The following is a 70,920-nucleotide window of genomic DNA, read 5'->3' as shown; positions in this document are numbered from 1 at the left end:
AGAGACTATCAAACAACAGGGCCTCGCGCCCTGCTTGCTCAGACCCTGGGAACTGTTCCTACAGGGCTTCTGACTGCAGTAACTTGCTTCCTGCTTTCCTGGCTGAATATTCTCATCGCCTGATGGGCTTCTGTTTTCACTTTGGAAATGGGGACCCAGAGCACAGGATTAGAAATCGCAATCCTCAACTTACAGAGTCATGGCAAACGTGGGGTCGGCTGCAGTTCAATAGCCTAGTTGTTTGTTCTGGGCCGAAGATGAACAAGATCTGACAATGAGAAGTGAACAGGAAGTCACTCAGCCGCAGCTTTGTCTGAAATTTTCAGTTAGATAAAGACTCAAGGAAAGGGAGGCATGTGGTGCTGTCCACTCACAAGGAACTTAGCTTCTGTCCTTCATTTGTGTTGGTTTTGATTTGCTAAGATTGTAACAGACCCCCAGAGCTTCATTGTAACAGAGCCCTTAGACCTTAGCACAACTGACTCCATGATGGAAGTGTCATTCAGGCTGTAAAACTCACCATGTTCTAGACAGTGCCACCTGCCAAAATGAAAACCAGACTTAATCCATCAAAGTCCACAGTTATAAGAAAGTCTCTAAATGCACCTGGCCTTGCTTTTTGGCTTCCATAGTTCTGCTTCTGGCTAACTGTTTTTGTTAACCAAAGTATGTCATGCCAGGACATTGTGTGTGTGTGTGTGTGTGTGTGTGTGTGTGTGTGTGTGTGTGTGTGTGTGAATGAACTAGAAAATTCACCCTGAGAAAGGCTTGGGACTACACTGGGATTTCGAACACCCATTGTAGCTGCCAGCAAGGTAACCAAGACTTTCTATTATTGGCTTAAACCCATGTCTAAGCATCTTTGGATATTTCCCACAACAGAGTCAGGAGCTCACATAGTCCAGGCTAGCCTTGAACTTGATATATAGCTAAGGCTGACATGGCACTCCTGACTCTCCTATCTCCACCTCTCAAGGGATAGAATGACATGCATGTGCCACCACAGCCAGCCGTCCTTTGTTTCTCTCTCTCTCTCTCTCATCATGAATATCTATTAAGCCTCAACTGTGTACCAGATTCAGTGTTAATGTAATGGCTGGGTATTCTTTAGAGAGCAAAGCAAACAAGACGCTAAAACCAGGCAAGGTTGCTTGTCTGTGATCCTAGTTTGGGAAGACTGGAAAAGGAGAATCATTATTTTGGGACCAGCCTGGATAACATAGGGAGATTTTTTTATTTTTTTTCATTTTTCGAGACAGGGTTTCTCTGTATAGCCCTGGCTGTCCTGGAACTCACTTTGTAGACCAGGCTGGCCTCGAACTCAGAAATCCGCCTGCCTCTGCCTCCCTAGTGCTGGGATTAAAGGCATGCGTCACCACGCCCGGCACATAGGGAGATTTTATCAGAAAATAATGACAACCAGGAGCTGGAGACATGTCTATTCAAGCATAAGGATTCTGTTGATCCCCAGAACCCATACAAAAGCACTGAGCATGGTGGGATTGCTTGAGATCCCAGCACTGAGACAAAGACAGGTTCCCCGAGACAGCTAGCTTAGACTCTGTAACCAGTGAGCTTCAGGCCAATGGGAAACCTTGTCTCAAAGTTATTGGGGACACACACACACACACACACACACTACATAAACACATGTACACATATGAATACATGCACATACTAAAAAATAATAAGTGAAACAATATAATGAACTTTAATACGCAACCAAAGAGAAAGGAGACATGCTCTTTGTTCTCATAGTAGCATCTACTGGAGAACACAGTCATAGAGCCTATAACCAGCAACCTCATGTTACAGAAGAGAACGAGCTGCCACAGACAAGGGGCAGGGCTCTCTTACACACTCAACACTGAAGCTCAGTCTGGAGGAGGACGAGAAGTAACAAAGTTGGGAAATGGAAGCAGAGGTCAAAGCGTTCCAGGCAAGAGTGCTGTCGAGGTCCCTACTGCCTTGGACGTGTGAAGACTGACGTAAAGCAAGTCCTAGACTTCAGACATGAAGCATGTTCTTCTCCTCCTCTACGTCACAATTGTATCTCCATCAGCTTCTTTGACCAAACCGCAGCACCACTATCGCCCCCACATCATCGCTCCCTCATCACAATCACCCCACACCCCGTCACCATCTCTACATTACCGCCACTACCCCATCATCACAACCATCACTACAACTACCATCATCACACCACTACCACCACTCTATTGCCACTGCCACCATCATTGTCATCACCATTACCGTTATTGCCACCATCACTGCCGAATCACAACCATAATCACCATCACCACCACATCACCATCACCACCACCATCATCAGTACTATTACCACCCCGCCGTCACCATCACCACCATCACCATCACCATCACCACTGTCATCATCACTATTACTATCTCCATCTCTCTCACAGGCTGACTCATGTCCGTTCAGAAGATGTGAAAATCCCAACTCCCAGTCCCTCAGACTACGACCTTGGAAACAGAGTCTTAGTGTGTAATCAAGTTGAGATGAGGTAACATGGATGAGCCTCGTTCCAGCAAGGCCAGTGTCTTTCTTTAAAAGGGGAAGTTTACATATTGAGAAAGACATGTAAACACAGAAGCAGCGGGTCAGTGATGAGTCTACAAGCCAAAGAATGCCAAAGGTTGTCCGGAGCAAGAAAGCCATGCAGCAGTCTCTCTTACAGCTCTCAGAAGGAATGACCCAACCTTGCTGACACCTTGACCTTGGCCTTCAACACTGAGAGATGATGACTTTCTACTCAGTTTTCTATGCTGTCTCATGGCATCTATGGAAAAGGAATTCAATTTTCATTATAACCATTGCCATCACCATATTCTTCATCATCATTATAATCCTTACCACTGACACTGTTGTGATCTATCCACCTATCATCTGTCTGTCTAGATAGCTAGCTATCATCTAGCTATTATCTCTCCAACATCTATCAATCACCTATCATCTATCAATCATCTATATCTATCATCTCTCTATTGCCTAACACTTATCTATCATCTATCTATTATCTATCTAGCATCTATCATTTATCTACCTACCTACCTATCATCTGTCTATATATCATCTATCTCTACCTATCTATATATCTATCTACATATTGTCTATTGCTATCTTTCTATCATCTCTCTCTGTATAAATCATATCTATCCATCTATCTATCTATAATCTATCTAATGATTTGCTGTTCCTGTTTTTCTGCTGTGTTGGAGCAATGGCCTCAGTCACACTCCCATTCTCAAGGATATTCAGGCCCTCATAGGGATCTCGGGCTGGGTCAGTACTGTGCATGCAATCCCATCCAGAATCTGAATCCACACTTAATGTGCTTTTGCCCATACAGAGAAGGTATTCCCTGGCCTGATGCCAGCAACCTTCAGCAGAAGTGTCAATCACCTTTAGATGCGTTACTCGGGTAGCTTATAATGGATTTTATTGCTAGAGCTAACCAAGGACATTAGTCAGGTACACAGTAATCATGACTCAGAGAATAAATCTGAGTTGTGTGCAGGTATTTAGAACAGCTGGCTGAGGAAGCTCAGGGCTGTTTGAATTTGCACAAACAATAAGGTGACATGGTTCTTAACTTTCCCATGGTGCCCAGCACCACGCTAACATAAAAACAGCTCCCTCTGTGCTTGCTCACTTAGATGAACTCTTTCCAACATAAGCAGAGCCCCTAACTTGTTTTTCAGTGTGCAGACCCAAGGCCTTGTGCATGTTCCGGAAGTGCTGCTGCTACTGAGCTGGGTCTCTGGCGAATGCTTGTCCAAATGTGCTTGTCTGTCTTCCACTCCTTCCTGCCTTTACCCTAAGAGATTTCTCTTGTGGAAAGAGCAAATGATAAACAGCTTCAAAAACCCAAACAATTGGGATTGGAACCTTCAACTGTATTCTTATTCTGATTATTGGTGTGTGCTATGTGTGTGTGTGTACATATCTGTTGTATGTACATGTGCATGTGAGTGTGTGCACGTGTGCATTCAAGTGTAGACACACCGTCTGTATACATGTGTGTAGAGATCAGTGGTCAATGTCCAGTGTCCTCTTCACTAAATTCCCACCCTATGTTTTGAGACAGGATCTCTCATTGAACCTGTAGCTCAACAATTTGTCTAGGATGCCTGGCCAATGACCTCGAAGGGTCAGCCTGTGTGCCTCCAGCCCTGGGGTTATGGATTCTGATAGCTACATCCAACTTTTATGTTAGTTAGTGCTGGAGAATCTGAACTCAAGTCCTCATGAGTAATGAACACCTTACCAACTGAGCCTTTCCCCAGCCCCCTACAGTATTATATTTTTATGCTTCAACTATTGCAGCACACACAGTTGCTAGCAGACTGGAGTATTTTGGAGCCTGTCCTATTTTTTTTTTTTTTTTGGTAAAGCCTACAACTGTTCAAACTCCATTGTCACTGGCAGAAGCTATCCAGTTTGCAGAGCTTCACGTTGATAATTTCGACAAAGTTTTGCGCTTGCATTTTAAAATGAAGACTGTTTAAAATGTGCAGCAGTTGGCAGAGCCTGTAGGTACTTGCAGAGACCGCAGCTGTCTGCAGAGCTCCTTGAGGTTTGTGGATGCTATTACTGCTTGTAAACGCTGGCGAAGCCGTGCCTGTTAAATGATGATGGGCAGTGGGTTCCAATGTGGTTTGTTGCCCAAAAGTTCGTACATTAGAAGCTCAGTTGTCAGCATGGGGATATGACAGGCGATGGAACCTTTAAAAGGTGGGGCCTGGTGGGAGGTGCTAGGTCATTGTAGGGCTGCCCTTGTGTTATTGCTTCACTTCTGTTGCTGTGGTAAAATGTCCTGACGTAGAGCAGCTGAGGGAAGAAATGTTTTGTTTGGTTCACAATTCCAGGTGACAAGCCAGTACTGTGGGGATGCCATTACATAGAATTACATCCAAAGCAGAAAGCAAATTCGTATGTGGATCCTTGATTGCCTCCATTTTGCTTTCTTTTAGCTACATTTCTTTCCTCTTACAATGTTCAGGACCCCCTGCCAAGGAAATGGTGCTACCCACATGGGCTGGGTTTTCTCATGTCAATTAACCATCAAGACAATCTCCCCTCAGATATGTTCACAGGTCAACCTAATGTAGCTAATTTCTCAGTAAGACTCTCTTCCCAGCTGATTGACTCTAAGTTGTATAAATCTGATGTTCAAAGCTGCTACAGTTTGAAAGGTTTTAATACTGTCTTACAGAATGAGTTAGTGCTCATGAGAAGGGGTTTCTATAAAAAAGCTAGCCTGCTCCCCCCACACCTCCAGCATCTGGCCTTGACACATGGTCTCCCTCTCTTCCTCTTTTCTCTCACCCCCCTCTTTCTCCTCTCCCCCACTACCACAAGCTCCACCATTTTGGGACCTAGCAGGGATGCTATCTATGTGTTCTTGGACTTTGGGCCTCCAAAAGAGCAAGCTAAGCAAAACTGTTTCCAAACAACCTTGCTTTGCTTAGGGTGTTTTGCTACCCTAAGAAATCACACTTGGGGCCGGGCGTGGTGGCACACGCCTTTAATCCCAGCACTTGGAAGGCAGAGGCAGGCGAATGTCTGAGTTCGAGGCCAGCCTGGTCTACAGAGTTCCAGGATAGCCAGGGCTATACAGAGAAACCCTGTCTCGAAAAAAACAAAACAAAACAAAACAAAAAAGGGAATCACACTTGGCTCCTAGCTGGTTTTTTATTTATTTATTTTTTATTTTATTTTTTGTCAACGAAGCTGACAATAGGTGTGTCTTTATGTCAGTGAAGTATATGTGCAAGTTGTACCAAAAGATCTGAAAGACACAGAAGTATAAAGAAAAGCTCTGTGCCAGGTGTGGTGGCACCTTTAATCCCAACACTTAGGAGGCTGTGGCAGGCAAGAATCTCTATGAGTTCAAGGCCAGCCTGTTTTATAGAGTGACTGTTACACAGAGAAACCCTGTCTCAAACAAAAGAAGATATATCAAAACAGAACAGAAAGGCTCTGGCTGAGAAAAATCTGGGGGCTGGGAAATTGGTGCACATACCTGGGCTGCCCTGAGAACTGACCTAGACGTCATACATGGCATATAAGATGGGGGAGGATGTTAGTTTCTCAAAGAATCTGCTTAACAGGGTCCTCTCACTGACACGGCACACATTTGAATTAGGATAGCTCCCCTCTGTTTGCTGTATCTTGTCCTCGATCTATGGCTACAGCTTTCAAAATACACCCCAACTGGGAGCAATCAATGAAGAAGGACAACTTAGAACAAAATATAATGATGCATAGACATGAAAGTATCATACTTTCATTAGTATCATTATTTTGAATGCTAACAAGAAACTTTAATTTGTGTTGTATGGGCATTTGGAACATCGGGAGTTCAAGGTCATCCTTAGCTCCACTGTGAGTTTGAGGCCAGGCTGGGCTACATGAAACTATGTAGAAAGAGAGGGAGGAAGGAAGGAAAGAAAGAAGACAGGAGGGAGGGAGAGAGGGAGAAGGGGGGGAGGAAAAGGAAAGGAGGGAGGGGAAAGAAAAGGAAAAGTTGGCACAATACCCCCCTTCTATAATCACCAGGTCTCAAATTCATTGCAGACCTGCGTGCTCTTCTCCCAACGGATCCACTTTGTCTCAGGAATTCCTACCTAACCCTCAAGAATGAAAAGGAATTTGAAAAGCTGGCAATACATTTTTAGCCAGAGAACATCCTATAGTAGAAGGGACATTTTGAAATAGGACCCTTGGACATGGTTCTTCGATCACCCAAAAGCTCATCCCTGAATATGGAGATATGGGGTGCAGTGTGCAGCAGGGGTGAACCCCAGCTGCTTTGCCTGGAGGGCTTGTCTTTAGGCACACCCTGCTCTTTGGTCACAGCTGCAGTCCAACCCAGTCTCTGAAAATCAAATCCTCTTTTCCAGTAAATTACATGCCCACTGTGGAGCAAGAACATGCCCAGCATGAGAAGTGGGTCTAACCTCCGCTTGAGTTGAAAGACAACTCAATTAGTTCAAGCCAGCGACTCTTGCTTCACCAAGACAGCCTATTGCAACCTGCTCGGCCTTTCTACGTGTTCCTGTTTGTTTTCTTAAACTTCAGCTTGAGCTGTGACTCAGTGCATGTAATTGATGGCTGTTGCCAGTCCACCGTCCAGAGAGCTCCGTCCTGCCCTCCCCAGTTCCTGTCTCACTCCTGGATCCGCTTGCATCCTTCTCTGGGGGAAACTGTTTTATCCTCTCCAGGAGCTGTGAAGAAAAAGATCCTAACATCTTGGTTTTTCTAGACGAAGAACAAGGCAAGGCGATTCTCTTGAAAGAAGACAATCCCTACCTAGTGCCTGAACCCTTTGCCACCCTCCCACCATCCCCAGTCTGTCCTTTTAGATTCTTGCTCTCTGTACTTGTTCCTCCCAGGTGAGCTAAGAGCTAGTCACACTAAAAAAACAAAACATAAGAAAAAACTTTAACAGGTGAGGTGGCTCAGGTGTTAAGATTTTTTTTTTTTTTTGGTTTTTCGAGACACGGTTTCTCTGTATAGCCCTGACTGTCCTGGAACTCACTCTGTAGAGCAGGCTGGCCTCGAACTCAGAATTCCACCTGCCTCTGCCTCCCAAGTGCTGGGATTAAAGGTGTGGGCCACCACTGCCCAGCTCAGCTGTTAAGCTTACTGCTTCTGCACAGTACCTGAGATATTCCCAACATCCGCAGCCTTCTTTAACTCCAGCTGCAGGGAATCTGACTCCTTTTTCTGATCTCCATGAGCACACACATGTGCGAGCACATGTAGGCAAGGCACTCAGACACCTAAACTAAGCAAAACAACAACAAATTGTTAAGGCCCTCTATCATCTGCAGCCAATTAAATCCACCTCATGGGGTCTGGTCATGGCTACGGAGAGCAGTCTCGGTGGTAGTGAACATAGCCTGTTGCCTATATGCGTCTCCCAAAAAACCTTGGATATGGCTTTCTGGTGGATTTTCACATCCCAATGGCTGAGTCCCAGACAGTGGCCAAGGTTCACAATGGTGAAGTTATCGTGTCCAGTTGCACCAAGTTGCAGAATAAGGAATGTGTGATTGGGGCTCTGCCCTGAATAAAGCCATGTCCAAGTTCCCTGGTCACCAGAAAGTCCTTATGTCAAAGTGGGGCTTCACTGCATTTAGTGGGAAGGGTAGTTATTGAGAAGTGGCCCATCACAGGTGGCTATTGAGTCAAATATAGCCCCGTTCAGTTCCCTTAAACAAATGGAGGGCCTTGCCCACTTGAGAGTTTCCATTATGTTGGAGAGTTCCCACACTCCATCCAACATGTTCAGTAACAGCTCTCACATCGAGTCTGCAAAAACGAAATCCAGCATTAAATCCAGGTGTGGCACACACTGGTGGTCCCAGAACTTGAGAGTTGAGGCTGGAGAAGCAGGAGTTCAAGACCATCCTCAGTTGCGCAGCAAGTTTGAGGCCAGCCTGGTCTAAATGAAACCATGTCTTTCAAGGGAAACACAGGAAGATCAAGGGTGCTCTAGGCCTTGGGGTCTCAGGCCTGTCATCCCAGCACTCAGGAGGCTAAGGCAGGAGCATTAGGAGTTTGAAGCCAGCCTGGATCTGTCTCCAAAAAAGACAAAAACAAAAACCAAAAAGGCAGGAATGCAGCACAGAGGTAGAGTGCTTGTCACAAATATGGTCACACACAGCAGGGCACGTGTTGAGAGATCAGGGAAACCTTTCAGGGGTGGGTCTGCTCACGGCTCCCACCGTGTTGGCTCCAGGAATCACACTCATGTCTTCCAGCTTGGCATTATCTCCCTGATCCTCTCTCTGGCCCTTTAAGTCTTTTATGACATATAAGTTGTAGATACTCATTAAAAGATCACTAGGACTTAAGTACTGTATACCCTTACATGTTATTTCCTAATTTGCAATCTGCCTACTTATCCAGCCAAGACAAATTCTGTCTCTTTCTTGACTTCCAGACTATCCTAACTCCAAAAGAACCCTAGCTCTCACCTTCGGCTGACAGTAAAGGCCTATTATGGTTAGTTTTTTGTCAACTTAAAACAAGCTAGAATCATCTGAGAAGAAGAAACCTCAACTGTGAAAATGTCCCCATGAGGTTGGCCTGTAGGCAAGCTATGGGGAACTTTCTTGATCCATGATTGATGTGGAAGAGCCCAGCCTACTGTGTGCTGTGCCATCCCTGGGCAGGTGGTCCTGAGATGTGTAAGAAAAGCAGGTTGAGTGAGTCATGAGAGCGACATACGTAGCTTCAACTTAATACATGATGCTAGCCAGAGGCATATGCCAAGCATACAGCTAGATGTCAGGGATACAGGGAGCTTAGTCACAAGCCCGGTGTGGAGGTGCACACCTCTAATCCCAGCACACGGGAGGCAGAGGTGGGCAGATCTCTGTGAGTTGAGGCCAGTCTGGTCTTCAAAGTGAGTTCCAGGACAGCCAGGGCTACACAGAGAAACCTTGTCTCAAACAAACTAACTAAAGAGCATAGTCTGATGGTGAAGACAGAGGAAGATAGCTGTGTTACTTCGTGGGGGTAAACGATGGCACTATAGGACTTGGGGGAGAGTCTGGGAAAGGTTTCTCAGGGGACATGAATGATGTACCAACATAGGAAGGTGTTGGAGTTCGTCAAAAGACGCTTACTCAGAAAGACCACAGAGACCGCTGCTATCGCTGCAAAATGCATAAGGATTTTTATTGATCTAACATGTTGGGGACTTCCCTCTCAGCACGCAGGCCAGAGGAGAGACCCAGAACAAAGAAAGAATGCACTTTTTTTATTAAATATTTTCTTTATATACATTTCAAATGCTATCCCAAAAGTTCCCTATACCCTCTCTCCGCCCTGCTCCCCTACCCACCCACTCCTGCTTCTTGGCCCTGGCATTCCTCTGTATTGGGGCATATAAAGTTTACAATACCAAGGGGCCTCTCTTCCTAGTGATGGCCACCTACGCCAACTTCTGCTACATATGCTGCTAGAGACACGAGCTCTGGGGTTACTGGTTAGTTCATATTGTTGTTCCACCTATAGGGTTGCAGACCCCTTCAGCTCCTTGGGTGCTTTCTCTAGCTTCTCCATTGGGGGCCCTGTGTTCCATCTTATAGATGACTGTGAGCATCCACTTCTGTATTTGCCAGGCACTGGCATAGCCTCATACGAGACAGCTATAACAGGGTCCCTTCAGCAAAATTTTTCTGGCATTGTGCAATAGTGTCTGGATTTGGTGGCTGATTATGGGATGGATCCCCGGGTGGGGTAGTCTCTGGATAGTCCATCCTTTTGTCTTAGCTCTAAACTTTGTCTCTGTAACTTCTTTCGTGGGTATTTTGTTCCCTATTCTAAGGAGGAATGAAGTATCCACCCATTGGTCTTCCCTCTTCTTGATTTTCTTGTGTTTTGCAAATTGTATATTGGGTGTTCTATGTTTCTGGGCTAATATCCACTTATCAGTGAGTGCATATCTAATGACTTCTTTTGTGATTGGGTTACCTCACTAAGGATGATATCCTCCAGATACATCCATTTGTCCAAGAATTTCATAAATCCATTGTTTTTAATTGCTGAGTAGTACTCCATTGTGTAAATGTACCACATTTTCTGTATCCAGTCTTCTGTTGAGGGACATCTGGGTTCTTTCCAGTTTCTGGCTATTATAAATAAGGCTGCTATGAACATAGTGGAGCATGTGTTCTTATTACCAGTTGGAACTTCTTCTGGGTATATGCCCAGGAAAGGTATTGCTGGATCTTCTGGTAGTACTATGTCCAATTTTCTGAGGAACCTTCAGACTGACTTCCAGAGTGGTTGTACAAGTTTGCGATCCCACCAGCAGTGGAGGAGTGAAGAACACACTTTTTATACCTTTGTAAGGGGCAGATTTGAGCAACAGGGTTTTCATTGGTGTAGCAAGTAACCCTTTCAGGCATTGGTTGGTTTGTATAGTGACTAAGTAACCCATTGGCCTAGTGACTCACTTTGCTTGCCCCCATGGTGGGTTATTATGATTTGGCCAGCAAAGCAGTACTATATTTTGAACTTATGGATCAGCTATTAATGTCATAGGTATTAAGGTCAGGGGAATTCTCGAAACAAGGTCAGGGTGGTTTGTGGTCTTTGTCAGAATTCAGTGTGGGGTGGGGGGCAAGAGAATTGCTAGTCTTGTTATGGTTATTTCTCTGAGAACAGCTAATATTATTTTGGTAGCTGCAGGCTTAATCATTTTGACCGCTAAAACTGTGTTTTTACATTTGTTTAGTCAGTCAGCTTCTTACCTGGCTGTGCACTTGGCCTGCTAGTACAGTTTGGGAAGTCCTTTTTGAAGGGGGAAGGTACTGGGTGGTCTTGAATTCATTTTGGATATTACATTCTCCCCCTTTCCCCTAGTATCCTGAAATGATACCTCACTTTGTTACAGCTACTGATATTGTTGTCTGAGCATCAAAACTTGTACTATATACACAAGTAATTAAGGATACATGGGCCAAAGGTTAAGAGCAAAAACAGGATAAAAAGGGGTAGTAAACAGGACTAAGCAGGGACCCTCCCAGCAAGGCTTGAGGGTCTGGGCATGATGCAAGTGTACGTAGATCAGATCTCCGACCTGGAAGTGGTGAGATGTCTTTGGGGTACCCAGCTCATTCGCTGTAGCCAGTTGTGACCAGACTTCTTTTGCACCACCTGCAAGCCTTTTAACTTAGCATACAGATCATTATTACAACAACATATGGGTTCAAACACATCATTTAAAGACAGTGATGGGCATGGAAGCCCCATAAAGGATCTCAAAAAGAGTAAGACTGAATCAAGAGGGAGTATTTCTGGTTTTAAATAGGGCAAGGGGGAGGAGCACCATTCAGTCTGCGCCAGTCTCCATGGTTAATTTTGTCAAGGTTTCTTTTAGGGTTCTGTTTATCTTTTCTACCTGTCCTGAGCTCTGAGGTCTGTACACACAATGTAATTTTCATTTGACCTCTAAATACTTGGCCACACCCTGACTTACCTGGGCAACAAAGGCAGGACCATTATCTGACACTATTGCTTCTGGCACACTAAACCTTGGAAAAATTTCTTCAATAATCTTCTTGATGACCATCTGAGCAGTCTCATTTTTACAGGGAAAAGCTTTTATACATCTTGAGAATGTTCACAAAAAACCAGAAGGTATTCATACACATATTTTTCTCAGTAAAGTCTACTTCACAGTAGATGCCAGGTCTGTCTTCCCGATATCTTTTTCCTGGATTCACCATGGTATGGCAGACATTGACTCTTTGGCAGGGTACACACTTGTGCACCATCTGCTCCATAAGGCGTTTTAAACCTGGTACATGATACTTAGTCTTGGAGAATGTCTGGATGCTGAGCTTGCTTACCCCTAAATGAGTCCACTAGTACATCTATTTGATCATAGCCTCTGCTTGTCTTTATGGCAGGATTTTTTTTCCTTGGAGGTATACCACAGTCTCTTATTTTTGACTGTGGGACTTGAATCTTTGGAAATGAGGGCTAAGTCCTCTGCTACGTAGGCAAACTTGGGCTCCATTGCCAGGAGCACCAGCAGGGCCATGGCTGTAACTGCTTGTGCTTCTCAGTCTGTCATGTTGTTGCCCCTTGTTATCATGGTATCTCTCTTCTGGTGACTAGGACAGTGGATGATGTTTACCTTAGCAGGGTCCTCCCGACGTCAGTAGACTCCTCTGTTGATATATGGCCTCATGGACGTGGGAGACATTGTGAGATAGAGATTGATCTTAGAGGGGTGGGGGTGGTACTCACTCATTAACTTCAGCAGCCATGTCCAGAGCCCACCATACTTAAAGAGCCCGTGAAAATGTTCACTGTTTTCAAGCGCAGAAGAACCATTAGGTAGAAGAAAATGTTTCAATGCCTAAGTTTCCAGTGTAGATCCTGTTACTGAGCCAGACTCCTTTTCATCCCCACCCTGCAGTGAGCTGACCCCTAAAGCCAGCAATGTGGGGAAAGAGAGTTTATATATTATTCATAGAAGACCAAGCATAAGGAGGGGAGCCCCAGACTCAATTCTGTCATCCCAGGATAGGGGTCCAGGGGTGCCTAGGTACCTAGGGAATGAAAAACAAAAGTTAGAAGCATGCTCTGGAATGAGGGAGGGGAGGTACCCTCTGCCTGCACTTGCCCCAAAAGACTTGCTGGTTTCCCACTAAACCCTAGTTAGACAAAGGCAGTTTTAGACCTGTGGGTAGGGTTGGGCCCCATGATATCAAAGGCACATCTGTTGGGTTCTTACAGAAGTATTGGTTCACTTGAAGGTATTGGTGGCTTCCACAGGTTTGAGCCATAGAAGATTATTTCTAATCCCACTCCACTCCCACCCCAACCCCCAACCCCACAAAGAAAAAACTATCAAGAACACCTAGGTGGTTGGGCCTCAGAGATCCTGTCTATAGTACAGCAGGCCTGGTTCTGCTCAGCCTTCCTCAGCTTCAGCAATGTGGTCATTGGTCTCGATACTCTGGAGGCCAGACATCACCCTCAGGGGTCATTTTTCAGTTGCCTTGTTTTTTAGACAAGGTCTTTCACTGGCCTGCGGCTTGCCAGTTGAGCTAAACTGGTTGGTCATTGAGCCTCAGGGGAGTCACCTGTCTCTGCCTCCTTAGGACTGAGATTACAAACCTACGTCACCATGTCTGCCTGGATTTTTTTATGTGGGTTTTGGGGATTAAACTAACATCCTAATGCTTGCATGGCACTTTACTGGCTGAACAGCACCCGAGTCCAGACCTAACTAGGAAGACAGAATAGCTAAAGTGTCTGAAGAGGATGAAGTTAATTTCATTATGGGGACATTCATGCTATCATGTTTTAAGAAGCATCCTTAATGTAGATGGGACTTGCTTAGGCAAAAGTGTATGGGGCCTATCAAAATCTCTCTCTCTCTCTCTCTCTCTCTCTCTCTCTCTCTCTCTCTGTGTGTGTGTGTGTGTGTGTGGTGTGCCAGGTGGTAGACATGGCTTAGGGAGTAAAGGCACACAAGGCCACACAAGCCTGATGACCTGAGTTTGACCCCTAGAACCTACGTAAGGAAGGAAGGAGAGAACAAAGTCTATGAAGCTATCTTCTAACCTCTGCATATCACACACATACACACACACACACACACACACACACACACACACACCCCAAGTAAAATAAAATCAAGGGCTTGGGAGATGCTGGTCTTCCTGTTCATCCATGGAGAACTTGCTGACCTCCCAGTGGCCTTGGTGGCCCCAGACCCTTTGCTGTGATCCTCATTTTCTCCTACAGTAGGGGGCCTCCTTGTAAATCCTGGCAATGGAAGCCACCTCTGCTCAAAGGCTTTCACGTGTCCCAGGACTCCAGGGCCAAAGTCCTGGGCATGCCAAGTTCTGTTTATTGCCTGGCTTCTTCATGGATGTTGGCAGAGGAGGCAGAAATTCCAGGAATATCAATTCCTCCTTCCTCTTGGCACCCCTTCATCCTCCTCCTCTTCCACCCCCTCCTCAAACAGTTCTCAGGCCTTTGCCCATTGGAGAACAAGTGGCCAATTGTCTCTGGGATCATAGCATCTCTAGGGAAAGGCTGCACTAGGGCCAGATGAAACTGCCACAGGCTTTGAATGTGGGATTCAATGAGGCTTGCTGGGTAAAGCCAGGGGACCAGCAGGGCAGGGAAGGCAGGCTGAGGAGGAAGAGACAGATGTTAGCAGAGGGTGAGGCCTGAGGCCATTGTCACTGAACTCCAGAAGGCAACAGGAAGGAATGGGGCATAGAAAACAAGGCCCCAAATCACAAAACTGTAATCTTCCCAGGAGTCTCTCATTCCTCTGGTGTCCTTCATCTTGCTAATGAACTGTTGTCACCCATTCCAAAGGACTGTCACTCCCTGGGTGAATACCCAAAAAGCTACAGTGACCTCCTCCAGGCAGAATATTTAAACTTGTTTTTCCTCCCCATCCAGCAGTGTTGGTGAAGCCTACAGATTTCTGCCTTTAAAGATGTAAAATAAAACACACCAGTGTTATAAAGACAACCACGTTAAGACGTTGCTATAAATTTCCAGGCTGGACCTAGGGATGTAGCTCAGTTGGTAGGTAGAGTGCTTGCCTTGTATACAGGAAGCACTGGGCAGTATCCTCAGCGCTGCATAAACAGGGTGTGCCTGTCGGTGCCTCCCTGTAATCTCAGCACTCTAGTGGGGACTGCAGAATTGGAAGTTAATGTTATCCTCAGCAACACAGTGAGCTGAGGCCAGTCTGGGACACACAAAACCCTGTCTCAGAATGTGTTTCATATATGGTGAGGTTGGTAAAGCACCCGCCTAGCACATGAAAGGTTCAGAATAAATCAATAGTCCTAACAAAAGAAAATATATTCTATATACTTTAATCCTTTTTTTAAAAAAGACTTTTATGTGTATGAGTGTGTGTGTGTGTATGTATTTATGTCTACCACATGTCTGATGCCCTGGAGCTGGAGTTACACGCTGTTGGAAGCTGCCTTATGTGTGTATACCAGAAACCCAACTAAGGTTGTCTACAAGAGCAGCCGGTGTTCTTAACCACAAAGCCATCTCTCCAGACCCATTGTTTCTGGTTTCTGAGACAGGGTGTGGGTCACAAGTGGGCTAGCCTGGAGAATGCTATGCAGCAACAGAGACCAGGGAAAGTGGGTCTCAGACAAGGTGCAATCTGAAAACCAATTCTCAAAAGTTGTCCTCTCCTCGTTGTGGTGGTGCTCACCTTTAATCCTAACACCAGAGAGACAGAGGCAAGTGGATCTTTGTGAGTTCGAGGCCAGCCTGGTCTACATGTGAGGCCTTATCTCAATAAAAATAAATTAAAAAAAGTTATCTCTCTGACTTCCACTCTTGCACCACACATATACAAAACAAATAAAAAAATCTGAAATATCCGAGGCATTGTAAACAGTTGCGCCCAAAGAGCGTCTGGCCTATGAAGCGTGCTCTAGTTCTCATCACCCATTCTCACTGATGGCTGCCAGCAAAGAGACTGAGTGGACAGGGGCCGGTAAGAACAGGCCATCTTCAAAAGAGACGCTTCAAGTTACCCCAGAGGCTGCTCACAACAGGGCTGGAATCCTAGAGAGAGGTTCCCAAGAGTCACCTTCTTACCTGGCACTGCGTTGGGGAGGGGCCAGGTCAATGGGTTGAGGGAAACTGGAAGCTTCATGAAGTAGAGAGACCACAGGAGAAGGCAGTAGGGACTGTGGATACTGGTCTGAATGCTTAGCATAAGAAGAGCCCAGGGCTTGGGGCTCTCAGCACAGATAACCTTGAGCAAGCTATTTCCTCCCTCCAAACTTCAGTTTCCCTTATCTGTAAAAGAGGCTAACACTCCCTCCTGGTGTCACCTTCATCATTAAATGAAATAATATTTGTAATGAGTAAATGTTTTGCCTGACTGATCTTGTGTCTTATTTATTAAATATCTAGAGTGAACCTTGTAAAACACCTCATGGGAACCGGAGGGGTGGTTCCATGGTTAAGAATTCTCCTGAAAGCCGGGCGTGGTGGCGCACGCCTTTAATCCCAGTACTCGGGAGGCAGAGGCAGGCGGATATTTCTGAGTTCGAGGCCAGCCTGGTCTACAAAGTGAGTTCCAGGACAGCCAAGGCTATACAGAGAAACCCTGTCTCGAAAAAACCAAAAAAAAAAAAAAAAAAAGAATTCTTCTGAAGAGGACTGGAGTTTGGTACCCAGCACTCATGACAGGAAGCTCACAACCACCCTAAACTCTAGCTGCAAGGAGTCTGATGTCCTCTTCAGGTCTCCGAGGACACGCACATTCATGTGGCATGCATCTACAAACATATACACACAAATGAAAAATAGAACAAGTCTAAATAAATAAAATACCTTATGACAGGAACAGACAAATGTGTGTTCATTTAAATTTACCTTTTTTTTTCTGTTTTCCTTTTCTTTCATCCTGGAGGCAGCACATTCCACCCTCCTCCCTGCTAAAGGCTTCCATAGAATCTTCCAATCAGAATCAATCTTGCAAGGAGTCAAAGGGGACAAAAAGAATAGGAATCTTGTGGACTTTAGAAATTGTGTAAAATTCTAATGTGTGTGCTCACAGGTACATCCCCCACCCCTACAAGTGGCCATAGAGTCATAAAGTACTCATGAAAACAGAGCTCAGACAAAAAACTTATCATGGCTTACTTATTATTGTAAACTTATCATGGCTTACTTATTATTGTAACCTCTTTTAGGTTTGAAAAGAGGTCTTAGGCGGAAGGCAACATTTGATGCAAAGAAATGACTTAAATGTTGGGATTCAGGACTTGATGGCCTCTGGGGAGAAAGGCTTTGGGATGTCTTTATTATGCTACAGGAATAGCTTCAGTTTGGGGTGGGGGGGGGCTTATAACTGAGCAGCCTTTTCTTATCTGGAAATTGTAGGTGAAATTCTGATATTTTTTTCTTCAAGGGAAAGACTGTAAAGGACTGGGAGATGGCTTAGTGCATAAAGCTAATGCTGTGTAAGGTTGAGGATCAGGGTTCAAATCCCTAGACCTCCCATAAAAGCTAGTGGGCTTACAGAGAGGCAGCGACGGGATCCTTGTGGTAATCTGGCTGGCAGGACTAGGCCAATTGCCAAGCTCTGGGTTTAGTGAGAGGCCTTGCCTTGATAATCAAAAGGAAGACAACCGATGTCAGTCGCTGACCTCCACACCCACATGCTCTCGAGTATACACCAACATACTCGTGAGCATACTTATACATAGGCATGCAGACCACACACACACACACATTAAAGGGGGTGGGTGGACCCTTTGAAATGACAGTGAAGACCTATGGTAAATATTCAAACACAAATACTTCTGGAGAGGTGCTTGGCTCTCTCTTAGCCTCCAGTAGTTTGACTGGCTCTCAGAGCAAAGGGCATGCAGCTTTACTGTTCCAAGCAGCGGAAACCCTGCCAAGGCAACGTTTACTTCATTTGATCATTGCCCCTTAGTCACACTGTTCTCCTTAATGCTTGGCTGATCCTTGCAACTTCCAGTGTCTTACCTTGAACTTGTACCATCTACTTTTTTCCTGGCACTTGAGAAGTTGTGGTCATTGACCAGGAATGTAGAAAGTGGACATCCTTGTCTTGCTCCCAATTTTATTGGAAATACTTTGAGGTTTTCTCCTTTTAGCAGGATGCTGGCTGTGGTCTTGTTGCCTATTGTCTTTTTTATGTTGATTTATGACCTCCCTCCCCTTTCCCTAGATTCTTTAGGACTTTTTCATGAAGGGATGCTGGATTTTGCCAAAGGCATTTCTGCATGAGGCATGAAAGACAGTCAGAGGATCCCGTGGCTCCTGTCTTTGAGTCTGTTTACAGGAGGTGGGTTACATTTACTGAATTACATATATCAAGCCATCTCTGGATCTCTTGGAGGAAGTCAGTTTCACCATAGTAGATAATCTTTTTGTGTTTTCTTGAATTCATTCTATCGGTATTTTATTGAGAATTTTTGTTTCTATTTTCATCGGAAAGATTGGCCAATAATCCTTCTCCCCCCCTTTTTTGACTCTTTTTTTTTTTTTTTTTGGTTGACTCTTTGTCTGTTTTCGGTGTCAGAGTAATAATGGCTTCATGAAAAGAGTTTGAAGTGTTCCTTTTTTTCCTATTTTATGAAATAGTTTGAGGAGGAGTGGTGTTAGTTCTTCAAACATATTTTTAAAACTTTCTATGTGTACGGATGTTTTGTATGCATATGGATATGTATCTATGCAGCATGTGCACACAGTATCCTCAGAAGTCAGAACAGGTCATTGGATCCCTTGGAATTAGAGTTAGAGATGATTGTAAGCCATCAACCACATGGGTGCTGGGATTCAAACCTGGGTCCTTTGGAAGAGTGATCAGTGTTCTTAACCGCTGAGCCATCTCTCTAGCCCCCGCTCCTTTCAGTGTTCTTAACCGCTGAACCATCTCTCTAGCCCCCGCTCCTTTCAGTGTTCTTAACCGCTGAACCATCTCTCTAGCCCCCGCTCCTTTCAGTGTTCTTAACCGCTGAGCCATCTCTCTAGTCCCCGCTTCTTCTTTGAAGGTCTTCAGATTATAAAACACATATAACATGGACTTGGCAGATGGCTTTGTGGCTAAAAGCACTTGCAGCTCGAATGTGAAGACCTGTGTTCATAACCCCTGGGCATGGTGGCCTGTGTGGGCATGGTGGCCTGTGTGGGCATGGTGGCCTGTGTGGGCATGGTGGCCTGTGTGGGCATGGTGGCCTGTGTGGGCATGGTGGCCTGTGGCTATAAGCAGAGGACAGGACAGGGTGGGAAGATGGTGTAGGAAGCTCCACAGGACCTTGCTGAGCCATCTGGTCTAGTAGAAATGGTGAGGGGCAATGAGAGGCCTCTGTTTCAAAAACGAAGGCAGAGAATAGTAGACAAAGACATCACATGCTGATCTCTGGCCTCCATATGAACACAGGTGTGTACTAATGTACATGTATGCAAACATATCACACCACACACACACACACACACACACACACACACACACACACACACCCCACTGCCACCAGAACAGCTTGCCTCTGTTTTGTGATGCACAAGAGCATTAGATCTTAAAATTTTGTCATCCTGTAAAAGAAATCATAATCTCATGCATATTGATCGTGTGGCAGTCTCTGCCTTCTTTCTTTCCAGTCCCAGGCAACTACTGTTCATTTTACTTTCAAAGAGTTTGGCTACATTGAAAACAAATAACAAACAACAAAACAAAACAAAACAAAACAAAAAAACCTTTCTGGGCAGGGGTGACACTTGCCTTTAATCCCAGCACTTGGGAGGCAGAGGCAAGTGGATTTCTGAGTTCCAGGCCAGCCTGGTCTACAGAGTGAGTTCCAGAACAGCCAGGGCTACTCAGAGAAATACTGTCTCGGAAAAAAATCCCCACCCCCCAAAACAAAAAACAAACAAAAAACCTTCCTAGGAATGGAATCCTTCAGTGTTTCTTTTGGATTTCTTTATTTCACTTGATTCAGAGTTATCAAGGTTTAAGTACATTGTAGTAAGTGCCAGGATCTCCTTGTTTGAAAGCTGAGTAACAGTCCATTGTGTGTGCATACAGAGTATCTTTGCTACATCGCAAGGATGTGGCTTTGTAACCAACCTTCCTTCCTTCCTTCCTTCCTTCCTTCCTTCCTTCCTTCCTTCCTTCCTTCCTTCCTTCCTAATTCTCTCTCTCTCTCTCTCTCTCTCTCTCTCTCTCTCTCTCTCTCTCTCTCTCTCTCTCTCTCTCCTTCTCCTCCTCCTTTTCTCCAGAACATAACTTTATTGCAATTTGTTTCTTTCTGGTAAATCTAAAACAAGAAGTGTGCCACTTGGTCATAGATACCGAACTCATTGTAAAAAAAAAAAAAGAAAGAAAATCTAATTGACAAAGGAAGCAATTGGTGACACGGTATAACAGGAGGAACACCCTCACCCCCATCCCTGCCAACCAGGTTTTTTTGTTTTTTTGTTTTTTTTTTGTTTTTTTTTTATGAGAAATAGAGAAAGTTCATAAAATAACCAATAATTTCACAATGTAAGTGGTTCCATAAGACTTTAAATATTGTCCCCCTACAACAAGAATGAAAATAGAGTAAATGTATTGCTTCCTGGCCTTCTGAGTTAATAGGACTTGTTTTTCTCATCTGAGACATGGTCTTTTTCTAGCCAGGCTGGCCTGGAACTCCCTATATAGACCAGGCTAGCTTGAATTCTACAACTCTCTTGCCTTAGTTGAGCACCTGTCCTAGTTTGTTTTCTCTTTTTATGATAAGACACTGAGCAAAACCAGTTTGGGAAGGAAAGGGTTTATTTCATCTGAAAGCTTAGGATGCACCATGAAAGGCAGTCAGCACAGGGGTTTAGGGGCAGGAACTGAAGCACAGACCATGGAAGAACACTCTTTACTGGCTTGCTTCTCATGGCTTGCTCAACCTGCTTTCTGATACAGCCTTAGACTACCACCCCAAGGATGGCATCCCCCACAGGAGTCAGGTTCCTCCCACATCCATCTGTAATCAAGAATGCTCCCCATAGACTTGCCTACAGGCCAATCTGATGGAGGCATTTTCTCAGTTAACCCTCCTTTTCCCAGATCCATTGAGCTTGCAAATTGACAAAAAGCAAGCAAATAAACACAAAACAAAAGCACTAAGGTATAGGCCTTTTTTTCTTTTAGAAGGAGCAACTGTTGCTTGTTACATTTTATTGTGTGTGGGGTGTGGGTTTGTGTGTCCTGGTCCTCTCCTCTCACCACATGGGACCTGGGGGTTGAATTTAGGTAATCAGGTCTGGCAGCAACTACATTCATCTACTAGGCCATCTTTCTCCGTTAGTTTTTGTTTGTTTGTTTGTTTTTTGTTTTGTTTTTGTTTTTTGAGACAGGGTTTCTCTGTATAGCCCTGGCTGTCCTGGAACTCACTTTGTAGACCAGGCTGGCCTTGAACTCAGAAATCCACCTGCCTCTGCCTCCCGAGTGCTGGGATTAAAGGCGTGCGCCACCACGCCCAGCTACATATTCACTTTTTAAAAGAAAATAAATCAAAAATCTATTTCCTTAAAAAAAAAAAACTAGCCGGGTGATGGTGGCGCATACCTTTGATCCCAGCACTCAGGAGGCAGAGGCAGGTGGATTTCTGAGTTCAAGGCCAGCCTGGTCTACAAAGTGAGTGCCAGGACAGCCAGGGCTACACAGAGAAACCCTGTCTCGGAAAAACCAAAAAACCAAAAAACCAAAAAAAAAAAAAAAAGAAAAAAAAGTGATTGTGTTACCAAACCATTTTATGTTTTTCATGACCTCTTCCTATATCTCTTTTGGCTTCACTTGATCTTCAGAGGGAAATTAATAGAACTGGCAGCAATATCTTTTTTTTAAGATATATTAATTTATTTTATGTATGTGAGTACACTGCCGCTGTTTTTCAGACACATTAGAAGAGGGCATCGGATCCCATTACAGATGGTTGTGAGCCACCATGTGATTGCTGGGATTTGAACTCAGGTCCTCTGAAAGAGCAGTCAGTACTATTTATTTATTTATTATTGTACATAAGTACACTGTAGCTGACTTCAGGCGCACCAGAAGAGGGTGTCAGATCTCATTACTGGTGGTCGTGAGCCACCATGTGGTTGCGGGGATTTGAACTCAGGACCTTAGGAAGAGCAGTCAGTGCTCTTACCTGCTGAGCCATCTCCCCAGCCCCAGTCAGTGCTCTTAATCGCTGAGCCATCTCTCCAGCCCAGCAGCAATATTCTTAAACATAAATAATGATCATACTTGTTGGTTCTTTCTCTTGACTACGGTGAGGAAGTGGCATGTGTTTAGTAAAATCTACATTTCCATTTTAGATCCACAGTCCCTTCCCCAGTACTGACTTGCAGCTAGGTAGACACGGGAGTCCCCACGGGAAGCTACAGGTGCACCCCACTGCCCAGGACTGCAATCCTTCATCCACAGGCTAGAGGCTGTACTTGTGCTTTCAGCTGTCTTCAGGCCATAGTGGGTTCGCCCCAACGGGTTGTGTAAGTGAAGGGGCATCGGAAGGACGCTAATGAAAGGATTATCTAGTGTTTGTTTTACCAAGAGGATAATCCAGTTCCTATTTGCAATGAGGAAGAAACAAAACTGGGTGTGGACTCTTTGGTGGCCAGAGCCGGCCATGACCTTGGGCTGTATAGCTCGCTGTTCACTCTGCCAAGTTCTGTAAGAGGGACTCAGGCACATCGTGTGGTAGAACTGCTGCCAACTCAACTTTATTCTTACAACCCCAAAACTGCCTGTTAGGGGACAGTACTCCGAAATGACCCTCAGTATAATAAGGGCCAGCAAGCTGGCTCAGCGGATGAAAGTGCTTGCTATGAAGCCTGAAGACCTGAGCTCAGTCTTTGGAATCTAGATGACAGAAAGAGAGCACTCACTCGTGAGAGAACTAGCATGTGATGGCTAAGGAATGTCCAGTTTATGTTAGCCATCCATCCATCTTGGTACCTGAAGCCATTTATCTCTGACTCAAGTTCCCTACAGCTCTGATTCCTTGATGCTTTCCCAGAAGTGTACATCCTGTGACCATCTTCTTGTTATGGTGTGACTGACTCCTGATTTTGGCTTCTGTAACCTGCCCTTGCAGATACTCAATGTCTTCATTGAGTTCTTGCCTTTAAAAAACACATCCCTCCTCCCTTCTCCTGGCACATCTCGGATTTGGCTTAGAGACTGTGGCCCTGCGGGCAGTTTTAATAAAATTGGCAAATCATAATCTAAGTGGAGTCTAGAGACTTTTTCTGGTGGTCTTGAACTCTGTAGCAAGCATGTCTGCATGCACATACATAAAACATGCATATGTACACACAAGCACTTGCACACCTGAGCGTGCACACACACACACACATCAACAAATAAAATTAACACAACTTAAACAAAAATTTAAAATACGTAATCATTCTACCCTCAAATACAGACTTTTCCTTTACCTGTTCTTTTTTTTTTTAAGATTAATTTATTATTATAGATTAAGTACATTGTTGCTGTCTTCAGACACACCAGAAGAGGGCGTCAGATTTCATTACGGGTGGTTGTGAGCCACCATGTGGTTGCTGGAATTTGAACTCAGGACTTTCGGAAGAGCAGTCAGTGCTCTTACCTGCTGAGCCATCTCACCAGCCCCCCTTTACTTGTTCTTGAGGCTCATTTTATTTAGGCATGTTGATATTGACAAAAGCCCCTATTGGGTGCCCTACCGTTTCGAGGATAGAAATAGTTCATGTAAGCAGTGTTCATGAAGCTGTGGATGCTCCTGATCTCCCGGGGGAAGAGTGATCCAAATATGAGACTAGGGAGAAGGGAAATAGAGAAGGAATACAGTCCAGATGGAAGGAGACAAACAAGAGAGGAGAGGCAGGAGAAGAGAGAGCTAAGAAAAAGAGTCTGGGGAGATACAGAAAGGTCAGGGTTGATGCTACAGATGAAGATGGACAGACAGCATCCTGGACACAGTACAGATAAAGCCAGAAAGGAAAAAGTAACAGGAGACAGAGAGACAGAAGGGAAGGAGAGAGAAACTAAAAATAAAAACATTTTGAATAATGGAGCCGGAGAAATAGATTTGAATGGGAGAAATGCGTGTGCACACACATAAGGCACAGAGCTCAGTGCCCAGGTCCCATGGCTAGATGAGGAGCAGGAGGTAGTTAGATGTTGAATTCCAGTGCTGAGGAGTGTGGAGAGGATGAGCTCTGGGGCCTGCTGTCCAGCCAGCCTAACCTAGTCCTCCAGCTTCAGGGCAGCGGGAGCCTGTCTCAAAGAGTGAAGCTGAGGCCTAGACAGACGGCTCAGAGGTTGAGAGTGCTGGCTGTTCTGTTGGAGGAACTGAGTTCATTCCTAGCATCTACACGGAGGTTACAACTGCCTGTTCCAGGGGATCCAGTGCCCTTTCTGGCTTCCATGGGCTCCTGCATGCACATGCTGCACATAAACTCACAAAGGCCCACGCTGATACATAAATAAAAATAAACAAAATAAGTGGAGAATACCTAAGGAATGGCACTTGAGGCTGACCTCTGACCTCCATGCATGTATATACCGAGAGAGAGAGAGAGAGAGAGAGAGAGAGAGAGAGAGAGAGAGAGAGAGAGCACTTTGAATAAAGATCAATTCATCTTAGTGTATGCTTCAGTGTGTTTTGGTGTTTTGTGAGGCAGTGAAGTGGAAATAAGAGGAGAGAGGCCCCTTTCCTTCCCAGGAAGAGTTCAGCTGCCAAGGAAGTGAAATGGCAGAGAATTTTCAGGAGAATCAGGTGATCGATTGCCTAACCGGTGCTTTCCACATGTTGATTGAAGTGTTCACACCCCATGCAGCCCCCGACCTTATAACAAGGTGGGTGAGCTCCAGTCATCAAAAGGTCTGGGCATGCTTGGGACAGAAGTCTGGTGGCCTCCACAGCCAGTTGAAGGCCGTGAGATTGGGGTTCAGACTACATCAGGAATATTGGAGAGAGAAGGTGTTAGAGAAAGGTAGAGAAAAGAAATCTGTTTAGGGCAGGCAATGAGGCCAACTGCTGAGTAGTGGGGCCGCTGGTAAAGCATCATCCTGTGGCCTGGCCCAGGGCAAGCCTTGTCTGGAAGTACCCTGAGGAAGGAAGCAGGCTGTGGTTTCTGGGACGCAAAGTTAGAAAGCCTGAATTTTCTTCCATATATATATATATATATATATATATATATATATATATATATATATATACTCTGTGTGTGTGTGTGCGCGTGTGCCCACAGAGTTCAGAAGAGGGCATTGGATACTCTGGAACTGGAGTTACAGGGAAAATGAGACTCTGTCCTCTGTAATAGCTGTCAGTTTCTTAACTGACAAGCCATCTCTCCTGCCCTAGAAACCTGAGTTTTCTCGGTTTCCTGCTCAGACTTCTCCCTCAGGGCATGTTCACAATCTTCAAACAAGAGCTACAAACAATTGAAGGCCAGAGGTGGTGGCCATGTCTTTAATTCCAGCACTTGGGTAGTGTAGGGAATGGATCTTTGTGAGTTCAAAGTCAGTTTGGTTTACATAGTGAGTTCCAGGATAACCAGAGCTACACAGGGAGACCCTATCTAAATGACTGACTGATCAGCAGTGTGGACCATCCTTAGCTCTGCAGATGCAGCAAGATTTCAAGAGCCACAGACAACCTTCTTGCAACTCTTGGCCTCTGACGATTAATCACCCACAGAAGGAAAAGGCCCTGGGGAGGGGGTAGTGCCAGGGCCTCTGGCCTCTGTTGCATCTGCTGCCACAGAGGTCAGGGGCAGGCTGTGGCTCTGGCACACAAGTCAGCACCCCTGACTTGAGACAGTGGAGGCTGCCCAAATGGCTCTGCCTAGCTTCTGTTTCTTTCCTGGGAAGCAGATCTAACGACAAACCCCTGATTACGATACAAAAACATGTCGTCTGCCCAGGGTTTATAAATGCTCAGAAAAGCAAGCAGAGTGAGGAGTAACTCAGACAAGTTTTGACAGATGTATTCACATCTTCTGTTTATTATCAGGTATTTGTTTATTTTTGAGAGACGGTTTTACTGTGTAGCCTGGCTGGCCTAGAACTCCCTATGTAGACAAAGTTGATACACCTCTCTAGTTGGGACTAAATATGCACACTACCACCACACCTGGCCTGAGTGTTTATCGCTATTAACAGGCCTGTGGATAAATGCATCACCGAGCAGAAAGCATTTCTAGTCTCTCCAGTAGATATTCCAGCTGGGGTGGGTAACGGGGAAGTGGTGTTGTAATTTTAAGCAGGCTTGGGAGTAAGGAAGAGGTCCTTGTAATGTGGGTGTGGCTGTCTGTCGCCTCTCTCAGAAGAGTCGAGAACACAGATGACCTGGGATGGATTCTTCACCCATTTATGGTTGGGATTAATTCCCAGTAATCCTAATTCAGATCGAATCTCCTTACTCGGGTCAGATAAGTAAATGTGTGAGCGCCAGGAATAGTTGGGGAAGCATCTGGATGTGATAGTAACACTGGCAATGTATTTCTGACCTCAGCAGTAAGGTGCATGGCCGTTTTAGCTAATTATATCGATTTCTAATACGCAACTAGAGTCCCGCAGACCGCAAATCCCGCGACTGTGTGGCTCCTGGAAGTCTGGTGGGGCCATGAAGCCTTGGCCTGGAGCTTGGAGAACCCGGTGTTTGGTGTAATGACTTCAGGCGCGCTGGGCGGGGCCAGGGGCGGGTTCCGAATGGACTCCACCCCTTTTAGGGTCTGGCGCGAGCAGGCGGGCTGAGCGCTGCTTAAAGAGCCCTGCGGAGGCGCGCTGGGCGTACTGTCGCGCGCGCAGAGGCGGCACACGTGTCTGCCGGTGTGGGTCCTGAGTTTCACCCTACCCTTCAGGATCGAGAGATTGGGGTGGTCCCAACCCCCTTTTGATGTGCGCTCACCCTGGCCTGTGAGAACGTGATCCACGCAGTTCCCCGCGTTCAGGGAGCCAACTTGGCCAAGCAACTGTCCCGGGAGCGGCGCGCGGGGGTACCGGGCACTGCGCATGCGGAGCTCCAAATTCAAACAGCTGTGTCCAGGGCTGCAGGACCAGTGAACCCGGAGCTGCTGGAATTAGGAGACTCTTTCTCCAGGAGGTGACCATTCCAGAGTCATGGTGGACCGGGGTCCTTTACTCACCTCGGCCATCATATTCTACCTGGCCATCGGGGCGGCGATCTTCGAAGTGCTGGAGGAGCCACACTGGAAGGAGGCCAAGAAAAACTACTATACACAGAAACTGCATCTACTCAAGGAGTTTCCGTGCCTGAGTCAGGAGGGACTGGACAAGATCCTACAGGTGAGCCGTCGGTCGCCAGAATCCTCCCCATGTATCTGGAGCTGTTGGGGCTATAGCGGTATTTATTGAAGGGGATACTCCCTCCTACAGTTTAAGACGACCCCCTCCCCCCCAGTTCCAACCACATGTCTGGGGTGGCGGGAGAAAATGCCTCATCAGGTGTCAGGTCGCAAAGATCTGTGTCTTTCGTCTAGGGACAGGGAGATTCCCTCACGCGCGCAGACTTGGTCAGTACCTAGTAAGTTCCGAGAGAACTTGGGGTTGACTCCAGGATGAACTGGGCCCCGCGGTGGCTTAAGTGTGGGTGTGCGGGTGCCTCCCTCTTTGGAGGGAGGCTGTGGGGCGGATAAAGGAGTTTATCTTTCCTTGGAGACGCTCCCGGAGTCCGGGAGCAGAGCCGGGTGCCACCCCTCGCGTCACCACCTCCCGCTCCAGGGCCGTTGCCGCGCCCGCTCGACCTTTCTTAACTTGAATACAACAGAGGGCCCCCAGACCTGGTGTGAGCAAAAACACACCCGCCAGTTGCTGCACTTTGAGTGGGGCAGGGAGCTCGGACATATCCTAAGTGCCTCGGAGGAAGGTCTGTGGCTGGAATGCTCGGGACGGTCCCAGGCTTCCATGATGTCGTAGCAAGCAGAGACATCCCTCAAGGACTCGGAATTAAGCTTTGTCAAAACAGCAGGTTGCACAAATGAACACCCAAATTCAGGTAGTGCCCTTTTAGGGAGCGAGGATAGTGTGGGTGAGGGGATGTTTCCCTGATGTTAGCTTGTGGAGTCACTTATCTGAAAATGCACACACCCAGTAGACCATTGACCTCACCATGGTAAACTTGGCTGACCATCTCAACTGGAACCTGGAGCCAACTTAGGGTCAGAGGCTCTTCTCTGTTTCTCGAGGGCTCAGCCCCAAGCATCCATCCATCCTGTTCCTGGCCTTCTAACAATAACGGTAGGATTAAACTGGAGCAGGGGTAGACTGTTCAAATCATTATAGATCTGATCGACATCAGCCCCCACTTCTTTCCACTTGTCTCATGCCTCTCACTTTCCAGCCTCATTTACCTGTTTTGTCAAATGGGAACAAACCTGTCTACATCCTTGTCCTGCCCTGAACTATTGTACCATTGACAACTGAGAAAACCTAAACACATCTTACTGGTACTACCTCCTAGTTTCAGATGGACATTCACAGAGACATTTTAGGTGCCTGAGAGATCATGGGCTCTTCAGAGAGTTGCCCTCAGCAAGTTTACACCACGAGGTGCGTTGTTGCATCTGAGTAGACCTGTCCCCTACGTTTAGGGGTTGGGCGTGCAAGGTTACTGTGAGAGTGATGCTGGAGGGGAGTTTCAAAAGACAGCTGTTCTTCCGGGGGTTCTGGAAAGATCCACACACCCGCTGCTGGGTGTCTGCTGCATCTGGGTGTGCTGAGGAGGAAGAAGGCGCTCAGTTTGTGATAGCCCTGACAGGATCTCTGGAGGAGAGTTGTGTGTGTGTGTGTGTGTGTGTGTGTGTGTGTGTGGTTTGCTCTGGGGGCTTTGTTTAGGGGAGGGGAAGGAGAGGATGATGAGTCTCCAGCTGCCCTCGAAGTCTCCCCTCCCTGCTGCTGCTCCTCCGTGGCAGGGGAAGGAAGGAAAGAATTCAAGGCTAAATGTGTGAAATTAAACTTCAAAACCCAAGGAGAAGGGGTGGGGGCAGTGTTTAGGGACTATGCAGCCTGGTGCATCTGGTGGGGCGGCTTTACAGGTCAAGTGGTTTCTGTAGGGTGTTTGAAAAAACAAAATGCCCTTTATTTTAAGGTCTTGTCTGTCAGCAGTACCTCCACCCTCAAAGTGGACAGGTAACTTTTAGAAAAAAGAATTTGAGCAACATCAGGTCAGTGTGATATGGAGAGGATTCTAGATGCTTGCTTGAATGAACAAGGACAGTCTGTCACACACACCCTCCCCAGTGAAAAAAAGAGCAACCTTGTCAACTGGGCAAGTTCCCTCTTTTCAAAGGAAAAAACCCAAGAAATGAAAATGGACCAATGAAAGCGTTTGCCAGCCTCAGCTTAATCTGCAAAAATCTGCCTCTCTCGGCTTTCTGATCTGTGACTTGGGGCGCTGCCTCAGGCCTCAGGAAATTGGTTTAAGGAAAAAATGAAAACTCCAAAATCTTCCTTCTCATTTGGCTGCCTGGGTATTTTCCACCTGAGGTTCTGGGTTTTAACCCTGCCCATCACAAAGCCCCTTAGTTGAAAATTCCTGGGGTGGGAGCTGGAGGTAGCTAAGCTTGGGGGTGGGGGTGGGTTTACTGCTGCAAACCATGGCTGTAGAGTCAAAAGCACAGAAAAAAAGGATGTAGTCTAGCCCTTCCCTCCCCTACTTAGGCTGTGGTTGAGCTGTGCCACACAGGCTGCCTTTCAAGTGCCCTGTATCCAACCCAGGACCCCTTGGCTGTCCTTGCCTTCTGAACTCCTACTGAAGTAACAAACTGCACCTTATTGTTAGAGCTGTTTGTTTTTAAGGCAGGGTCTCAGGTAGCTCTGGCTGGCCCGGAACTCACTGTGTAGCTGAGGGTGACCTTGAACTCCTGATCCTTCAACCTTCAGCTCTTATGCATGGTACCCCCGCTGTGAATGCACTGCTGGGCATGGAACCCAGGGTAAACACTCTACCCACTGAGACACCTCTCCAGTTCTTACATTAGTTGCCTTTAATGAATCTGTTTATTTGTTTATTTGTTTATTTATTTGTGAAAGCAGGGTCTCCCTATGTAGCTCTGTCTGTCCTGGAATTGGTTACGTGCATAGAAAGTACTCACAGAGATCCATCTATTTCTGCTAAATAAAGATGCATATGCTCCACTGATTTTAGGGATTGAGACAGCGTCCTGGTACGAGGTGAAAGCTGCCTTTGAACTCATAAGCACCCTGCCTCAGCCCCCTGGATGCTGAGATTATAGGCATGTGCCTTGCTGTTTGGCATTACCAGATTTTTGGGTGGCTGGCTATTCTAGCTGTTTATGTATTTTCCTTTTTTTTTTTTTTTTAACCCAGCAAGTGAAATTGGCATGTATAGTGAGTGCATCTACTGTGCTGAGCACTGTGGTTAACATTATTCTTCTGTGCAGAGGCATAAGCTGTTAGTGCTTCCTGGCTGGGGCATTTCCTCATCCAACCAGTTAACTTACCTTAGCCTCAATATCCTCATCTGCAAAATGAGCAGTTTGGTAGGGCTCCCGGTAAGAGGGTATGAAAAGCAGAAGCAGGCAGCTCTTGCCGCTAGCATTTTTCCGAGTTTTATGGAGTGCTCTCTGCGGACGGCCTCCTGCCAAGTACTTTACCTGCTTGCTTCAGGTGCTTTATGGTGACCTCATGCTTTAAGATAAGGCAACTGACACCCAAGGAAGTTAAAGTGGCCACAGTGGCAACAGCTCCAGTCTTGGGGGTTCACCCAAAGCAGTATCCACCTTTGCCAACCCACCGCAGGAGACTTGGTGTCTCTAAGTGACCTGAGTTAATTGGTTCAGCTTGACTTTGGACTGCTGGGAAATTCTATTTTTTGTTTCCCTTGGAACAGGCACACAGTCTTCTCCAGTGTGGCTGCCTGATTGACCCGGCACTGTCTCCGTCACTGAAGCTGTGTGTACACCCTTCAGTTCTGCACAGCTGTTTTTAGAAGTCCCTCTTTCTTCTCCCTCCCAGAAAGCTGAGGACTGAGTTAAATTGACAGGCTGACAATTCATCTAAGTCTTTTAGGGAGAAGGTTAAACAAACAGTGTTATGCCTTCATACAGAGGCGTCTTAATATGGGATCAAGTCTAGCTAGGAAGGGCTCTCAGGAGGTCAGGTCAGAGTGGAGAATAGAGAATAGTGGGGGAGAGAGAGTCTTAACTTTGTGGGGTGTCCTCTCTTAGCCTAGGAGGGGTCAACAGGCTTTTTGATGGGATTGTATGTCTCACTGTCTTCTGAGACTGGGATAGGGCAACAGGTCTTTTTTCTGCTCTGGTACCCCAAAGTGAGCCCTGGCGTCCCCTGAACCCCCTCCCAGCTTCTCACCACATTCTAGGGGATTTTGGGTATACCTCCTTTCATGGTTAAACCCTTAAATACATCCCAGTTTTGAAATTCTAACACCCGTTCTAACACCAATCCTCCCCCAAATTTATGAAAAAAAAACCAAAACTGTGGACTGTTTAATGACTTCAGACCAAAATGTTCAAAGCAAAGAGTATTGAAAGGTTTAGAGGAAAACTTTTCTGAGCCCAGTTCAGGGGAACAGAGGGTTAATCCGAGCACTCACTTTGTTTCAAGCCAAGGTGGACACTGTGAGGCTCGCTGGTCTCCTCACCCACCTTTGGTAGAAGAGTCATTAGGTCTTTTGAGCCTTGATCTAACCCGGCTTGAATTCTCACAGTCTAGAACTGCAAAGCTGCGAAGTGGGTAAATTTGTGTTTTGAAAGGAAGACAACCTGCCCTTTATCCATCCTTCCTTCCTTCCTTCCTTCCTTCCTTCCTTCCTTCCTTCCTTCCTTTTTGAGAAAGGGTTTCTCTGTGTAGCCCTGGCTGTGCTGGAACTCACTCTGCAGACCAGGCTGGCCTGAACTGGGAGACCAGCCTGCCTCTGTCTCCAGCTGAGCCATTAAAGGACAACCATTTCTAATGGCTCAGCTTTTCTTGAGTTACACCTAAGTTGCTGGGCAATGGTGGTGCACACCTTTAATCCCAGTCCTTGGGAGGCAGAGGCAGGCAGATTTCTGAGTTCCAGGTCAGCCTGGTCTACAGAGTGAGTTCCAGGACAGCCAGGGTGGTTACACAGAGAAACCCTGTCTTGGGGAAAAAAACAAAACAAAACACAAAACAAAAAGCAAACAAAAAGCTACACTTAAGTTGAAGACTGAAAAGAAAACTAAGCAAGCAAGAAAAGCTCCACACCAACAAAAACACCAACACTACCTCAAAAGGTCTGCCTTAGTAAACGTGGGCCAGTTAGAGCTTTACAGGTTAAAGTGAACTGTTACTAAGCTCTCTTGGGAGTTTTAATGGAGCATTAGCATGGTTAGATGACACAGTCATGGCGAACCATCTGGGGATGAAAGCTTGAAGGTTTGCAGGAGGTGGTGCCGGAGGTGGTGATTGCCACCTCTTAAGTATTTTCCTGGGGTTTTGCCCTATTTTATTTATAGACTGGTGTTTAAAAGAAACTCAGTTCCTTGGTTTTGGACATCATGCTTGGCTGGCCCTGACCTGGGGCCAAAGGCTTTCATCTTGAACTTGGGGGTTTGCTGTCAAATTGGTCTCAGCCTCTGTATTCGGTGAGTTTGTGTTTAGTGGCAGGGGGTGTACAGGAGGGAAGGGAAATGAAAACTTTGGGGAGCAGAGAGCTAGGCTTCTGAGAAAGAACCCCTAGGAGTGTCTTTATGTTGGGGTGATATAAGAGGATGGCCAGAACTGGGGTGCAGCAGGGACGCTCCAGAGAGAAGTGAGGTGGGCAACCATCGGGAAGCCCAGGGAGAGATCTGTGTCTTCCATTGTTTGCTGAGACCCTCGGACTTGTCTGTGGCCATTCCACCCTGCCCCTGCTCAGTCCTGCACGGGGTCTGAAGTGATTTGGGTTTTCACGCATTTGGAGTGTCTGCAGCCACAAGACCAGCGCGAGGACAGGGCCTGAGACACACCACGAAAGTCTTGTTTCATGTACAACAGGTACAACCCCCCTGAGAGTGGTTTCTATGGGCTGTAGTGTACCTGCGGTGTGGTTCACCGTGAGGTCCACTTGGGCTGTCCCTTTACTGCTTAGTCAGGAGGGTTTGCCTTTGGGAATGCTGTAGATTTTCAGAGAAAAGGATGGCCATCCTATTCAGGACGGTATGGAGTGCCCCATGCACAGACATAGTGAACTTCTAAACGATTATTGTAAAGAATCCAAAAAAAAAAAAAAAGACTTGTAGGGGTGGTGGTGGTGCATGCCTTTAATCCCAGCACTCAGGAAGCGGAAGTAGGAGGAGGTATCTCTGAGTTTGAGGCCAGCCTGGTCTACAGAGTGACTTCCAGGATTTGTGTAGCCAGGGCTACCCAAAGAAACTGTCTCAAAAACAAACAAAACAAAACCTTGTACATTAGTGGGGGGGGGGGTGCGAAAGCACACACACACACTGTGGCCACATGGTTGAGGTCAGAGGACACAAGTTGACTCTGTTCTTCTGCCATGTGGTGAGTCCCCGGTATGAAACCCAGGCTGTCAGGCTTGGCAGCAAGTGTCTTTACCCACCCAGCCATATTGCTGGCCCAAGAAGACCCTCCCAGAGCATTTAATGTTAGGGCTATCTTAGTGCACAAGGTCTTAGCACATGCTAGACACGTGTACCACACCGAGTGAGGTGCTTTCTCAGCCTGAATTTATTTTTTATTTATTTGTTTTTAGTTTTTTTAAGGCAGGGTTTCTTTTTTTTTTTTTTTCTTTTCTTTTCTTTTCTTTTCTTTTTTTTTTTTTTTCGAGACAGGGTTTCTCTGTGTAGCCCTGACTGTCCTGGAACTCATTCTGTAGACCAGGCTGGCCTTGAACTCAGAAATCCTCCTGCCTCTGCCTCCCAAGTGCTGGGATTAAAGGCGTGCGGTACCACGCCCGGCTAAGGCAGGGTTTCTTTATGTAGCCCTGGCTGTCCTGGAACTTGTAGGACTCTGTAGACGAAGCTGGCCTCGGATATTTTTTTAGTTATAAAAAACAATTATGGAGTCTGGAGAGCTGCTTCAGCAGTTAAGAGCAAGTCTTGTTCTTGTAGAGGAGCCAAGTTCAGCTCCCAGCCCTGACGTGGCACTGATACTTTCTAGCTTTCAAGGATACCTGCATTCATGTGATGTGCACTCACCTCCACACAGACAGACAGACAGACAGACACACAGCCACATACATACACATGTAATTAAAAAATAAAGAAAAGTAAATCTTAAAAAAAGTCAGATCTTTAGCAGGTTTGTGCATCATTCAGTGCTAACGAGGTTCTACTGTTGTGACTCAGATCTGTGTTGCTAACCAACCCTTCCTTTTTGTAGAACCGAAACTTCCCGCTAATCAGCACCTCTCCCTACCTTTTCACCCAGTCACTAGAAACCACCATTATGCTTGTGTTTATGAATTTGCTGCCCTCAAATCTGTTGAGTAGATGAAATCATGCAGCGTTTGTCTTTTGATGTGTAGCATGGCACCACCATTGGAAAACTGTATGGAGGTCCTTTAAACCGTTAAAAATAGTCCTGCCATATAATGCGCATCTGGGTCCATATCAGCCCAGTTTATTTGCATTCTAGTTTTGCTGTGATGAGAACGGAACCTCAGGTCTGGCTTATGCTAAGCAAATGCACTCTGCCAAGCCACATCCCAACTGTCAACTGAATATTCGGTTTTACTGTCTTTTCTTTGTATGTGTATGGGCATTTTAACTGCATGTATGTCTGTGCATCATGTGTCCGTAGTGAATAAGGAAGGCAGCAGAAGGCCTTGGATCCCTTGGCTGGAGTTACAGATGGTTGTGGGGCGCTACGTGGCTGCTGGGACGTAAACCCTAGTCCTTCTGGAAGAGCAGCCAGTGCACTCGACCGTTGAGCCAGCTCTCCAGCCCCTCAATGGAATATTTTCTACGTGAAAGGGGGTGGGGAAGGATAGAGTGGGTCTTCCCCTTCCAAAGCCCTCAGAGAGGTATAATTTAGCACCATGGTGCTTGAGGTGCAGCCACAGGCCAGAGGTGAGGGTCAGATGACAGAGCCTTGTGAGTGTAGCCAAGGAATTTGAACTCCATCAAATGTTTGCCATTTTCAAGGAGGGGAAGTGGATAACATTACAGAAAGTTCCCTCCTTCTTCACAGCCATTTACAACTTGCAAACAGTGGAATATTCTGACTGAAATTAAATTTCCGTAGGCCGAGCCACTCACTCTGTGAATGTTCTGATAAGGACGCCTCCTTCCTTTCAACTTCTGGTGAAATGGAGTGTGGCTTTTCCCAGAAGCTCATAGTCTTCAGCCCCTCTTCACCCCAGACCTCATTAAGGCGCCTCTTTTCCTGTGTAGGCCAGGGTCTGGGATGTTCTACCCAGACCCTCCATTCCAGGCTACCTTTCCCAGTTGTCCTTTTGTGGAAAAGAACAGGATACCAAAGTTCTTCTTGAAGCCTTTCGTGAGACTTAACTCCAATCCTTAAGTAACCAGAAACCCTAATGGGGCGGGCGTTGTGGGGGGCTTCTCTTGCTGGCCAGCTTTTCTGTGCAGGAAGCCTCAAAAAAAAAACAACTGGAGGGTCTTGAGCCCTTGAGCTGAGTCTTGCTGGGGAGAGGAAATTGCTCTGGGGGTGGCAGAGTGAGGGGAAATGCAGACTGACGTGCCGAGTGATGGGTGACAGATGGTGGAGGCCAGAGAGGAGGACACGGTTGCAGGGCCTTCGAAGTTTCAGTTGCCATTTCCAGAAGTCTGCACAGGAACCCTCTCTCTGGGGAAATCAGACTCTGAAAACACAAAACAAAACAAACAAACAAACAAACAAACAACCCCAGCCTCTATCCTCAGGGAACCCTGGTCTGCAGCGGGAAGAACAAGGAGCCACCAGCAGGTTGGTGTTAGTGAGGGTACCTGGAATATCCAGTAGCCCATCATGGACACATGGGTTTCTCTTCTCTGATGTAAGGAAGAAAGGGTGGTGAGTGAGTGTGGGTAGCAGGCCTGTGAGCACACCCTGGGCTCCTGCTTGCTACGCTAGGCAAGGGACTGGCCCATTTTCTGTAGCTCTAGAACTATTGGCTGGGACTTACTGCTGTTCTGATGTACACAGTAAAGTAAAGGGCTGAGGCCCACGGTCAACTAAGCCTTGGTCTTGCCCATGATTAGTTAGTAGAGCTGGTGACTGGAGCACACAGGCATGGGCCAGGGGGAGACTGTTACTAAGAATGTCCTTGGCCAGGCGCCATCATCACCTCACAGAAAAGCAAACAGCAGCAAAATAGAAGAGACCACCGTGGTGGCCTTCACTGTCAAGTTGCCATGGCAACACATCTCTGGGTGTATCTAAGAGTGTTTCCAGAAAGGTTCAGCTGATCTGGGAAGACACCCCTGAATATAGACAACATCATCACATTGGGGTCCTGACTGAAGAAAAAGGCAAAAGCAAGCTGAACTCCAGCATTCACCTCTGCTTCCTGACAAAGGACACAACATAAACAGCTGCCTCACGCTTCTGTTGTCATGACTCCCCTGCTGTGTACCCTCAAAGTGACCTCAAATCGACCCCCTAAAAATTATTTCTATCTGATATATATATTGCCTGCATGTATGCATGTGCGCCATGTGCTTGTCTGGTTTCCTGCCCACAGAAGTCAGAAGAGGGCTTCAGATCTAGAACTGAATGGATGGTTGTGAGCCACCATGCTGTTTCTTGGAATTGAACCTGGAGCCTCTGCAAAAGCAACAAGTGCTCTTAACTACCATCTCTCCAGCCCTGCAGACCCTCTCTTTCTCAAGTTTTTGTTAGTTATTTTGTAACAGCAGTGAGAAAGGTGAAATGGTACCAGGAATTGGGGGGGGGGGTCCTTTCTGTGATAAACCTGGCCACATGACCTGTAGGTCTTTGGAACTGGTATGCATGAGGAATGTAGAAGAGTTTGGAGCTACAGGCTAGAGAAGCCCTAGGATGCTTGCAGAAGCTTAGTGGGCCGTCTAGGTCGAGTTTGGAAGACTAGAATGCCCGTGACTTCTGTGCCCTGATGTGATGGACTATATGCTCTTGACCTTTGAAAGCCAGAATAAGCCCATCTTCCTAAAGTTGTCAGGTATTTGATTACAGCAACAAGAAAAGTAACAATGCAACCACAGAGGTCGCAGCATGTCTGAGGCCTTGTGATTGGGAGAATGATGAAGGCTGGCACCCAGTCCTCATGCTTGGAACCACTTTGCTGTCCATTCTGCTGTGTTGATGGTTGAAGAAGCAAGAGGGAGGGAGGCTGAGAAATGGAAATATGCCACATAGGCTTGGTGTCTCAGAATCTTTTGGTGCACAGGAGTAATGTAAGTAATGTAAGCATTCAGGGTGATGATGGGTGTGACTGAGAGCAAATTGTCTCCTCCATGGGATGCAAAAGTGGTACTCCACTGTATCAGGGCTTACACCATACAACAGAGGACCTAAGTATCAGTTGCTCTCTGTACCCCCTTTCTCACTGGTGGCAAGGAGGAGGATGGAACCCAGAAAGCCGTCCTTCATGCTGCCCACCATTGTCTACTCCTTCCTAGTCAACTCAGTTCACTCCCTGATGGTCATAATCAACGCTTGAAAATGTGACTTCTCCCTTCCAGTCTCAAGCTCCTCCCAGAGAAGCCTGGGTCCAGATAGCCTCAGGAACATCTTCCTTAGGTGGTGGCTGTGCAGGTTTGGTGACCACATTGGGCCTTCCCTAGAGGCAGGACAGTACCAGCATTCTTGGAGCTCTCTTGGTGGCCAGGGCTCTTTGGTTAGCTTTGCAATATGCATTCTTTTTTCTCTTACCCATCTAAATATTTAGGCTTCCTGCTGAAATATTTAGGCAGGACTGTGTACTTCTGGCTGTTGTTACCCACTCCCCCATGCCCTGCTGTGATCTGACTGCAGCTGTTTAGCCAAGTCCTTCCTACAAAGGGGCATGCGTGTCCCAAGTCTGTGAGAACCTATGCAGGATAGTTGAAGGAAGGACTAGCTTGGCTCTGTTGTGTAGCTTGGAGCCTGGTCCTGTGGGCCACCAGGAACCTTAGCAGCCTCATCTGGGGGACTGCACACCTTGGGCTCCTCTAATTGTCTGAATTGACCTATACTTGAGGATGGGGAAAGGAAACCCCTATTTGAGCCATTGTGAAGACAAAACCTGATCATAGCTGTAGTCCTAGTCTTACCCTGTGCATTAGTTTGTGCGGTGTGACTTTGGCCAGATTTAATTACCTCATGTCCATCCATCTATGAAGAGGGATTGGAGTGCCTTTAAGTTATAAGGGCCCAACATGACACATCTCCCTGTCCCCAGTCTTGTGTGATAAGGCCCAGTTCTCAAGATGTTCAGTGCGAAGGTAAGCGCTTGCTTCATGTTCCGTCGTGCCCAGGTTCTCAGTGGCATGCACCTTCTCGTGAAAGTCTGATGAGGAAGAGGCCAGGCCTTCACAAAATCAAAGTGAGGTGACTTTAGCCACGTAGAAGCCTTGGTCTCTCCCAGACTTTGAAAGAAATGATCAGTGTTTACAATAGTGAGATCGCCCAGTGGGGTTAGGTGCTTCCTCTCAAGCCTGATAAAACCTGGGGGAGAACTGACTCCTGAAGGTTGTCCTCTCACTTCTACATTTGTGCCATGACTCCAGCACGCCATACACAATAAAAAAAAAATCTTTAAATCAATAAAAAAGAGTTTATTCCTGTGCTGGATAGTGTTATGTTAACTTGACATAAGCTAGAGTCATTTGGGAAAAGGGAACATCAACTGAAAAAAAATGCCTCCACCAGATGACAAGGGGACAAGCCTTTGGTGCGTTGTCTTGATTGACAGTTGATGTGGGAGGGCCCTGCTCACTGTGGGTAATGTCACTCCTGGACTGGTCCTGTGAGCTAGAAAGCTAGGTGAGCAAGCCAGTAAGTGGCATCCTCCAGGTTCCTGCCCTGACTTCCTTCAGTGATGGACAGTGATATAGAAGTATAAACCAAATCGCCCGCCCTTCCCAAATTGCTTTTGGTTGTGGTATTTTATCACAGCAATATAAGCCCTAGGACAGTTGCTAACCCCACCCAACCTTGCCCCTTCAAACTTGCTCACCCCCAGCTCCACCCTGCCGTGCTTTGTGTCAATGTTTCCCCAAGCTTTTCCTGGGATGCTGCATGCCCAGGTTGTGGTCGTCAAGTCCTGGCCTTCAGGTCTCTGCTGGGCACTGGGATTGGAGGGAGAAGCTGTGGTTTCTACTTTCAATATCCAGGTCTCGCAGCAGATAAAAAGCATGTGCTTGAGCATGAAGACCCACCAGCATGAGCACACACCATATGTGTGTCTCCATCTCTGAGGATGTTGTGCCTACTCCTGGTCCTTCCTGCACCTTCAGGAATGCCTTTGGGCTGTGTTCTGGGGAAATGAGGAAGGTAAATGTAATGTGGATGGCTGGGGTGGGCCACCTGTATGTGTGTATGCCCCTGCCCTTGTTTAATCTACAGAGCCTTGCCAGGAGGAGCTGTGAGGCCAGGACTGTTTGCAGGAGAGGAGGTGCCTCTCTCACTGATAGGGCCTGTGGTGTGACAGATCTAGACCACAGCCACATTGGGTCTTTCCACCTCTTGACCTAAACACAGGGAGGGAACAGAAGTGTTTGCAGGGTGTTTCCTATCTCACCTAGGTGACCCCACCCGGTCTTCTAAAAAGCTTGCAGATGCAGGCTTTGTGCTCACCCTACCCTCCCTCCACCTTGCCTTTCCTAAGAGTCTGCAGAACCATTCACTTGACACCTTTATTCTGTCTCTTCCATGAACCTAGTACAGGGAGGGGCCCTCTCCATCCTCCTCCTCCATAGACAAATGTATGCCATCCCCTTTGTTGGATTGGAAACCAGGGCCGCTAAAGGCCTGCCACTAAGCTGGTGGCAGAACTGTCTTGCAGGGATGTCTAACCTGTTGGCATTGCGTGACATAATATGCAAATATGTGGGGCCAGATGCGTAGATTTCCTGGGATGCATCGACCTGTGGGCTGCAGGTTGGATGTTTCTGGTTGAGAGGCAAATTCAGGACAACGGAGCAGAACTGCTTGCAGGTCTGGCTGTGGGCCTTTCTTCACAGAGATAATTCTTAGCCCATTTCTAAACCTGCACATGTATGTTTGATATCCTTGTGTGTCCGTGCACGTTGGTGTATGTGAGTGTGCATGTGCCACCGTGCAGCCTGGGGGTTAATCCTTTCCTTTCACCTTTCTAGAGACAAGTCTTGTTCACTTCCTCGTGCAGCAGGCCAACTGGACTGTGAGCTTCTGGGAATTCTCCTGTCTCTGTCTCCCATCTCACTACTGCCTCAGGTGACCCTGTGAGGTGTGACTTGGTTTCTGGGATCAGAACTCTGCAGCACTCTGTGCCCTTATAACATTGCTTTTTTAAGTCACAGAGGTATTGATTATATTTTGGGGTGCAGAGCCTCCTTATGTTTCGCTTCTTCTCCTAACCTGCCCAACATGGCCCTCCCTGAGATCTGGGGACTAGCTTCCCTGCTGATGAGCGTTGGTGGAAGAAAAGGTAAATGTTAGTGGGGAAGCTCCCAGTGGCGCAGAAAGAAGGGTGGTTTTCTGGGCCAGGCTAGATCCTGGGGCAGAAGGGCTCCGACTGAGACCCACTCCTACCTCCAAACCCACTCCCCCAAGGATTTTCTCCACATTGGGCTCAGCTCCCCGAGAATCTGCATCCAGGGAGCTGTTGGTTGGCTGGTACCTCCTGCCCATCGGGGAGGTTGCAGGAGGTGATATACACTGAGGGCCCCTCTCTTTCCCAGCAACAGAACTTAAAAACTGTAAGGCTGGAAGAGCTTAGTTATTTAAGCAGCCTCCTGGAGCCAAGGCCCAGCCCTTTAGAGAAAGTTACACAACTTTGTCTAAGACATCTGTGCTTAAAAGGGGTGGGGAAGTGCAATGAAGAGCAATTACAGCTGGGGGGCAAGCAATTAAGGCAGGGAAGGCTTTGGGGGAAAGTGGCCTCAGAGGGCAGTCAGTCAGTCAAAGGTGTCACCACACCTGTTAGTGGCTCTCCAGGTCACCACCCAAGGCCTCTGGCAATAAATCCTCCCTCCCGGTGGCCTGGTGGGGTGGGATGGGGAGGTGATCTGTTGATCTTGAGATCTTAGGATTCTTTCTGCTGATCCTAGTAGGCCTTGCAGACAGGGGGCTTGAGGTCAGCCTTCCATGGGAGGTGTTTTACAGCCCCGCATGCCTGTAGCATGCACTTTGACAAAGACCTCTGAGGTTTATGTTGTCCCAATTCCTTTTTGAGATAGGGTCTCACTATGGTAGCCCTGGGTGGTCTTGAACTCTATGAAGATCTGACTGGCCTGGAACTCATTGAGCCTTCGGCCTCTAGAGTGTTGGAATTAAAGGCATATGCTACCACCATACCTGGTGACTTTGAGATCCACTGTTACAGATGACTTGGCAAGGGTGGCAAAGAGAGGCAGGCACACAGCAGCAATGAATGGTATGAGGTAAGGATTCTTGCACACAGTTGAATAACATAGCCAGGATTACCCAGCTAAGTGTCTGCTTGCACCCAGGCAAGTCTGGAGCCAGAGGGCTGCAAAGCTGCTCTTTTCAGAGACTTGCTAGTCCACAAAGCACTCTTTGGTTTCATGTTTTTGTGTGTTTTGAAATAGAGTCTCAGCCCAAGCTGGCTTTGAACCTCTACCCCGCAGAGTGCTGGGATTGCAAGCATGTACACCACCAAGACCATTTTCATTTGGTGCTGGTCATGGAGCTCAGAGCTTCATGCATGCTAGGCAAGCACTCTAGCTGAGCTACCCAGCCCTCTTCGGAGCCTTGTCTTCTCCACCCTCCCGGTTGCTCCTAGCTTCAGGAGTTGCCCTGAGCAATGCTCTTTGGAATTCTGATACTCCAGGTACCTTGTCCTGCCTAAATAGACGTGTGTGTGTGTGTGTGTGTGTGTGTGTGTGTGTGTGTGTGTGTGTTTACCACTTTAGGCATGAAAACTTTCAAATCAGGAAAACCTTGGTTATGCAAGAGCTGTCAACATTACCTATACCTCCAACTTGTTCCCTGCCCCCATTTACAACACCCCCAAGGGGCCCTTAGCCTTCATGCACCTGATCAGCTTCCTGTCCTTTGGCAAGACTGTGGGCCCCGGGGACAGTCAGAAAGGACCCATGAGAAAGAATTAAGGAGCTGGAGGGGGAGTGTAATCATTGTTTATTTGTGAAGTGTTGCCTGTCACCTCTCTCACTTAGACCTACACTTGGGACAGGCACTTCTACTTGGCCTCCCCAGGGTTAGTGACCCCTGCCCCCCCACATAGGACACATAGGTTAGTGCTCCAGAGAGAATCTTTAGTCTTTCCTCCAATGGCTCACATGCCATCCAGGCACAGCCCTGCCAGGGACAATTAGGTGACTTATAGTATGCTGAGGGCTGGGTGGGAGAAGAGAGCTTTATGGGTGTTTATTTTGGCCAGGGTGGCTTTGGGTCTACTATAGGGTTTGTGCTGCTCCCGTGCCCCATCCCCCAAGCAGGATGGAAGTAGGCACCTGTCCACAGACCCTGGAGTAGAATGAAGGACAGGCCCATTCCTCCCTATCATTGCTGTTCAAACAAAACTCATGTCCCCTGGGCTGTGGAATGCATCCTGCCAATGTTGGCTTTGGAAGGATGCCCTTTCCCTCCCATCATCCCTGCCCCCTCCAGAGCTGCCAAGGGGATAAGTGCTGAGCAGGCTAAGTGGAGCAGGCTGGTGTGGGAGTGTCTTGTCAGCACCCCCAAGGTAGGTAGCAGGAAGAGGGAGGTTGTCCTGATTAATAGCTTTTTTTCCATACACACCCAGTCCCCTCTCCTAGACTCTCAACTCAGCTCTATATCCATTGGAATGGCCCAGTGAGTGGGACTCACTAGCCTATGTTTGGGGAGCCTCATTTGCTGTGTGACTGGACCAGGCCATTGCACCTCTCTGAGCCAAAGACTTGCTCACCAAGGCCATTTAAACAGGGAGTGCCAGTTGTACGCTCAGTACTGGTCTAAAGGGCTGAGGGAATGAAAAGAGTACTAGATGCCATGTTCCTTCCTTTGAAGTCAGTGGGGCTTAGCAGGTGCTGGGGGTGGTTAACCATACAGTGTCGGAAGCAGGCAGGAGCATTGCAAACTGTAGCCACCATAGGCCCTCCCAGTAAGGAAATGAACGCAGCTTGGGATGTTATCCCTGGCATGGTGGTATCTCCTGATGCTGGGTCTGGGGGTTACCTTCCTTTGAGCCCCATCTCTCAGTACACTGCTCTGGAGTTTTGTCACAGCCGTTTTCTTTCCCACCTTCTCCACAGGGCTCTTGATTTGTGCCCTGTTGCATCTGAAACCCAGGACCCTGTAAGGAGGGTAATCATTAATGAACAACCATTAACGTTCCCCTCCGCCTCTTTGTCTGCCAGCAGCCCTCAAGGCTAGATGTAGTGCTGTCCCAGGTCTGTCCGTGGCAAATGTCAGTGTGCCCACCTTGGATCCAGAAGATGTCTAGACAGGCTCTCCCCATCCAGCAAGCACCCTGCAGCTGAGGGTACTCCGCCCCGCCCTCATCTCTTCAGCACTCTCTTGGCTAGGACAGTTTGTCTATCAGGCAGGTCCATAGGTTGCTGGTGAAGGTGTGTCAACGGCTACCTAGGATTTTGCCTGGATTGCCCTCCCACCCCCAGCAGAGGAGGTGCAAATTTAGTGTCATGGAGGACACTTTGGGGTCCAATCCTAGAAGGTTCTTGTGGCACTGGAGATGAGCAGAGGTGTGTTGTGACATTCTTGTGAAGCTCCAAGTCATCGGTCCCCCTGCTTGGTCTGTTGGGTGTCATTATGTATCTTTGTATTTGTTTGTTTTGAAGGCACCTGTGTTTATCGATCATCAAATTGGTATGCTTCAGCCTGTGGCGTGGCATACCCTGTCCAGACACTATGGAAGCCCTGAAGCCTGAATTACCCGGGGCACAGTGGTTTCCACTGAGTGAATTTTTAAAAGCAGGTTTGAGGTTCAAGCCACACTTCAGGTTTACAAAAACAAGCCAGGGAATGGCTGTAAGTTTAGCCCTGAGTCACGGAAACTCAATTTAAAAACAGAAGCTAGGCAGGGCCAAGCTTTGGGGACTGGATTATTGATGGCTTTTTCTCTTTCTGCCTGCACATTTTCTGTAATGCAGTTGTATTGTGTTTATAACAAAGAACTTGATTTTTTTATGGCATGGAATGCACATTCACCCGTTGCACACTGGCCGTTTTAAAGTATGGGGGAGCACAAGGCTGGTTTTAACAGAACGTTCTCTAAAGCCCCCTCAGTAGTCAGTGAACTCAGTAGTCAGTGGGAGAGAGGTCTTCAGTTCAGTTAACTAAAGTGTAACCTCTGGGAAGCGAGTGCTCAGAATGACAAGAACTTTCTAAAGCCGAGTAGCCTCTGAGGACTAATGCCATTCATTAGCAGTAGAGACTCAGGGCCTGGAGCACTCAGGGTTGGAGGTTTGAGACCAGGCTGGGGAGGTGGCTCCATTGTCTTAATTGAGTTCAGATTTCCACACCCATGAGAAAAGCCAGCCACAGCAGCGTGCGGCGTGTGCCTACAGTTCCAAGGCTGAGGAAGCAGGCTGCAGAGTTCCTGGGGCTTGTTGGCCGGCCCTGCTAGCCCACAGTGAGCACTAGGTTTATTGAGAGACCCTATCTGAAAAATAAAGGGAAAGTGATTGAGGAAGACACACCTGTGCACAGTGTACACACACACACACACACACACACTCACAAAAACAAGCACACAAAGACTGATCACCTGACCTAACACAGGCTAAAAAGAAGGCACACAGCTCCATTGTACAGCGAGCTGGCTATTACCTGGGTTGTTTGGTGTCTTGCTCAGGGGAGAGGACTCTCCTTCTGGAGGTCTGTAAACAAGTGGGGTCCTGACCTCTCTATGCCTCCAGCCCTGCCGAATTCCTTGGGGGCCCAAGAAATCTCACTGTGTGTTTGAGATTACCAGGAAACAGGATCTCAGGCAAGAGATGAAGTAGGCTATTGTGGCCTGTTGCCTGAGGCTTCGGTCAGCTTGACAGTCTAGGGAAGGCACACACATCTTAGGGGGAGATGCAGGTAGGGGGAGATGTTTGATATAGATTCTATAAGTGGGATATGCTGAGATGTGCGTTTACTTCTTAATATGATATCTGTCATTGAAGCTGTTTAAACGAATAAATGAAAGTTCAGATCGCATTGCTCAGTCCTTGGCTGGATTTCAAGCACTCAGTAGCCACATGAGACTGAACTGATGAGCCTGTCTCGTAGTGCAAAGTTCTGCTCGCTGGTCTGTTTTCTGTTGCTGGTAATGCAATACCACAGATGACTTTGTACTTTGTGAAGAGGTTTATTCTGGCTCAGTTCTGGCCCATGGTCAAGGGGCTGTGTCTGATGATGGGCTTCTTGTTGGCAGCATCCTGAGGTGGTGCATCATAGCCCATGCAGAAAAACAAGTATCAGAATGTGAGACTATGATGGTGTGTAGGGGCCCCACCCTGATGACTTTATCCAATCCTTATCCCCTCCCTTAGGCACAGCTCAGAAAGCCATCGTTGGATTAAATTTCCACCCTCTTAGCATCTCACCATGGGGATTAAATCTCAGCTTGTGAACCTTTGTGGGGGAGGGCACTTACATCATATCTAAGCCACAGGCGTACAGCACAAGGGTGCTGGTAATACCGCATATCTGAGTGTGCCTAGCCACCTGGTATTCCTGAACTAGGGAGGGCTGATAGCATATCCAAGACATCTTAGAAGATCCTAAAATGGGGAGAGGGGAGGTGAGATGGGCATGTGCTTTAAGTGGGTGGAGTCTATGGCTAAGTGATTGCCTCAGTCCTAGCTTATTCCTGTCTGGTTTGCTTTGTTTTATTTTTGAGACATATTCTTGCCATGTAGCCCAGGCTAGCTTTGGACTGGTGATCCTCCTGCTTCGTTCAGCCTCTTGAGTGTTAGGATAGCGGGCGTGTGTCACCGACTGCTCCTTGATGCCTCGCTGTCTTTGTGCTTTTCTTTCCCTGCTTCCAGCCTTTTGCTTTTCCTTGGAGGGGCCAGTGTGGCCCCAGGTACTGGCCTCGCTGCTGCTCGCTTGCTCTCTTGTTCTGTGACTTTTTTTTTTTTTTTTTTTTTGGTTTTTTCGAGACAGGGTTTCTCTGTATAGCCCTGGCTGTCCTGGAACTCACTTTGTAGACCAGGCTGTCCTGGAACTCAGAAATCCCCCTGCCTCTGCCTCTGCCTCTGCCTCCTGAGTGCTGGGATTAAAGGCATGTGCCACCACCGCCTGGCTTGTTCTGTGACCTCTTGTGGTATCTTTTTGCCTAACTTCCATCTGCCAGCCTAGGCTCTACCTTTGCCTGGCAGCAGATCCTCCTGGGCAGGCAGTGGCTTGTCCTGCCTGTGTTGTGCCCCTTTCTGGGCACATGGCTGTGGCTCAGCAAAGTTGTAAATGAATCAGTTGACTGTGTTCCAAGCTGCATGGGACAGGGAACAGCCGTGGCTCTGATCCCACCTTTGGGTTACATGGGTTAAGTGATTGCCCTGCATATGGGCGGGGTGCTGGTCCCTGCCTCGGCAAGGCATCTGCAGCAGCCAGACACAGTTGCCCCTTTGTCCCTCCATAGAGAGGAATGGCTCAGAGTCCCCTGGGGAGAATGGACGTGAAAAGAAAGGCCTCCTGTTCTCCCATCTCTCCCTGTTTTTCCCTGGATTGACCAGAAGCCCCATGTTAGAATGGGGAGGGCCAAGGGCCCTGAAGAGGGCAGGATGAGTCATGAAGCCTGATGCTGGGTTGTAGTTCTATTATTGTTGAAATTTTCTGTGTATGATGTTTTGCCTGCATGTATGTCTGTGTGCCACCTGTGTACCTGGTCCCCCAGAAAACCTAAGAGGGGATTGGATTCCCCGAAACTGGAGTTGACAGGTGATGGTGAGCTGCCATATGTGTGCTGGGAATCAAACCCAGGTCCTTTGGAAGAGCGGCCAGTGCTGCTCACTTCCTGAGCCGTCTCTCCAGCCTCTAGGGTAGTTTTTAAGTGACTCCTGTCCCAGCTCCAGCCCGGGGACTCTGCTTTAGCAGATGTGAGGATAGATGGCCCCTCTGGCAATTCCAAGAAAGTCCTTCCTGCTGCTCTGTTGGAAAACAGCTCACAGGAGGACATCTGCTTCTCTGTTTGACCCACAGGTGACTTGGGAATACCGATGACATTTGTTCTTTCTTCTGTTGGTCATCCATGACAACACCCAGCCCAACTTTCCCCACAACCCCTAACGTATAGACCGCAAGTTTGTGGTTGAGAAACATCTTCCTGGCTTCATCATTGCTGTGGACCCTTTTGAAATGCTGAGAGGACTCTATTCTGTGAGCTGGCGGGAGGTGTTAGTATTTGTAGTCTCTCTCTCTCTGGCTTTTCATGACAGGGTTTTTTCTATGTAACCCTGGCTGTCCTGGAACTCACTCTTTAGATCAGGCTGTCCTCAAATTTAGAGATCTGCCTCCTGAGAGCTGGGATTAAAGGCGTTAAAGTTGTGTATTTTATAAATGAAGAAATGGAAGCCATGATTGGGGGACGAGGCAATAGCTGGCATGGACAGACCTGTCTGTCTGAATGTTCACCACTCAGTAGGTAGCATGAGGTGTTGCTAGGTTCTGGGAAGGGGGATAAGGACTTAAACAATATGAGGAATATTTTGTTTGTTTGTTTGTTGCTTATTATGTAGCCTTGTCTGTCCTTGAACTTGGGGGAACTCCTGCCTCGTTCTCCTGAGTTCTGGGGTGATGTGTGTGGCCCGTGCTGGTATGGAGGAATAAAATGTTCTTGCTTAACAACACAGCGTGCACTTAGAAGACTGAGGCAAGAAGATCACAGAACGTGGGGCCAGTGAATTGTGGGCCAGTCTGCACTACCTAGTGAGACCTTGTTTAAGAAAAACAAAATAACAACAAAAGCATCTACAGCTCTTGGGAGAAGGAAAGAGGACAGTGTGCGAGCTGGGCAGGGTCCTGCTTACTTCTGGCCCCTAGTGTTAGCAGTAGGCCCCTGTCTTTGGTAACATTCTTGTGCTAGCCAGCAGAGGTTTCCATTTCCTGTTGTCCAGCTTGTCCCTGGTCCCTGGTTAGTGAGGGTGGGAGATTTCTTCGGCTCCTACCACAACCCTTACCTCAGCCTGACCCTTATGTCCTGGAGGGGCCCTGGCTGTGTTTTTCCATCACCTCAGTACAGAATGGCACTTTGCTTAACCTGGTCACATCCTACACTGTATTTGGCCTGTGATGATCAGTGGACAGAAGACCATTCATGCAGGGTAGAAAAGCAAAGTCAGCTATTCTGGGGAGGCTATCTGCTTTCCCACATGCCTGAGTGGTGGGGCCACTTTTCCTCACACTGGGGTTCCTCTGTATGTCATCCCTGTAGTCAGAACCCCTGTGGTGAGATTTGAGAGGGAGAGCCTATTTGGGGTCATCATCCCTTGTATCTTATCCAATGGTTTTGGGGTTGTAGGGTATCATGGTCTCAAGGTGTGACCCAAGTCTTCTAGTGGGTTGACTCCAGGTCTCAGAAGCCATTGAGGCAGAGAAAGCATTCCTCACGGCGCCTCCTCCTGACCCACAGAGTGCTGTCCATGCTAAGATGCCTGTGCCCGGTTCCTGGCAGTTTCTTGTACAATTTATTCCAGAGAGGATGGAGGCCAGCTGTTGTCTGTCTCCAGCCAGTGACTAAAGTAGAGGAAATGGGCTTGGACCACAGCCGGGGGGTGAGGTGGGGGTGGGGTCAGGTTAGAGTCAGGCAATAAGGAAAGGGTTTCGTGACAGGTGGTTGGCTCTCAGAAGGAGCCAGCAGGGAGCTTTGTGGAGTTGGCAAGATCATGCTTGGAGCATAGATGAATGACAGACAGCCTCTCTAGCACCCGTGTAGGCTTTTATTTTTTTAATTAGTGAAAAGGTTTACAGTTTAACCACTGGTCATCTTAAATTATAATCAGTGGTCTGCTTCAAAACCCCTTATCATCAGAAACCCAGCCTTTAAGGATGTGCTTAGTTATTCATTATCCAGGCTGACAGCTACAGGTAGAAGCAGGGATATATATGCCCGTGGGGTGGGAAAGCTTGCCACATTGTGACATTGTGAGAGACACAGTGGGACAGAGTTCAACCACACTTCTCCAGGGGTTAGGGATAACTTGGAAGCAGCATGTGCTGGGCCAGGAGCCGGCATCCTCCTGGGGAGGCAGGAGCTTAGATACCCTTCTAGGCAAGAGTCCTCAGAACAGGACCGCTGCCACCAGAACCTGGATGCTACAGGGATCTGGAAGAACTGCCTCTCCTCTTCCAGGAGAACCTGAGGTAATGGCGTGCACCAAGAGACCTGTGGACCTTCAGCCAGCCACCCGGGATATCCCTCACTCAGCCCCACCCTCCCCTCCCCACCCAGTCTCTTACCTTTGGAATCGAGTTCCAAAGTCGACAAGGAATTGACTCAATGGGCCAGGACCTCTGTGTAGGAGGAAAGCCATTGGGGCCTGGAACCAGGTACCACCCCCTGCACTAGTGGTACGCCCTGCCCACCTCAGCCATGAGGGCACTCACATCATGCCCCGGCAGGCAGGTATCCCAGAAACCCCATCATTCCTTTGTTAATATGGGATGCTATCCAACAGGTTCTGCTTTGGGTTTCATAGTGTGAGTGACATCTGCATCTCAGCGCCGACCCATTCAGGCAATATTCAGAGTGAGCTAGATAAACAGATGCCCAACAGCATGATGACGTGTGATGAAGGACTGACTGGAAGGAGGACCGGAGAAGGTGGTAGTGAAGGTGAAACCTGATTGAAGGAAGATCATGAGTCCTGGGCAGGGGCCTACAGGAACACACAAGTGGAAATCCACCGAGCTGGAGCCACTGTCCCCATCTCTGCTCTTCAGGGTGGTGATGGTCAGAGGCAGTGTCTCACACAGCTGTCACTGCCCTCAGAACAGAGGCCTCTCTCAGACCTTTCGATTTGTGTGTAGAAGATCCATGGCTACTCGGTGTTTCTTCCCCCGTACCCACTTTCAGAACATGCTGGGTGCCTGGCACTGTAATTCCTACGCTAGCCCAAGTGGAATCATGGTCCTCCTAGTTCACAGATATGGATAATTAAACCTGTCCAGATGTTAAGGTATGTCCCGGTGTCCTGCTTGTGACACGAGGGCCTGGGATGTCTGCTCCAAAGTCAGGATCTTTGCCCTTGATTTGCTCCCAAGGGAGGGTCCCAAACTTGGCACTTGGGGACTTTGAAGTGAACTTCTAGACACACATGTTCAGGGCAGACCTGGGCTACAGAGGCCGGGAAGCAAGCGTGCACGCAGCAGGGCAGCTGAGCTGCAGGTGAGCCAGCTCTTTCCTAGGTTGTCTGCCGTGGATGGGGAGTTGACCAGTCAGCAGTTCCCACGGTGACCTTCAAGGTGCTGTTTTTAGAAACCTTGAGCAATGGCTTCCTGTGGTCACTCCTTCCATCTCTCCTCAAGGTCGGACTGAATTGAATAAAGTGGGGAGCCTAAGTGTGCACGAACCCTAAAGATGTAGTCAAGATTAGATAAGTCATATCCACCGCAGCTCTCCTCCCACTTTCTCCATAATTCCCCCCAACATGTGGCCTGCCTGCTATCATGTCCCCCTAATTAGTGTTATCTGTGTGCACATGGGCAACCTACAGGGAGCCACAATCCCTAAGAAAAGTAATCCCTCCTTCCCTAGCAGGCATGAGCTGCCCAGCTCCTCAGCTAGGGCGGATGGAAGCCATGCTGGAGTTACCATCGTGGCTGTGAGTCCCTGAGTGTAACAGCCATGCGCCAACCTCGAGACAGCACTTCTTGGCATTCATCTGCCTCTGACCCTCTTTTATAGTATTCTCTGCACAGTTCTTGCTCTGCAGTAGGTGACAGGTGACATTCTCCAACACAGTACCAGGGTTGACACTGGAGAATCAGGTTTTTCTGTGGAAAGGGACTCTCCCTTTGGCTTCTTATGGCTCTGCCACCAGCTTGCTTGTGTGGTTTCAAGCATGTCACCGACCCCCTCAACAGATTCCTCACATATAAATAGTAAGAGAGGTGTCTAGGGCTCTCTGGGTATTCTGGCTCCCCTTGAAGGGTCTTCTGCAGAGAGAGGACTGGTGTCTGCTGTATGGAGGAGAGGGAGATGCTGACTGCTCCTACAGTTTGGCACGGAGAGTGAGGGCACAGGACTGAAAGGCCTACCTGTTTGTCTGGAACAGATACATTCAGTACAGGGGCTCTTCTCAGAGCCCTAAACCACCCTTGGAAGGAAACCTCTCTCGCTTGTAAAGCACATCCTGAGCCTGGTAGGCCTGTGAGGCCTAACTGAAGCCATTACCCTCTTGGCGTTGGTCAGAGCAGAGAGATGCCAGGCACTTTGGGTTGTGGATCCTGGATATGGAAAGGGATGAAGTCACAAACCCAAGGTCCAGTATATACTAGCACAGGGCAGGGATGAAGTCACAAACCCAAGGTCCAGTATATACTAGCACAGGGCAGGGATGAAGTCACAAACCCAAGGTCCAGTATATACTAGCACAGGGCAGGGACTTGGGCCACTGGGGAGGGCAGTGGTGGTTAATTGAGGCTCAGAGGTGCTGCAGGGAGGTGAAAGATGCCCTTCTTTTCTTGTCTTGTTGGCCACAGGTAAATTCTAAGAGCTTCACTCCAGAGGGCCCAGCTGGTGTGCATGTTTGGGAGGGAAGGGCCCTTTCCTGTTCCCCAAGGCCAGTTCTTGGGCAAGCAGCTGTGTTCTGTGACTGCATCCATACACAGGGAATTCCAGCCCTCCAGGTGCCCCAGCATCCTTGCTGACATTCCATCCTGAGGCTGACCCCCTCCAGCCTTTCACTATACTCCTGGCTCAGCCAGCCCCTGCCAAACTCCGCTCTACATTCATGGGAGGAGTGCTGGCTGCCAGGAACAGGGCAGGTGACCATCTCCCAGGCTGAGAACAATGGGGACATAGCCACCTGCCTTGTTTTCTTTGTCCCTTCCAAGTGAGGACAGGGTTCCCAGGCCTGTGAAAGTCGGAAACCCAGAAGGAACTGCTAAAACCCTGCCGCTCCCTTTTGGCACAGATGTGCTCCCGGGAGTTCGAGAGAGCGTGAGACCTAGGCTGTGTCTCTGAGCGCGCCACAGAGCCTGCTGAGAGACAGCCCAGCGAGGGTAGCAGGGGAATCCCAAAGGTGGGTGAGAGGACATTCACACAGTGCTGCCTGGGAGGGTGTGGGGGAGGAGGGGGCAGACTTTAATCCCTTGGGTTCAGGGTAGCTATTGGAAAATTGCTTGGGAGGATGGGGAAGACGATTTAGTCAGTAAATGTGGAGAACCTAGGTTCACATCCAGTACTCAAGTGGAAATCCAGGTACAGAGAGACATGCGTGCTCCTCTAATGCGCCCAGCGTAACTGAATCTGTGAGATCCGGGTTCAGCCAGAGACCCTGTCTAAAAAAGTTAAGGTGGAGAGGAACTAAGGAACACTCCAGAGGACGGTCGGTCTCTGGTCTCCACATGCACACATGTGCATATTCATGTTTACACAAACACACCACTTGCACATGAAAATTGGCTATGTAGTTGTTGTTAGCATCCCCTGGGAAAGCCTTTAAACATCACTTTTCCAGTTCAGGCCCTGACTTTCTCTAGGGGCTAAGACGAAGCTAAAGGCTCCCCCTTCCCTATGTTAAGGCACTGTCCAGGTCAAGAAGCCACAGAACAGTCATTTTCCTTTGTGGTTTCACTTTCTACAATTTCTGATTACCTATGGTCAGTTGCGGTCCAGAAGTATTCAACAGAAAATTCCAGAAGTAATTCATGAACGCGAACTAACTAACTTGTGAGTCACATGATGAAAATTCATGCTCTTGGCCGCTTCCTGCCTGGGACATGAATCATCCCTTCTCATCCAGTGTATCCACACTGTGTCTGCTACCTACCCATAGCTCAGTCACTGTGTTATGTTGCCATGGTACCGGTATCACTGGTCCAAGAAATACACAGCTCCCTGTTTTCTAGCATCTACTATGCTGTCTTGGAAAACACCTGCACGGATTGTTAATGCTAGCATGGATAAGTAGGATAGGTCTATAGTGCCCCAATGCATGCAGAGAGTAAATGTGTCATTTCCCACCCTGACCCTCACAGGCTGCTCCAGTCTCTGGGTCTGTGCATCTCACTGCATGGCCACCATGGCAGCGCACTCTCGCGGGTGCGTGTGCCTGTGCGTGTGTTCGAGCGCGCGTGCGTGTAGCCTCTCTCACCTGTGCTCCGGCTGGTTGCTTCTGCAGTGGGTGAAGGAACAGCAGGCTGGGTGGGCACTGGACACACACTCCTTCAAAGACAAAATATGAGTCTAGACAGGAAAGGGGCCTTCCCTCCAGTGTGAGCTGGGTTGAGGAAGACAGAAGGCAAACTGGTCCTGGCTATGGGAGCAGGGCTAAGGCTCAATAAATTTTGATGCTGATAGCAATATATTTTAAACATGCTTAAGAGAAGGGATAGGCGAGGAAAGGCGCTGGTCTGAGCAGTAGAAAACTGGTATTTTAGGAGGTTGTGGTCAGATCTTGTTTTGTAGAGAAGACGTGGGCAGAAAGGCTAAGGGTTCCTAGAGAGTCTCCGTTCTTGGTATGCTCTAACAGCCAAGCACACTGAGGAAGGAACAACGTGGTGTGGCCCTCCCCTGGGCCATCCATCATCTGCCCCAAAGGGAATGCTATTCATCATCTGTCCTCTCTCTGGATAAGGCAAGGCTGCTGTGAGCTGGGCCTCCAGTGGGCTCAGGGAGGGAGTTGGTACTAATGGGCTCTTGCCTATACCTCGCTCTGAACTATGGCTGCCCTCTGAGCCTCACCCCAGTCACCCTGAGTTGGGGAGAAGGCAGTGAAGAAATACCAGGAATTCCTTATCCCTGCCCTATTCCCCCTGCTCGAGCTCCACAGCTCCCACTCCATGCCAGCCTGCACTAAAGGCAGCTGCTAATGTTTTTTGTTTTGTTCTGTTTTTCATTTTGCTTTGAGAGAAATGGTGTGTGTTTTTGAAATAGGGTCTTGATGTCCAGGTTGGCCTTGAACTTGTGACTCTCCTCATACTTCTCCTGGACTGTAAGAATGTAGGTGTGTGTCAATCTGTGGACACGTGTCTGCAGGGCTTGGTATTTTAAGCTTAAACTTGGTTCCTTGGACAGTGCAGCCTGGTCTTGAGAGCCCCTGCCTCACAGTGGCTCTGTATTGTCAAAATCTTAGTTTCATCTAATATAAGCAAGCCTTACACTTCTTCCCCAACCCCAAGTTAACATTGAGAAAATAATGCAAGAGGTAGAGTTGACCTGGCCTGGTCTGCAGTGGAGATGCTGGCGTGTGTGTGTGTGTGTGTGTGTGTGTGTGTTGGGGTGCTCATGTACTTGTGTGTGTATGACAGCCAGAAGACCCACCTCACTGAGACTGGTCTTAGTGGTGCTCTCAAGTTCACTCACTGATGGACTAGGCTGGCTCACCAGTAAGCTACTGGATCTTTCTGCCTCCACCTCCCCATTGAGATCACAGGCTTGTGTCACCTGCAGGACTTTTTACATAGATGGTGAAGATGGAATGAGTCCAGGTTCTGTCCCATGCTTGCACCCCAAGCTTTTCACTGACCAAGCTATCTCTAGCCATTCCAAGATATTCTTATATGTCCATAAATCCCAGTGGGGATTATCAGATTGAATGGATGCCAGCTGATCAGCTGGGCACACTAACATTCCCTCATCTCCCACCCTGATTCCTAAGTAGCTTTGGCATATGCGGGATGGTTTGGGGTCTCCCTCCTTTGACCTATGCCTGTCTGTAGCTTTAAAAATTTGACAGGCGTTGTACTCAGTAGGCACAAACTACAAATGTTTACCTGGCATGTATCTAGCTGTTAACTTTTGTACAGAGAACCCCTCCATTTATCATGGGGTCTTCATCCACCTTTGGCTTCCCACTTGGGAGGGGATTGTGTTAGAGACATGGACAGCAAGTGACTGTGAGACCAGTGTCAGGCAGACTTTTGTTGACTGTGAAGCTTGAAACAGTAGGAGGGTGGGGAGTGAGGAATTAAGTTCAGAGAAGTTGCCATCTGTCCCCTCCTGTCCTCCACCTCACCTGGGGAGTGCAGCACTAACCCCTATTCACCTAGACAGCCTGCTCTGTTGCTTAGTTGAATGGCAAACTATTAGGGATGGCCCAGAACTGGAGGCAGGGGAAGATTAGGTTTCCTTCTGAAGGTAAGGATACTTTATATGTACCTGAGTTTCTTCCTGCCCATCACACCAAACTATGGAGACTTAGTGCTCTCTCCATGTGGTCTGAGGAAGCCAAGTGATAAGAGGCTTAGGGAGGGAAAGGCTTCTCATTGTCCTCCCTTCTAGGCATGGGCTGTGAACTTCTAGTCCTGTCCAGGGTTTGCCTCCTGTCCTTTTTGTTTGTTTTCTTGTTTTGGGGTTTTTTTTTTTTTTTTTTGAGACAGGGTTTCTCTGTGTAGCTCTGACTGTCCTGGAACTCACTCTGTAGACCAGGCTGGCCTCGAACTTAAATCCTCCTGCCTCTGCCTCCCAAGTGCTGGGATTAAAGGCGTGCGCCACCACTACCTGGCTGGGCAAGTTGGGATCTCATGTCTACAGTGTCTGTACTCCTGATTTAGACAAAGATAGATGAGCTACCATGCTGATGGCAGGCGCACTTGGCCAGCCCTCACGGGGGCCTGGATGCTCCTCTTGTGTTCAGAAGATGCAGGCCAAGAGCAGCCAAGTACTTTACCCAAGCCTTGTTGCTAGCCTTTGGGAGACCCTGCCCAGCTCAATCCCAGGTAGGTCCAACTGGTTCTGTGTATAGACAGCCTGTATCTGAGATGGCTCAGCTTGTCATCGCCGCAGTGGACTGTCTGTGGCTAGGGGTGAGTGCATTTGGAGAGGAGAGGTTGGCAAAGAGTCAGTGAAGTGGCCATCAGTCAACGTGGACTTCTATACTCCCTTTCCTGTTCTCGCTATATAGCCATTGCCTTTGTGAGGGTTTCCGGAGGTGACCGGTGTCCTTCCTGCAGGAAGGACAACCTGGTTACCCCATGGGTATTCCCCTAGCGCAGCCATTGCATGCCCTGTTGCCTTTCCTCTGGCTCTTTCTGCCCCTCTAACCCTCATCCCCTCTCTAGCCTGGCTCCTTCCCTTCCCTTAGGCTGGGTGCACAGTCCCTTGGTCTTCCCAAGCCCAGTGCTCAGCTCTATCCCGAACACCCACTGCTTCTCTCTACTTTGTTGCAGATAAAACTGTTTAAAACCCAACTACAGCCAGGTATGGTGGAGCAAGTCTTCAGTCCCAGCACTGAGATGCAGGGGCAGGTGGATCTCTGTATAAATTTGAGGCCCACTTGGTCTATATAGGAAGTTCCAGACCAGCCACAGCCATACAATGAGTCCCTATCTTAAAAGAATAAAACAACTTTAGAATAATGCTCAAAGATGTTGGGGTGTGTGGGCATTTGAAGACAAATGAGCCGCGGCTAGAGTACCCCATTCTTCATTCAAATTCACTTAACAGGAGCAGGCAGTCAGTCGTGCGGCAATTTCTCTCTGTGAGGCAGAGACCTAAGCTCCAGGTATACAAAGCCTCTTCTTGGAGTTTATACTACAGGGAACTCTTTTTTTCCTGGTGACATTTAACATTTCCTTTGTGATTGTCTGAGGCAATGTGTTATAAATCTGACTTCATTCTACTAAACAGCTTACCCAGTGTTCTATCTTCTCCCTCTGTATTGTAGCGGTCCTGCCTGAGTTCACATCCCAGCTCTGCCACTTACCTTGGACTGGACCCTGCTTTCTTATCTTTAAAATAGGCTAAGGGTCCTTGCTTTACAAGACCTAGCCATTCCGTGAGAGAAGTGTTTTAAGTACTGTGATCAGTACCTGTCCCCATATGTGCCCAACTATCACTTCAGCAGCTACACAGTTAAGAGGTGGTGTCTGGAAAAGCCACAGAAAGGAGGCTGATAATGGCTTCAGTATTTGAGGTCTTAAGCACCGTGGACAGGTGAGGTGACTTTCCAGAACAGAGGGACCATGTGAGCACAAAGGATTAAAGAAGGGATCCAGAGGTAGCCAGTGAGAGCACGAGGATTCTGGCTCTTGGAACACCATAGGACTGCAGTTTTCCAGGTTAGGAGTAGAGGATGGAAGAAAGGCTGTGTTCAGGAAGCCACAGGAGTTGTGGGAGAGACCAAATAGCTGCGTGGATGCTTCTTAGCTGGAACCCCTGCAGTAGGTTCATGTCTTGGCCGATTCCCCCCACCCTATGCAAAGAAAAGTCCACCTGACTGCGATGGTGTGGTCGGTCCGTGTCTACAGGTTAGAGTGGGTGTGTGGATGTTGGCTCACTAGGGGACCGGCTGGGAATGGCTGGCCTGGTTTTTGGGCACTGTTTTCTCAGCTGGTGGGAAAGGGTGGAAGTGTGCATAGGACTCCTTCCTGTGCCCTCTGTGGGGAAAGGGGGCGGGATCACCATGGTTAGGACCCAGGTGGCCCTGGGTTCTAGTCCCAGCCTTGTAGCTTTTAGTGCCATGACCTCTGGCTACTTCCTTGCTATCTCAGCCTCAGACTCTCATTTGCAACGTGGAAAAAATGATAGTGTCTTCCCAGCAGAATCCCGTCCTCATTAAATGAGCTAAAAGGCACGTAAAATGCTGAGCACACCCCTTGGCTCACAGGAAGACCTCAATAAATCACGCTGGCTTTATGATGAAGGTGACAAGTAGGGAACTCGATTCCGTCCCCAAACAGGAGCCTGGCCTGGATTGTGCAGGCTCGGCTCCCTCTCTCCATCACCCTCCCAGCTTAGGAGGAAAGTGAAAATATTGTCTCTTGTGAGTTTAGGAGCCAAGTTAAAGAATACTGCAAGTGAACAGGGGCCACCTCCTCCCGTGAAAGCTGTTTCTCTAACCCTGAGAACAGGACGCCTTGTCTAACAGGGTTTGCCTGCCTCCCCCACAGCCCTCCCTTGACCCAGGCATGGCCCTCACCCCGGGTCAACTCTTTTGTTCTGGGAGACTGACTCAGGCCTCTTCCTCACCCTGTGGGATCCCAACCATGGCCAACTGTGCCTCTCCACCATGGCTCCACACAGTGGGAAAAAGAGTCGCTGGCCCTCTCCAAGTTCGCATTCAGACCTCAGCTCTGTGCCAAGTGATACCTGGCAGAATCAGGAAGAGCCAGGCAGGTGATGGATGTGTCGAAGTCCAAGCAAGGGAGTGTTTGGCCACAGTGGCAGTCTTGTGCCCCATCTTGTGATCATCGTCCCGCCCCCCGCCCCCATCCTTGTTCCAGGTTTGGTGAGGAGCCGTGCAGCCATATTTCGGAATGGTGGGCAGGGGAAGAAACAGTGAGGGGCTCTGGGGAGCTGTGCACACCACTACCTTTTCACCCTTCTTTTAGGACACGGTGCCTTTCCACGATTGTAGTGTTTCACGGGGTGAGGGGCTCTTAGGAGAGTGAACGCCTTCCACAGTTATCTGTCCTTGATGGGTGACTCAAGAGAACGCAACGCAAGTCACGGGGAAAGCAGGTGAGCAGCCGCTCCTGATAAGCCAGGAAGAGGGTGAGGCTGCGTGCCTTGCAGGACACCACCACCAGTGGGGTGAGGGCAGGAAGCCCGGCATTGCTATTCTCTATGCTGTCCTGATTTTTCAGCTCTTGTTTAGTACTTTCTGACTGATTTCCGAATTACCGGTGGCCTTTGAGTCAGCCTGTCTCCAGGGGAGCGTTGAAGCATTATGGGTAGGGCTGTCTTGTGAATGCTATGGCATTTATTGCCTTTGGTCAGCCATCCACTTCATGGCCAGTATTGTCCCCCTGTTAACCACGTGCAAAGCTGTGAGAAGACAGATTCTGTTTGTTCACAACCGTACTCCCTGTCTGACATATAGTGCTCCCTGTGAACACCATCTCCTAGCCTTCCAGAAACTACAACTAGTCCTGAGTAGGGTCTCCTGTCCTCTGTGCCCCCATATAAACTCCTCATGGACGATGCTCACCCCTGTACTAACTGAGTCTCAGTAGAGAATCTGCAGCGGCAGATCGTTATCCTCAAACACTTCGCTGATGGCTCTCCTTGGTCTTCAGCTCATTGACTACCATGACGTGTATAGTCCAACGCAGAGTTGGAACAGTGTGTCCCTTGTGGCCTGACCTTGAAACACAATGGACTAGGTGTCTCCAACTCTGGACAGATAACACACCCTGGGGTTTACTTTTTACCCCTGTTTATTGATCTGTGGTCAGCGGAGACCAAGAAAGAACTCTCCCCTTTGTCCTATCCCGACTTTTTCCTTTTTTTCTTTCTCGTGTGTGTGTGTGTGTGTGTGTGTGTGTGTGTGTGTGTGTGTGGTGGGCGAGTATATGAATGTACCTGTGGAAGACAGAGGTCCACACTGAGTGTCTTCCTCTGTTGTTTGAGACAGGATCGCAGCTTACTGTTGCGGCTAGATTGGAACAAGCCCTCACGGATCCACTTGCCTCCTCGTTCTGCTTTTAGCCCTGTGGGTGTACAGGCCCACTGCCCCACTCAGAAACCGAACTTCAGGTCCTGGCAAGCACTGGACTCGATGGACCGTCTTTCTCACCAGCCCCCTCTACTTTTCTGATTCAAAGTGTGAAGACTTGACGATTGAAAAGACGTTCATTCTGTGTTGATTCTCACCTTGTTTCCCCATTGTAGTGTTGTCCTCATCCTTCTTCTGCATTGATTCTTAATTTTGCATCTTGTGTCCACGGGAGTGGTAGGCACTTGGTGATCTGACTGTGTACCATTGAGGAAATGAAAGAAGCCATTGTAGAGGCCAGGCCTTGGGCATGACTGTGGAGACCTCTGTCTAGATTGATACTGAGAATACTGTTTAGGGATGTTTAGCTGCCTTTGAATGGGCCCAGACACTTTTCTGTCTTGTCCATAAGAGTGTGTTGAAGGCTTGCTTCCTGCAGCTGCCTTGTTGACTCTGGGGTCGGGCCTTCCGACATGACATGAAGATCTGTGGCCCTTCAATGGAGGAAATGTACTTGACTCATTCCAAATGTTCAGGTGTGCCCATTTGGAAGGCTTCTAGAGTCGGACTTGTTGGTGAACAACTGTAAGCCCAGTTCTCAGGAGACTAAAACAGGAGTCTGAGACCAGCCTGGTTCCTTAGAAAGACTTTCAAAACAAAATATTCACAGCTTTACCCTTTTTCTTTTTGAAAACACACAGGCTGCTTCTCTCTGACATTTTTGTTTTTTTGTTTTGTTTTGTTTTTGTTTTTCGAGACAGGGTTTCTCTGTGTAGCCCTGGCTGTCCTGGAACTCACTCTGTAGACCAGGCTGGCCTAGAACTCAGAAATCCGCCTGCCTCTGCCTCCCAAGTGCTGGGATTAAAGGTGTGCGCCACCACGCCCGGCCTCTGACATCTTTCTTGTTCCTTGGGATTTCAATGAGAATGATCAGAGTTGGTAAACCAATGTTACTTTAGATCAGGCATATTTGTTTATTTGGTTTTGGTTTTTTTGTTTGTTCAAGATGGGGTCTTACTGTCTAGCTCTGGCTGGCCTGGAACTTACCATATAGATCAGGCAAGCCTCAAGCTTCCCTCTTTCTCCTGAGTGCTGAGAGTAAAGCTGTAGATCACCATACCCAGCATATATATATATATATATATATTCATGCCTCTGCATTTGGATATGTGCATATGCATGAAGATACCCCTGGAGACCAGAAGCACTGGATCTCCCTGAAGCTGGATTTACAGGCAGTTATTAGCAGCTTCATACAGGGACTAGGAACCAAACTTGGAGCCTCAGAGAGTAACATAACACATGCTGTTAACTTCTGCTCTGTCTCTCTAGCTCTTTATTTATTTTTGAGACAGAGCCTTTACACAGGCTGGCCCTAAACTCTGAATCCTCCTGCTTCCACCTTCCAAGCTCTAGGGTTGCGAGTGTGCCACCCCGGGCCTCTCCTGTGCTGGGTGTGCACTCTGTGATCGAGCCACACCCCCATTCTTGCATACTCTGTTTCGTTTTAGGTTGTCCGGTTTAAGATTTCTATCTGATAACGGGTGGGGACTTAAATGGTTCTGCCTTTTCTCCCATCTGTTTAATGTCAACACTCAGGGCTCTAGACTCTCCTCATTCTCCTGCTCCAGACAGACTTTTAAAGGCTAAATAGGGGCTAAGGTGTGGCTTGGTACCTGAGCCATTTCCCAGCACGTAGGTTCAATCTCTCAGAATTGAAGGGAGGACCTGTTGTATGCTCCTGCTGGTCTGCAGTATCTAAGATGCTCTTACACATAGACTATGTAAGATAGTCTGCTTTCCATGGTCTCCCAAGCTTGGAATGGCAGTGGGAGGTAGGGCAGCAAGCGGCCTGTGGTCAGATGGGGTGTCGGGCGGGCATGCCATCATGGAAAATTCTTCGCCAAAGTATGCAGATCCATTTACACAGCCTCTGCTGCTTCTGCAAACTGTGCATTCCTTTGGAACCATCCATGCGTTCTCTCCTTGCCTCCAAACCTCAGTCATGCTTCGGGTGGCTTAGAATGATGGCTTCTCTACCTCTCCGTTGTTTCCACTCTCTGGTCCCTGCTGTCCTTGGCTTGGATTTTATAGGAAACTTGGCTGGGTTCCTGGTCTCTAGGCTGATGGGTCATCCCAGGGCTGACCTTGAATGGCAGAACTTGAACCCCAGGTTTAGAGCCCCTGATGGGTCTCTTGGGTACAGTCTCTGGCAGCTCTTGGTGTAGCTCTGATACTGCTCCTTTGGTCAGATGGGTTGAGAGGTAGGCAGAGTCCATGTTTGTAAGTGAGGCAGGTAGTGGTATGTAGAACCAGGTTCGGTATTTCTGGGAAATTCCTAGAGTAGATAATGCCTGCCCTGGGACTTCCAACCAGTTGGAAACTGTAGGGACCGGTAAGTTTGGATCACCTTGAAGTACACTTGCCACCTGTTGATCTGTCTCTGCCCCAACAGTTGCTCAGCCCAGGTCAGAGAAAAGAAGGAACTCAGAGAAAAGGGAGCCTGTCACGATGAGGGACAGGATCGGGAAAGGGTGGTTTAGCTAGTTTACGTATCCTGATATGTATACTTGGCCTCTACTGAGCTGATCTCAGTGGTCATCCCCCAGTGCAATGGTTAAAGGCTCCTTCCCAGGCCACAGAGGGCTCAGGCTTAGGGGACATTGCAGGTACCTGTATTGAGTCTGCCCTCTTAGAGACGTGGAATAGTCTCGTAGCTCTTCTTCGAGTTCAGGCCCTGAACTCCACTACTTGGAAACCACATGGAAACTCCTTGGGAGAGCTCCCTTCCCAGAAGCCTAGGGTGCAAGCTTTCTCAGCTCTGGGTGGTTTGGGGATATGTTTCAGTCAAGTTTTTGAACTAGGTGCCTAGTTCGTATATCTCCCTAGCTGTGTGGACCTGGGTAGATCATTCAACCTCCCTGATCCTCTCTGTAAAATGTTTCAGCTATATAATAAAGAACGGCTACCCACCTTGGTATCCTGGTGGTTAAATGAGGACACTTGAGATGTATGGTTGCTGCTGGTGGTATTAGTTTGGGGCAGGGTCTCAGGTAGCCCGGGCTGGCCTTGAAGCATAATCCTGATTCCCCTCCCTTGCTTTTTTTCTTGTTGGGTTTTGGTTTGGTTTGGTTTTTGAGATAGGGTTTCTCTGTGTAGCCCTGGCTGTCTTGGAAGTTGCACTGTAGACCAGTGGGCCCTGGAACTCAGAGATTTACCTGTCCCTCCTCCCTAGTGCTGGGATTAAAAGCATGTGCCACCATTGGCGGGCTCCTCTGTTTTCTCTTGAGTGTTGGCATTACAAGTGTGTGCCACCGTGCCAGGTTTATGTCATGCTTGGAATGGAGCTTAGAGTATGTATGCTTGCTAGGCAAGGTGGACACCACCTTGGAGCTACATCTCTTGTCATCATCTTGTCTCTGACCTTCTCTTTGGCTTTCTTTTTTAGGTGGTGTCTGATGCTGCGGATCAGGGTGTGGCCATCACCGGGAACCAGACTTTCAACAACTGGAACTGGCCCAATGCAATGATTTTTGCTGCCACAGTCATCACCACCATCGGTAAGTCCCCGTACACCTTCAGTACACCCAGATCCACATCCTCATTCCTCAGAACCGTACAGGAATCCAGCTTTGGTGACTGTAAGTTTCACCCTGGCCTTTTGATTAGGAAGGACTTAGTAAGTCCCGAGTGATTGGCCATACCTATGCAACTACTTCCATAGGTCCTGATTTAGACTGTATTTTTTTTTAATTATTTCTGCGTGCATATGTGTGTGGTGTGCACACATGTGAGTGTGTGTTTGCATTTGTGTAGGCACACATATATATGGTCCAAGGTTAACATCTAGTATCTTCTTTGATTGTTCTCTACCTTATATATTGAGATGTGGTCTCTAGCTAACCCAAAAATTCACCTAGTCTAGCTAGTTTGTTCTAGAGATCCTATGTCTGTGTCACCGTTTGTTGGGATGATAGGCCACCCACCTCACCCACCCAGCCTTTACATGGCTTCCAAGGTTCTTTATTCCATTTGGACTCTTCAAGCAGAAACAACAGAGTGGCTTGACGGGGAGAGCCACACCGGTTAGATAGACTGCTTACTGCACAAAGCCCCAGTGTTCTATGGTTCTGTGGCTTAACTATCCTCACCCTTTCAGGGTTGGCTGGGTTCAGCTAACAGTTCTTACGTGGACTATCTAGCATATGGTAGTCAAGTAGTGGCTGCCCACTAGTCTGGAGTCCAGCCTGGCTTCTCCCACCTACTGCTTGACTCTTGGTGTTGACTGTTGGCTGAGGTTGAATGCTCAGAGCCTCTGCAGCTGGGCACTCGAAGGAGGCATCTTCCAATTCAGTGCGTGAAGACAGGAAGCAGCAGTGGGCTTTTCCAGGCTCCCCCTGCCTATATCACTTCTGGCCAACCAAGCCACTGATACTCAGATTCACAGACTACACTTGACATGAGCATCTGGGCTGAGGGATTCAGAGTGGCCATCTTTGGAGTCTGTCCTCCACACTGGGTATCTACCCAGTGAGGGCAGGCGTCTTTGTTTTATTTGCATAGCAGTACCCAGTGATCAGTGGAGTACCTGTGGGCCTCGTGCCTGCCCACAAGGAACTCACATAATGGAGGGGACAAAGCCCCTACTGTAGAAATAATTGTATAATTGACCAGGGTCAGGGCATGATCAGGGGATCATACATCGATGTTACTAGAACCAGATCAGTTTATCTTAAAGAGTGTGTTTCTCTCAAGCTGGCGCGTGTGCGTGTGTGTGTGTGTGTGTGTGTGTGTGTGTGTGTTGTTGGAGGTGGTGACTCCATAATCTTTGCTGTGATCCTGGCCTTACTTTATTCTCCTTCTCAGGTTATGGCAACGTGGCTCCCAAGACCCCAGCTGGGCGCCTCTTCTGTGTCTTCTATGGCCTCTTCGGGGTGCCGCTGTGCCTGACATGGATCAGTGCCCTGGGCAAGTTCTTCGGGGGACGTGCAAAGAGGTTGGGCCAGTTTCTTACCAGGAGAGGAGTGAGCCTGGTATGTTCCTACCTTAGACACAGAGTTAAGGGGTGGGAGGAACCATGGCAGGGGAGGAGAGGTGTTGGGACAGGTGACCCTGGGCTCTGTGTCTCAGCTGGGATATAGGAACCCCTTCCCACAGCTGACTTGCTTTCTTACCAACCCTGCTAGAGGAAGGCTCAGATCACATGTACGGCCATCTTCATCGTGTGGGGTGTCCTGGTCCACCTGGTGATCCCGCCCTTTGTGTTCATGGTGACAGAAGAATGGAACTACATTGAGGGCCTCTACTATTCCTTCATCACCATCTCCACCATTGGCTTTGGGGACTTTGTGGCCGGTGAGTCCCTGCCTCCTTCCTCTGACCTCTGCCATGTCTAGTTCTAATTCAAGACAGACCTTTGTTGGGCACCTGATAGATGTTAGTCTTTTCTCTCTCTTGTTTCTCTCATCCCCATCCTCAACTCACTTGGATTCACCTTGAAGCTTACAGCGACAGACACACACACACACACACACACACACACACACACACACACACACACTGAGCCAGGATGGCTGCCAGACAAGGGAGGCCTTCTCCCCACTGCCCTGCCCCCTCAGCCCTGCTTTCCTCCTCCTCCTCTGCTTAATCCCCACAGGCAATGAAGAGGTTCCTTGTCCCCTTTGTGTGAAGGCCTGTGCCTGTCCCAGCCACCCATGCTCTGTGTCTGGTGCCTGTGGCCTGCACAGCCTCCTGGTTCCTAATCTTGAAACCATTCTGGACCAGTGTCAGCCTGTGCCCTATTGACCTGCACCTCAGCTCCCAGAGGTCACGGCGCCAGCTGCTTTGCCCAGGGGGCAGGTGGACGTCATGCCTCTGCCCCCTTTTTATGTGGAATGCAGTGAGGGGGCAGCTGAGTGGGTAGAGGGAACAGGACGCTTGCTTCAGTGAACACTCCTGACCCTTGCTTCACGGGGCCTGCCTTCTGTCTGGATATAAATTTAGAGGCACAACCCTGTCGTTGTTTAGTCTCAGGGGCCCAGAGCCTGCTGAGGGGAAGCCTGTGGTATTAAGAAGTCCAGTGGTAGGTACCTTTAGGCATACTTTGGTGTTCCAGAGAGATACCAGATCCATCCTCCTATCTTAAGTGTCTGTAACAATAGCCACCAGCACATGGGACACTGTGTACTGAATCCCTCTCAGTTCTCAGGTGCCGAGGTTAGAAACCAGCCATGTGAACATGCGACATCATTGCTGCCATTCTCAGACTTCGTTGTGATCAGGAGCCAATGCAGTCTTGCCTTCAGAGCAGGGCACTTCCTAAGTCAGAGGCTTTGCTCCTGGCTCCGGGGAAGGTTGCAATGAGGGCCGGAGGTTTCCTCTTCCAGGCCCTTCCCTAACTAACTTCCCACCGTGGAAGGCAGTATGCAGATAAAGCTCCAAAGGCTATTTTTAAAAATTACTTTTTTAATATTTTTATTTATTTGTATGTTGGGGGTTGCACATGTGGAGGTCAGGGGACAATTTTCAGGCGTTTGTTCTCTTCTTTTACCACGTGTGTCCTGGGGGTCAAACTCAGGTCTTCAAGCTTGGCAGCAAGCACCGTTAGCTCACAGAGCCGTGTTGCCTGACCATGAAGGAAATCTTACCTAATTCTAGAAGGGAGAAGAAACTCCGGAGCTGTGGGGTGAAGGTGGGAAAGACTTTCTAGAGTGTGTTGTCACAGAGGGGCATGCAGTGTTGGAGCCACCAAGGACCACCAGAGAGAGGGTTACACTGAAGAGGGCCGAGATAGGAAGGCAGGCTCCGTCTTGGAGGAGGGTAAAGACAGTTCAGAGTGGTTCTTGCCAGGTCAGTGCTTCCTGGGTCATCTCGACCCAACCATCATTCACAGTAAATCTGTTAGTCCCTCCCAGGGGCAGAGGCTGCCAGCACCCCCAATGTCGACTTTCCATTCCATTTTTAACTGTGCTGTGATGTGTTCACTAGCTGGGAGGAACAGAGAAAGGAGCGGAAAGATTCACACTCAGGAGCTGGTTATTCAACAGTTGCCTCAAAGAGCCCCCCCTAGGAAGAGAGAGAGAGAGAGAGAGAGAGAGTTAGTTTTGCCGGGGGGGGGGGGGGGAGAGCTAGTTTTGCCTGGATGTATATCTGTGTGCCACATGTGTGCCTGGTGTCAGAAAGAGGGTATCCGAGCTCTTGGAGTTACTTGAGTTACAGATAAGTAGCCGTGTTGACGCTGGGAATTGAACCTGGGTCCATCTGAGAGAACAATCCGTGCTCTTAACCATTAAGGCAACTGCAACCCTTATGTGAATTTTGTGTAACAACCCTGACTGTCCTGGACTCACTTTGTAGACTAGGCTGGTCTCAAAACTCACAGCTGTCTACCTGCCTCTGCCTCCCAAATGTTGGGATTAAAGGTATCCACCATCACGCCTGACTCCCGGGCCCTCTTTTTGACACTGGGCTCTCTGTCTGCATGGTGTTATATCAGCCAGCACAGCTCTGGTCCTTGCTGACCCTCTGGGCTTCCTGTCTTTACAGGTGTGAACCCTAGTGCCAACTACCACGCCCTCTACCGATACTTTGTGGAGCTTTGGATCTACCTGGGGCTGGCTTGGCTGTCCCTCTTTGTCAACTGGAAGGTGAGCATGTTTGTGGAAGTACACAAAGCCATTAAGAAGAGGCGGCGGCGGCGCAAGGAATCCTTTGAGAGCTCTCCACACTCCCGGAAGGCCCTGCAGATGGCTGGAAGTACAGCATCCAAGGACGTCAACATCTTCAGCTTCCTATCCAAAAAGGAGGAGACCTACAATGACCTCATCAAACAGATTGGGAAGAAGGCAATGAAAACAAGTGGGGGAGGGGAGAGGGTCCCAGGACCTGGACACGGGCTGGGACCTCAAGGGGATGGATTACCCACCATCCCTGCATCCCTGGCACCTTTGGTGGTCTATTCCAAGAATCGAGGGCCCAGCTTGGAAGAGGTATCTCAGACTCTAAAAAACAAGGGACACGTGTCAAGGCCACTCGGTGAGGAGGCTGGGGCACAGGCCCCCAAGGATAGTTACCCACCCTCTGAAGTGTTTAGTAACCAGCTGGACCGTATCAGTGAGGAGGGAGAGCCGTGGGAAGCTCTGGACTACCACCCGCTCATCTTCCAAAATGCCAGCATTACCTTCGAAAATGAAGAAGCCGGCCTCTCAGATGAGGAGACCTCTAAGTCTTCTGTGGAGGACAACCTGACCTCAAAGGAGCAGCCTGAACAGGGACCCATGGCTGAGGCACCCTTGAGCAGCACGGGTGAATTCCCTTCATCTGATGAGTCCACCTTCACCAGCACCGAGTCAGAGCTCTCCGTGCCTTACGAGCAGCTGATGAACGAATACAACAAGGCAGATAACCCCAGGGGCACGTGAGGTGGGCCTGGCTCCCCACTTGCTTTCCAGTGGCTTCCTCTCATGAGGATTGTCCTGTAATGGCCAGACCCCAGGGAGAAGGCTCTGGAAATGAGATGGGGAGCCAGGGACCCGCCTTTCCTTCTGTCCTCTCCACTTGGTTGCTTCCATGGGATGTGGTGTTGGCCCAGGACAGGCCTCCGTTCTGTGGCCCAGTGGGGAGGCTGCTGTCCTGGGCCTGCCCGGCAGGTGTATTGCTGATTCAGGCACGTAGGCCACAACACTCACCCTGGAGGTCCTGGGTTTGCTGCTTGTGTCTTCCCCCATCATTCGGTTGACTGTAGTACGGTTCTCTGAGGCCAGGAGCTTCAGCTGAGTTCACCAGTGTTAATGGGCAACGCCCTTGTATCTGGCACTAAGCTAGACATTTGGAAGGAGGAGCTTGTAAAGACCCAGGTTTGGCATGTGGTTCTCGGGTGTTCTCGGGTGTTCATCATATCTGTTCACAGATATGATGGGGTTTGGGGCTTCTCAGTACCCCAGCAGTAGCAGGATCTCTTTGCCCAAGTAGGCATCACTGTCCAGCAAGCCCCTTACTGCAAACCTCAGGGCAGGGGATGTAGGGGAGGGGCTATGCGTGTCCTCTGTGTGGAGTTATGCCCACCTCAAATTCCCTCTGAACAACAACAGCAGGCCAAAGGGTCCCTGTGCCCCGAAAGTGCAGAAGAAAGATGGAGCCTCCGGATGTGGTCAGGGAGCTCAGAGATGAGGTGCAGGCCCCTCAGCCCCAGCCTAGGCACCCATACTCCCACCCCACCATCTCATTTCAGAGAGATTCTCTCACTGCCTCTCCCTCCTCTCTTAGTGGGGGCCTGTGGCGTGAGGCCAAATTGTTCTTGGCTCATAGAACTGTGAATTGAGCCCCCCCACCTCCAGCCATTATATGGTGTTAGCATGTGCAGGTGCCAATCAATGGGCATGCGTGTGCACATTTAGGCTGGGGAGACAAGAAAATGTGAATCTTACTGGTCCAGTTCCTAGTGAGGTCTGGGAACTAGCTGCTGTATATGTCCTTGATGCTCAGCCCACTCTGGCCTAAATGCTTTTTGTTATTAATATTTTTTTAATGAACTGTTATTTTTATACCCAGAGCCAGTAAAGAACAGGGTCCCTGCCATTAGAATGGAGGTCTGTCAGGCACTCTGTTGTCCTTCCAACTCAGCTTGTCCTTTGTCAGCCAAGGTCTAGCTACGGAGGGACAGCTGCAGGTCTCAGGTGCAGGGCAGCTGATAACCTGCCTCAGCCCCTTCCCCTGCCGTGTGCATTTGCGGAGGGGCATATAGGGCCAGAGCCCCCACACGTTAGGACAGTGAGAGGTGTGTATCCATACCTCCACCATTATCAAAGCGGTTGTAGAGGCCACGGCAGCCTCGATGGGAGGAAGAACCAGGCTCCTGTGAGATGACCTCAGCTGAATGTCCTGGAGGCACACCAACCATGCTGTGTACATGTGCCGGTGGTGAAGGCAGATGTAATTTATTTTAACATTTTTTACAATAAAACACATGAACAAGCCCACTTGGTGTGTGGTGTGTTTGGGGTGGGAGCACAGTGGGGCCGTGGGGTGGGCAAGGACAGGCTGATGTCTGTAGGTCAGAAGGATCAGTATAGAGCTGAAGTGGAGATTAAGGAGAAAACATAAGCGAGAACATCTGGGAGCGGGGCAAAGGAGATGTTCTTCTGACTTAATCTGGCGCCGTGGCAATATACTGCCCCAAAGCAACCCGAGGAAAAGTTATTTGGCTTACATATTTCCATCATCAAGGGAAGCCAGGGCGAGAACCTGGAGGCAGGAACTATAAAAGCCATCTTTTGCTGGCTTGATTTATGCTTAGCCTGAGTTTTTCATACAGCCCAGGACCACCCGCCTAGGGATGGTGCTACCCACACTGGGCTGAACTCTACTTCATGAATTGTAATCAAAACAGTCTCCCAAGGCTGTGCCCACAGGCCGATCTGATCTAGGCCATTCATTCCTCAGTGATGGCTGCCCCCCCCCCCCCCGCCCCAATGTCAGAGAGGGGCATCAACTGGACAATTAAAACCAGGTCAGGTCAGGGAGGATGCATGGCCAAGTCTGCCCCTCACTAGCTTCCAGACACCTGTCTACAGAGTTTACACCCAGTAAAACACAAAGTAATGCCTTTGTACCTTATAGCAGTCCTGCCCTAGAAGCAAAGGGAGCAGGAGGCAGACAGGTGTCTGAGGCACCAAGTTGTGCAGACAGTAAAAATGGAGACGTTGGCTTTGAATCCAGGCAGCACAGTTCCTGGCCAGTCCACAGCCAATGTGCAGGGATGAGAAGATGGCTAGTGGGTTTTTGATTGTTCTGACATCACTGGACGGGCCTCACAGCTCCAGCTGGGTGAACCAGAACTTTCCCAAAGTAAGGAGTTTGGAAGCAGAGGCACAAGCACCCTGTTTAAAACCTGTGACCTGGAAAGATGACTCAGGGGTAACATTTGCCAAGTGGCCCTGGCTGCAGTTTGGTCCCCAGCGTACACTTAAAAAGCCACATGAGGTGCCCAGAGCCCCAGCAGTCCTACAGTGAGATTGGAGTTGGGAACAGATGGACGCTTTATCCATAGCACAATGGCAAGAGTACTGAGATCCTACCTCCAAAACAAGGTGGAAAGAGAATTACTCTGGAAAAGTCCTGGCCTACCTGTACATACATGTGCCTGGTTTGGTCATTCACACCTGTGATCCAACCCACTGTACCGTCTTCCCAGCCGCTGTGCCATTTCTATA

General features: G+C 48.3%; 1 protein-coding gene across 4 annotated transcripts; it reads left to right on the top strand.

Annotated features, from left to right (window-relative positions):
• The first annotated feature begins 26,843 nt into the window (after window positions 1-26,843).
• Window positions 26,844-69,687, top strand: Kcnk5 (potassium two pore domain channel subfamily K member 5). 4 transcript variants are annotated; one of them, XM_029469015.2, is made up of 6 exons: window positions 51,696-51,809; window positions 58,605-58,734; window positions 63,159-63,270; window positions 64,577-64,743; window positions 64,897-65,065; window positions 67,256-69,687. In XM_029469015.2, exons 3-6 carry the CDS (start codon window positions 63,237-63,239, stop codon window positions 68,128-68,130), a joined length of 1,245 nt encoding a protein of 414 aa, XP_029324875.1. In that variant the 5' UTR covers window positions 51,696-51,809; window positions 58,605-58,734; window positions 63,159-63,236; the 3' UTR covers window positions 68,131-69,687. The 4 variants fall into 4 exon arrangements, with proteins under 4 accessions (XP_021038032.1, XP_029324876.1, XP_029324874.1 ...); XM_021182373.2 differs by lacking the exons at window positions 51,696-51,809; window positions 58,605-58,734 and adding an exon at window positions 26,844-27,371; XM_029469016.2 differs by lacking the exons at window positions 51,696-51,809; window positions 58,605-58,734 and adding an exon at window positions 27,424-28,322.
• Window positions 69,688-70,920: the final 1,233 nt, after the last annotated feature.

This window comes from Mus caroli, unplaced genomic scaffold (genome assembly GCF_978045245.1).
Source record: "Mus caroli unplaced genomic scaffold, Mus_caroli_1 scaffold_12, whole genome shotgun sequence".
NCBI lineage: Eukaryota > Metazoa > Chordata > Mammalia > Rodentia > Muridae > Mus > Mus caroli.
Note: the sequence above shows the minus strand (reverse complement) of the source record. Positions and strands in the feature narration are given on the sequence as shown.

Bases quoted from the DNA above. Each gene is read 5' to 3' on its own strand.
- Kcnk5 (XM_029469014.2), top strand. From the start codon at position 42,652: ATGAAGGACAGGCCCATTCCTCCCTATCATTGCTGTTCAAACAAAACT. The intron at 42,862-63,158 runs GTAGGTAGCAGG...TTTCTTTTTTAG, and splicing joins GTCTTGTCAGCACCCCCAAG to GTGGTGTCTGATGCTGCGGA. The intron at 65,066-67,255 runs GTGAGTCCCTGC...CTGTCTTTACAG, and splicing joins CTTTGGGGACTTTGTGGCCG to GTGTGAACCCTAGTGCCAAC.